The sequence below is a fragment of the Oncorhynchus kisutch genome, linkage group LG15 (assembly GCF_002021735.2).
Source record: "Oncorhynchus kisutch isolate 150728-3 linkage group LG15, Okis_V2, whole genome shotgun sequence".
In the NCBI taxonomy this organism is placed as follows: domain Eukaryota; kingdom Metazoa; phylum Chordata; class Actinopteri; order Salmoniformes; family Salmonidae; genus Oncorhynchus; species Oncorhynchus kisutch.
Window position 1 is genome coordinate 15,095,842 of NC_034188.2, and position 62,898 is coordinate 15,158,739.

At 45.8% G+C, this 62,898-nt stretch overlaps 2 protein-coding genes across 2 annotated transcripts; both read right to left on the reverse strand.

Moving 5' to 3' along the window:
- Window positions 1–8,368: 8,368 nt before the first annotated feature.
- Window positions 8,369–17,544, reverse strand: LOC116352866 (teneurin-2-like). The gene is made up of 4 exons (XM_031789723.1): window positions 17,366–17,544; window positions 12,423–12,658; window positions 9,945–10,241; window positions 8,369–9,322 (listed from the first exon to the last, which is right to left on the reverse strand). Exons 1-4 carry the CDS (start codon window positions 17,493–17,495, stop codon window positions 8,744–8,746), a joined length of 1,242 nt encoding a protein of 413 aa, XP_031645583.1. The 5' UTR covers window positions 17,496–17,544; the 3' UTR covers window positions 8,369–8,743.
- Window positions 17,545–17,561: 17 nt separating this feature from the next.
- Window positions 17,562–36,288, reverse strand: LOC109884991 (teneurin-2). The gene is made up of 9 exons (XM_031791365.1): window positions 35,983–36,288; window positions 33,828–33,971; window positions 29,867–30,120; window positions 28,922–29,132; window positions 26,509–26,714; window positions 26,195–26,296; window positions 20,451–20,624; window positions 18,608–19,242; window positions 17,562–17,580 (listed from the first exon to the last, which is right to left on the reverse strand). Exons 1-9 carry the CDS (start codon window positions 36,236–36,238, stop codon window positions 17,562–17,564), a joined length of 2,001 nt encoding a protein of 666 aa, XP_031647225.1. The 5' UTR covers window positions 36,239–36,288.
- Between the last annotated feature and the right edge of the window lie 26,610 nt (window positions 36,289–62,898).

Below are 62,898 nucleotides of genomic sequence, written 5' to 3' on the forward strand. Positions count from 1 at the left end.
GCTGGAGCTAGGGTTTAGGGTTTGGGTTGTGGCTGGAGCTAGGGTTTAGGGTTTGGGTTGTGGCTGGAGTTAGGTTTGGGTTTGAGTTGTTGCTGGAGCTAGGGTTTAGGGCTTGGGTTGTGGCTGGAGTTAGGCTTGGGTTTGAGTTGTTGCTGGAGCTAGGGTTTAGGGTTTGGGTTGTGGCTGGAGTTAGGTTTGGGTTTGAGTTGTTGCTGGAGCTAGGGTTTAGGGTTTGGGTTGTGGCTGGAGTTAGGTTTGGGTTTGAGTTGTTGCTGGAGCTAGGGTTTAGGGTTTGGGTTGTGGCTGGAGTTAGGTTTGGGTTTGAGTTGTTGCTGGAGCTAGGGTTTAGGGTTTGGGTTGTGGATGGAGTTAGATTTGGGTTTGAGTTGTTGCTGGAGCTAGGGTTTAGGGTTTGGGTTGTGGATGGAGTTAGGTTTGGGTTTGAGTTGTTGCTGGAGCTAGGGTTTAGGGTTTGGGTTGTGGCTGGAGTTAGATTTGGCTTTGAGTTGTTGCTGGAGCTAGGGTTTAGGGTTTGGGTTGTGGCTGGAGTTAGGTTTGGGTTTGAGTTGTTGCTGGAGCTAGGGTTTAGGGTTTGGGTTGTGGATGGAGTTAGGTTTGGGTTTGAGTTGTTGCTGGAGCTAGGGTTTAGGGTTTGGGTTGTGGCTGGAGTTAGGTTTGGGTTTGAGTTGTTGCTGGAGCTAGGGTTTAGGGTTTGAGTTGTTGCTGGAGGTAGGGTTTAGGGTTTGAGTTGTTGCTGGAGCTAGGGTTTAGGGTTTGAGTTGTTGCTGGAGCTAGGGTTTAGGGTTTGGGTTGTGGCTGGAGTTAGGTTTGGGTTTGAGTTGTTGCTGGAGCTAGGGTTTAGGGTTTGGGTTGTGGCTGGAGCTAGAGTTTAGGGTTTGGGTTGTGGCTGGAGTTAGGTTTGGGTTTGAGTTGTTGCTGGAGCTAGGGTTTAGGGTTTGGGTTGTGGCTGGAGTTAGGTTTGGCTTTGAGTTGTTGCTGGAGTTAGGGTTTAGGGTTTGGGTTGTGGATGGAGTTAGGTTTGGCTTTGAGTTGTTGCAGGAGCTAGGGTTTAGGGTTTGGGTTGTGGCTGGAGTTAGGTTTGGGTTTGAGTTGTTGCTGGAGCTAGGGTTTAGGTTTGGGTTGTGGATGGAGTTAGGTTTGGGTTTGAGTTGTTGCTGGAGCTAGGGTTTAGGGTTTGGGTTGTGGATGGAGTTAGGTTTGGGTTTGAGTTGTTGCTGGAGCTAGGGTTTAGGGTTTGGGTTGTGGCTGGAGTTAGGTTTGGCTTTGAGTTGTTGCTGGAGCTAGGGTTTAGGGTTTGGGTTGTGGCTGGAGTTAGGTTTGGGTTTGAGTTGTTGCTGGAGCTAGGGTTTAGGGTTTGGGTTGTGGATGGAGTTAGGTTTGGGTTTGAGTTGTTGCTGGAGCTAGGGTTTAGGGTTTGGGTTGTGGCTGGAGTTAGGTTTGGCTTTGAGTTGTTGCTGGAGCTAGGGTTTAGGGTTTGGGTTGTGGCTGGAGTTAGGTTTGGGTTTGAGTTGTTGCTGGAGCTAGGGTTTAGGGTTTGGGTTGTGGCTGGAGTTAGGTTTGGGTTTGAGTTGTTGCTGGAGCTAGGGTTTAGGGTTTGGGTTGTGGCTGGAGTTAGGTTTGGGTTTGAGTTGTTGCTGGAGCTAGGGTTTAGGGTTTGGGTTGTGGCTGGAGCTGGAGCTATGTTTAGGGTTGTGGCTAGAGCTGGAGCTAGGGTTAGGGTTGTGGCTGGAGTTAGGTTTGGGTTTGGGTTGTTGCTGGAGCTAGGGTTTAGGGTTTGGGTTGTGGATGGAGTTAGGTTTGGGTTTGAGTTGTTGCTGGGGCTAGGGTTTAGGGTTTGGGTTGTGGATGGAGTTAGGTTTGGGTTTGAGTTGTTGCTTGAGCTAGGGTTTAGGGTTTGGATTGTGGATGGAGTTAGGTTTGGGTTTGAGTTGTTGCTGGAGCTAGGGTTTAGGGTTTGGGTTGTGGCTGGAGTTAGGTTTGGCTTTGAGTTGTGGCTGGAGCTAGGGTTTAGGGTTTGGGTTGTGGCTGGAGTTAGGTTTGGGTTTGAGTTGTTGCTGGAGCTAGGGTTTAGGGTTTGGGTTGTGGCTGGAGTCAGGTTTGGGTTTGAGTTGTTGCTGGAGCTAGGGATTAGGGTTTGGGTTGTGGCTGGAGTTAGGTTTGGGTTTGAGTTGTTGCTGGAGCTAGGGTTTAGGGTTTGGGTTGTGGCTGGAGCTAGGGTTTAGGGTTTGGGTTGTGGCTGGAGTTAGGTTTGGGTTTGAGTTGTTGCTGGAGTTAGGGTTTAGGGTTTGGGTTGTGGATGGAGTTAGGTTTGGGTTTGAGTTGTTGCTGGAGCTAGGGTTTAGGGTTTGGGTTGTGGATGGAGTTAGGTTTGGGTTTGAGTTGTTGCTGGAGCTAGGGTTTAGGGTTTGGGTTGTGGCTGGAGTTAGGTTTGGCTTTGAGTTGTTGCAGGAGCTAGGGTTTAGGGTTTGGGTTGTGGCTGGAGTTAGGTTTGGGTTTGCGTTGTTGCTGGAGCTAGGGTTTAGGTTTGGGTTGTGGATGGAGTTAGGTTTGGGTTTGAGTTGTTGCTGGAGCTAGGGTTTAGGGTTTGGGTTGTGGATGGAGTTAGGTTTGGGTTTGAGTTGTTGCTGGAGCTAGGGTTTAGGGTTTGGGCTGTGGCTGGAGTTAGGTTTGGCTTTGAGTTGTTGCTGGAGCTAGGGTTTAGGGTTTGGGTTGTGGCTGGAGTTAGGTTTGGGTTTGAGTTGTTGCTGGAGCTAGGGTTTAGGGTTTGGGTTGTGGATGGAGTTAGGTTTGGGTTTGAGTTGTTGCTGGAGCTAGGGTTTAGGGTTTGGGTTGTGGCTGGAGTTAGGTTTGGCTTTGAGTTGTTGCTGGAGCTAGGGTTTAGGGTTTGGGTTGTGGCTGGAGTTAGGTTTGGGTTTGAGTTGTTGCTGGAGCTAGGGTTTAGGGTTTGGGTTGTGGCTGGAGTTAGGTTTGGGTTTGAGTTGTTGCTGGAGCTAGGGTTTAGGGTTTGGGTTGTGGCTGGAGTTAGGTTTGGGTTTGAGTTGTTGCTGGAGCTAGGGTTTAGGGTTTGGGTTGTGGCTGGAGCTAGAGCTATGTTTAGGGTTGTGGCTAGAGCTGGAGCTAGGGTTAGGGTTGTGGCTGGAGTTAGGTTTGGGTTTGGGTTGTTGCTGGAGCTAGGGTTTAGGGTTTGGGTTGTGGATGGAGTTAGGTTTGGGTTTGAGTTGTTGCTGGGGCTAGGGTTTAGGGTTTGGGTTGTGGATGGAGTTAGGTTTGGGTTTGAGTTGTTGCTTGAGCTAGGGTTTAGGGTTTGGATTGTGGATGGAGTTAGGTTTGGGTTTGAGTTGTTGCTGGAGCTAGGGTTTAGGGTTTGGGTTGTGGCTGGAGTTAGGTTTGGCTTTGAGTTGTGGCTGGAGCTAGGGTTTAGGGTTTGGGTTGTGGCTGGAGTTAGGTTTGGGTTTGAGTTGTTGCTGGAGCTAGGGTTTAGGGTTTGGGTTGTGGCTGGAGTCAGGTTTGGGTTTGAGTTGTTGCTGGAGCTAGTGATTAGGGTTTGGGTTGTGGCTGGAGTTAGGTTTGGGTTTGAGTTGTTGCTGGAGCTAGGGTTTAGGGTTTGGGTTGTGGCTGGAGCTAGGGTTTAGGGTTTGGGTTGTGGCTGGAGTTAGGTTTGGGTTTGAGTTGTTGCTGGAGTTAGGGTTTAGGGTTTGGGTTGTGGATGGAGTTAGGTTTGGGTTTGAGTTGTTGCTGGAGCTAGGGTTTAGGGTTTGGGTTGTGGATGGAGTTAGGTTTGGGTTTGAGTTGTTGCTGGAGCTAGGGTTTAGGGTTTGGGTTGTGGCTGGAGTTAGGTTTGGCTTTGAGTTGTTGCAGGAGCTAGGGTTTAGGGTTTGGGTTGTGGCTGGAGTTAGGTTTGGGTTTGCGTTGTTGCTGGAGCTAGGGTTTAGGTTTGGGTTGTGGATGGAGTTAGGTTTGGGTTTGAGTTGTTGCTGGAGCTAGGGTTTAGGGTTTGGGTTGTGGATGGAGTTAGGTTTGGGTTTGAGTTGTTGCTGGAGCTAGGGTTTAGGGTTTGGGCTGTGGCTGGAGTTAGGTTTGGCTTTGAGTTGTTGCTGGAGCTAGGGTTTAGGGTTTGGGTTGTGGCTGGAGTTAGGTTTGGGTTTGAGTTGTTGCTGGAGCTAGGGTTTAGGGTTTGGGTTGTGGATGGAGTTAGGTTTGGGTTTGAGTTGTTGCTGGAGCTAGGGTTTAGGGTTTGGGTTGTGGCTGGAGTTAGGTTTGGCTTTGAGTTGTTGCTGGAGCTAGGGTTTAGGGTTTGGGTTGTGGCTGGAGTTAGGTTTGGGTTTGAGTTGTTGCTGGAGCTAGGGTTTAGGGTTTGGGTTGTGGCTGGAGTTAGGTTTGGGTTTGAGTTGTTGCTGGAGCTAGGGTTTAGGGTTTGGGTTGTGGCTGGAGTTAGGTTTGGGTTTGAGTTGTTGCTGGAGCTAGGGTTTAGGGTTTGGGTTGTGGCTGGAGCTGGAGCTGGAGCTATGTTTAGGGTTGTGGCTATAGCTGGAGCTAGGGTTAGGGTTGTGGATGGAGTTAGGTTTGGGTTTGAGTTGTTGCTGGAGCTAGGGTTTAGGGTTTGGGTTGTGGCTGGAGTTAGGTTTGGCTTTGAGTTGTTGCTGGAGCTAGGGTTTAGGGTTTGGGTTGTGGCTGGAGTTAGGTTTGGGTTTGAGTTGTTGCTGGAGCTAGGGTTTAGGGTTTGGGTTGTGGATGGAGTTAGGTTTGGGTTTGAGTTGTTGCTGGAGCTAGGGTTTAGGGTTTGGGTTGTGGCTGGAGTTAGGTTTGGCTTTGAGTTGTTGCTGGAGCTAGGGTTTAGGGTTTGGGTTGTGGCTGGAGTTAGGTTTGGGTTTGAGTTGTTGCTGGAGCTAGGGTTTAGGGTTTGGGTTGTGGCTGGAGTTAGGTTTGGGTTTGAGTTGTTGCTGGAGCTAGGGTTTAGGGTTTGGGTTGTGGCTGGAGTTAGGTTTGGGTTTGAGTTGTTGCTGGAGCTAGGGTTTAGGGTTTGGGTTGTGGCTGGAGCTGGAGCTGGAGCTAGGGTTAGGGTTGTGGCTGGAGTTAGGTTTGGGTTTGGGTTGTGGCTGGAGTTAGGTTTGGGTTTGAGTTGTTGCTGGAGCTAGGGTTTAGGGTTTGGGTTGTGGATGGAGTTAGGTTTGGGTTTGAGTTGTTGCTGGAGCTAGGGTTTAGGGTTTGGGTTGTGGCTGGAGTTAGGTTTGGGTTTGAGTTGTTGCTGGAGCTAGGGTTTAGGGTTTGGGTTGTGGATGGAGTTAGGTTTGGGTTTGAGTTGTTGCTGGGGCTAGGGTTTAGGGTTTGGGTTGTGGATGGAGTTAGGTTTGGGTTTGAGTTGTTGCTTGAGCTAGGGTTTAGGGTTTGGGTTGTGGATGGAGTTAGGTTTGGGTTTGAGTTGTTGCTGGAGCTAGGGTTTAGGGTTTGGGTTGTGGCTGGAGTTAGGTTTGGGTTTGAGTTGTTGCTGGAGCTAGGGTTTAGGGTTTGAGTTGTTGCTGGAGGTAGGGTTTAGGGTTTGGGTTGTGGCTGGAGTTAGGTTTGGGTTTGAGTTGTTGCTGGAGTTAGGGTTTAGGGTTTGGGTTGTGGATGGAGTTAGGTTTGGGTTTGAGTTGTTGCTGGAGCTAGGGTTTAGGGTTTGGGTTGTGGATGGAGTTAGGTTTGGGTTTGAGTTGTTGCTGGAGCTAGGGTTTAGGGTTTGGGTTGTGGATGGAGTTAGGTTTGGGTTTGAGTTGTTGCTTGAGCTAGGGTTTAGGGTTTGGGTTGTGGATGGAGTTAGGTTTGGGTTTGAGTTGTTGCTGGAGCTAGGGTTTAGGGTTTGGGTTGTGGCTGGAGTTAGGTTTGGGTTTGAGTTGTTGCTGGAGCTAGGGTTTAGGGTTTGGGTTGTGGCTGGAGTTAGGTTTGGCTTTGAGTTGTTGCTGGAGCTAGGGTTTAGGGTTTGGGTTGTGGCTGGAGTTAGGTTTGGGTTTGAGTTGTTGCTGGAGCTAGGGTTTAGGGTTTGGGTTGTGGCTGGAGTTAGGTTTGGGTTTGAGTTGTTGCTGGAGCTAGGGTTTAGGGTTTGGGTTGTGGCTGGAGTTAGGTTTGGGTTTGAGTTGTTGCTGGAGCTAGGGTTTAGGGTTTGGGTTGTGGCTGGAGCTGGAGCTGGAGCTATGTTTAGGGTTGTGGCTATAGCTGGAGCTAGGGTTAGGGTTGTGGATGGAGTTAGGTTTGGGTTTGAGTTGTTGCTGGAGCTAGGGTTTAGGGTTTGGGTTGTGGCTGGAGTTAGGTTTGGCTTTGAGTTGTTGCTGGAGCTAGGGTTTAGGGTTTGGGTTGTGGCTGGAGTTAGGTTTGGGTTTGAGTTGTTGCTGGAGCTAGGGTTTAGGGTTTGGGTTGTGGATGGAGTTAGGTTTGGGTTTGAGTTGTTGCTGGAGCTAGGGTTTAGGGTTTGGGTTGTGGCTGGAGTTAGGTTTGGCTTTGAGTTGTTGCTGGAGCTAGGGTTTAGGGTTTGGGTTGTGGCTGGAGTTAGGTTTGGGTTTGAGTTGTTGCTGGAGCTAGGGTTTAGGGTTTGGGTTGTGGCTGGAGTTAGGTTTGGGTTTGAGTTGTTGCTGGAGCTAGGGTTTAGGGTTTGGGTTGTGGCTGGAGTTAGGTTTGGGTTTGAGTTGTTGCTGGAGCTAGGGTTTAGGGTTTGGGTTGTGGCTGGAGCTGGAGCTGGAGCTAGGGTTAGGGTTGTGGCTGGAGTTAGGTTTGGGTTTGGGTTGTGGCTGGAGTTAGGTTTGGGTTTGAGTTGTTGCTGGAGCTAGGGTTTAGGGTTTGGGTTGTGGATGGAGTTAGGTTTGGGTTTGAGTTGTTGCTGGAGCTAGGGTTTAGGGTTTGGGTTGTGGCTGGAGTTAGGTTTGGGTTTGAGTTGTTGCTGGAGCTAGGGTTTAGGGTTTGGGTTGTGGATGGAGTTAGGTTTGGGTTTGAGTTGTTGCTGGGGCTAGGGTTTAGGGTTTGGGTTGTGGATGGAGTTAGGTTTGGGTTTGAGTTGTTGCTTGAGCTAGGGTTTAGGGTTTGGGTTGTGGATGGAGTTAGGTTTGGGTTTGAGTTGTTGCTGGAGCTAGGGTTTAGGGTTTGGGTTGTGGCTGGAGTTAGGTTTGGGTTTGAGTTGTTGCTGGAGCTAGGGTTTAGGGTTTGAGTTGTTGCTGGAGGTAGGGTTTAGGGTTTGGGTTGTGGCTGGAGTTAGGTTTGGGTTTGAGTTGTTGCTGGAGTTAGGGTTTAGGGTTTGGGTTGTGGATGGAGTTAGGTTTGGGTTTGAGTTGTTGCTGGAGCTAGGGTTTAGGGTTTGGGTTGTGGATGGAGTTAGGTTTGGGTTTGAGTTGTTGCTGGAGCTAGGGTTTAGGGTTTGGGTTGTGGATGGAGTTAGGTTTGGGTTTGAGTTGTTGCTTGAGCTAGGGTTTAGGGTTTGGGTTGTGGATGGAGTTAGGTTTGGGTTTGAGTTGTTGCTGGAGCTAGGGTTTAGGGTTTGGGTTGTGGCTGGAGTTAGGTTTGGGTTTGAGTTGTTGCTGGAGCTAGGGTTTAGGGTTTGGGTTGTGGCTGGAGTTAGGTTTGGGTTTGAGTTGTTGCTGGAGCTAGGGTTTAGGGTTTGGGTTGTGGATGGAGTTAGGTTTGGGTTTGAGTTGTTGCTCGAGCTAGGGTTTGGGGTTAGGGTTGTGGCTGGAGCTAGGGTTAGGGTTAGGGTTGTTTCTGAAGCTGGAACTAGGGTTAGGGTTGTGGCTGGACCTAGGGTTGTGGCTGTAGATAAGGTTTAGGGTTTGGGTTGTGGCTGGAGTTAGGTTTGGGTTTGAGTTGTTGCTGGAGCTAGGGTTTAGGGTTTGGGTTGTGGCTGGAGTTAGGTTTGGGTTTGAGTTGTTGCTGGAGCTAGGGTTTAGGGTTTGGGTTGTGGATGGAGTTAGGTTTGGGTTTGAGTTGTTGCTGGAGCTAGGGTTTGGGTTGTGGATGGAGTTAGGTTTGGGTTTGAGTTGTTGCTGGAGCTAGGGTTTAGGGTTTGGGTTGTGGCTGGAGTTAGGTTTGGCTTTGAGTTGTTGCTGGAGCTAGGGTTTAGGGTTAGGGTTGTGGCTGGAGCTAGGGTTAGGGTTAGGGTTGTTTCTGGAGCTGGAACTAGGGTCAGGGTTGTGGCTAGAGCTGGAGCTAGGGTTATGGTTGTGGCTGGAGCTAGGGTTGTGGATGGAGATAGGGTTAGGGTTGTGGCTGGAGCTAGGGTTGAGGGCTAGGGTTAGGGTTGTGGCTGGAGCTAGGGTTAGGGTTGTTTCTGGAGCTGGAACTAGGGTTAGGGTTGTGGCTAGAGCTGGAGCTAGGGTTAGGGTTGTGGCTAGAGCTGGAGCTAGGGTTAGGGTTGTGGCTGGAGATAGGTTTAGGGTTAGGGTTGTGGCTGGAGCTAGGGTTGAGGGCTAGGGTTAGGGTTGTGGCTGGAGCTAGATTTAGGATTGTGGCTGGAGCTCGGTTTACAGTTGTGCGTGGAGCTATGGTTAGTTTGGATTATGGCTGGAGTTGAGGGCTAGGGTTAAGGGTTAGGGTTGAACCAGGATGTGGACATGAAGCTAGGTTTAGGGTTAGGGGTTGAGGTTAGGTTTGAGGCTAGGGTTAGGGTTGAACCAGGATGTGGACATGAAGCTAGATTTAGGGTTAGTGTTGAGGGTTGGGGTTGAAGCTAGGGTTAGGGTTGTGGTTGGAACTAGGATTAGGGTTACTAGTATAGTTTTCTACCCACCTTTCCAGAGATCTCGTCATAGCGGTAGAGGTCCACAGGCAGAGGAGTCTCACTGATGACTGGCTTCATACTAGCGATACGGAAGCTGTTGTCATGGTAAGTGTAGTCAAACCTAGCATTCACCATCCCCTCCTCACTGAACCGGTAGATCTGCTTGTCAATCAACGGACCCATTTTACGGTAACGTATCGTACAGGAGAACCCACCGCTCTGTAAGTTCACCATCTTCAGCACCCCAGCTGTCTCGTCGTAACCGAACGTCACCACGGTGCTGTCGTAGAGGATCTCAGCTACCTTGACCAGCTTGCCGTACTTGTAGAGGACACGTCGGCCGGTGCCGAGGTAGTGGGTGGCCTGGGGGCGGCCGTCTTCGCTGAAGTCGTGGATGATGGAGGCGTTGCTCTCCGGAGGATTGTAGGTGTTGCGGATGTAACCGATAGAGACGTGGGTGGACATGGTGTGGCGAGCTACACTAGGCATGGTGACGGCCGTGACTCGCCCCGAGGCGTCAAACTCAAATATGTACTGTCTCTGGCTCTGCAGGAGAAGGACCATGGACTGGAGAGAGCGAAGGAGGGAGAGAGGAGAGAGCGAAGGAGGGAGAGGGAACATAAGTCATCATCATCACCAATAACATAATTTTATGAACTTTTCACTTCTCTCAACCAGCCTGTTTTTACTATCCCTGCTACAGGTGCTATGATGCACTCACCCTATCCAGGTGGCTGTAGCTCCACACAGATGATAATAACAGTACCAGTAACAGTAACAGTACCAGTAACAGTAACAGTATCAGTAAAAGTACCAATAACAGTACCAGTACCAGTAACAGTACCAGTAACAGTATCAGTAAAAGTTCCAATAACAGTACCAGTACCAGTAACAGTAACAGTACCGGTAGCAGTATCAGTTAAAGTAACAGTACCTGTAACAGTAACAGTACCAGTACCAGTATCAGTAAAAGTACCGGTAACAGTAACAGTATCAATACCAGTAACAGTACCTGTACCAGTATCCATAAAAGTACCAATACCAGTATCAGTAACAGTAACAGTACCGGTAACAGTATCAGTTAAAGTAACAGTACCTGTAACAGTAACAGTACCAGTATCAGTAAAAGTAACAGTACCGGTAACAGTACCAGTACCAGTAAAAGTACCAGACAGTGCTATGTCCTCACCTTATCCAGATAACTATAGCTCCACACCTTGCCATCTATGAATGACCGTGACAGAATACGTCCCTGAGGGTCAAACTCTGTCCTCTCGCTCATACTTCCCCTCTGCAGCCCCACCAGCTGACCCGTGGTTGAGTATGACACATTCACCACCGCCAGGCTGCTGCTAGGCAACCACATGGCGGGACGGCCCTGTGTGTCGTACATGATGCGGAGCGTGAACTTGCGGTGGTCGTCGTAGATCTTCTCTGTCCGAGTGTTGCGGTCGAAGTCGATGGAGAGGAGGTTCCGACCATGTGCCTGGAGGAAGATAGATAGTGATGAAAGGGAAAGCCCCCATGAAATGGACAAAAATGAATGTAACAGTACCGAAACATATACATGATTGCAAATACCACTCAAATGGACCGCAGTTCATTCAAAGCTTATGGCAAATGCCAAGTGTCATACAGCAAAAATCCCAAAGAGTGAGAGCGTGCTCCACCGTAAATTTTCATATTGCAAATGAACATGAAGTCAAGACCCAAGGGTCAATTATTATTTTGTTTTTTTCAAAAAGTAGAACTTCTTCTAAAAAAGTGCTTTCTGGACCGTTTTTCGAAATATTTTTGATTTCTTTTTGTCAATAATACATATATAACAACCATATGAACATACCTTTATCTTATTTTATTGAGTTATATGTTTTGTCCATTTGTAATATACTATCATAGGAAGTCAAATGTCAGTGAACCATGGCCAAATGGCATAAGGAATGTCCAAATGCAATATATAAGTATTGAAAGTGCCAAATCAGGATGTTATGTCCATTTGCCATATATGATCATAGTCATAAGTCGGTTTCCAAACCCAAAAGCCAGTGAACCATGTCCAAATGGAATAAGAAATATCCAAATGCCATATATAAGCATTGAAAGTGCCAAATCAGGATGTTATGTCCATTTGCCATATATGATCATCGGAAGTCAGTTTCCGAACCCAAAAGTCAGTGAACCATATCCAAATGGCATTTATACTGACTAAATGATATATATCACTATGTTAAGCCCTGAATCAACATAGAAGGTCTATTTGTCATGTTTTATGAGAGAGAAGTGGGACTGTCGTTTTTAAAAGATTTTTTGAAAAACGTCCAAAATGACCAGGGGTGCCCTCTATTGGTTAGGCACGGGTGGGGGGTGCTCCCTTCTTGGCCATGGACCCATTGCACCCCCTAAAGTTATTAAAAACCATTAAAAAAATGTGCTCCTGGTAACCCGTTCCAATCACCAGGTGCACGGCTGTCCATTTACAATGTCTTACAATGGGCATTTACCATCATGAATTTGACATGCTCTAGTATACTGCAGAAATGCCCAATTGACTGGCCTGTTGAACTCGGGATGGCAGGGCAGTGATAGTGGTTCCTCTCCATCGCTTGTTGTGTTACTCCATCCTTGCTGTGTGTGTGTGTGTGTGTGTGTGTTTGTGTGTGTGTGTGTGTGTGAGAGTTTTTCTTGGACATCTGATGGGAGAAATTGCTGATTTACAGTTCATGAGGGTTGCCTAATCACACATATGCTGTTTTGGAAAGATATGACCTTTTTAACCCTTTAAAACAGCCCCTATGACCCCAATTTAAGGCACTTCCGGTTGGCACAGGAAGCTGAATTGACATTGTATGATTTCTCGTAAATTACGTGAAGCGGTCAAATTACCACTCTATGACCGTTTTTGACCTTTAATCCCAGAAAATGGGCCTTAACTCAAAAAGCGTTGAGGCCTCGATGCCATCTTGTGATGTTTTGTCCATTTGTGATAAGCAGCCACTCCCCATCTGGTGGAATATTCCCGAACAGCGGAAAAATGACCAAAATGAAAAAATAAATAAAACGGAAACCAAATGTCCGAGAGACTTCATTCGACGACTTCCCGGAAGATCTGGCCATGGGGCACGGACCGAGGCCGTCGGCCTATTTTAAAAGCATACGCGGACATCTAGTAAGGGACCGTACATTTGCAATATAGAGATCCTCATCAATCATACTGCAAATGTCGAAGAGTGCCCTTATGTATGTAATCTCTGTAGCCAGAGTCAGTGATGTCATCTCTGTAACCAGAGTAGTGATGTCATCTCTGTAGCCATAGTCAGTGATGTCAACTCTGTAGCCAGTCAGTGATGTCATCTCTGTAGCCAGTCAGTGATGTCACCTCTGTAGGCAGGTTCAGTGATGTCATCTCTGTAACCAGAGTAGTGATGTCATCTCTGTAGCCATAGTCAGAGATGTCATCTCTGTAGCCAGACTCAGTGATGTCATCTCTGTAGCCAGACTCAGTGATGTCATCTCTGTAGCCAGAGTCAGTGATGTCATCTCTGTAGCCAGAGTCAGTGATGTCATCTCTACACACAGAGTAAGTGATGTCATCTTTACACAAAGTAACTGATGTCATCGCTAATGATTAAATGACACACAGAAAGGAAGCGAGGTCATCTCAGCTCACCCTCAGCTTCCTGCCAAACACAGTGACCTTCCCTTTGGTCTGTTCCTTGCGGAGCCGCCACTCAATGGAGTTGAGTCCGTTGTCTGTGGGTAGTGTGATGTTCCTACGGCCGATTGTAGGACTGACCGACCCGGTCAGGATGTGGGGCTCAGTGTGGAAGCTGATGCCCATCCCATTGGCATACATCACCCGCAGGGTGCCGTTGTTACACAGCTGGTAGCTGTTCCTCACTTGGTCTGTAGGGGGCGATGAGGACAAGGAGAGAGAAGGGAGTTGTCATGTGAGTTTGCTCTTTTACTGGCGTCTTCCTCTGTTATGTTTACATGCTGAAAAAAGAGAAAGTTGCAGATTAAATTGAAATGGATTTTCGCTGCCCTTCACAAGCAGAACTCTTTCCTTGAACAAAAACCTAACAATTTGTCATCTGATACGTTTGGCAACTGTCAGTATAATTTCTGATCAGGCAACTTGTCAGTATCATTTCTGATCAGGCAACTTGTCAGTATCATTTCTGATCAGGCAACTTGTCAGTATAATTTCTGATCAGGCAATTTGTCGGTATCATTTCAGATCAGGCAACTTGTCAGTATCATTTCTGATCAGGCAACTTGTCAGTATCATTTCTGATCAGGCAACTTGTCAGTATCATTTCTGATCAGGCAACTTGTCAGTATCATTTCTGATCAGGCAACTCCACACTCAGAGTGACTCAGAATGAAAGTAAATGTGCATCTGGTTTATTGAAGAGCTTGCAAGCTTGGTAAATGAATAATCTGGCACTCTGTCATTTCAGTTTTTTCTATCCCCCACTCAAACACTCAAAAACCATGTTCCCCTTTAACTGTGCGTGTGCATGAGTGCAATAGCCCCTAGACTGCCGTACAGAATAAATACTGTATCAGCCCACGGAGAGAAGAACGAGATTGAACTTCACTCAATTTTCTAGAGTTTTCCCTGTTAGTTAACTCTATCAAGTCTCATGTAATGTAGGCCTACATTGAACACCACACATTGGCAGCTATTGTAGGCTGAATGATAGAACAGCTATTTCTCTGGTAAAACCTCTTTGGGCTAGGGGCAGTATTTTGACGTCTGGATGAAAAGCATGCCCAAAGTAGGATATGCATATAATTGGTAGATTTGGATAGAAAACACTGATATGAACTGATATGGCAGGCAAAAACCCGAGGACAAACCATCCCCCCGCCAAAAACAATGTATAGCCTACCACTGTTTCCAATGTCTGTCATGTTTATTATGAGATGAAAACCTCCCAGATTGCAGTTCCTAGGGCTTCCAATATATGTCAACAGTGTTTAGAAAGAGTTTCAGCCTTGGTTTTGGAAAAATGAGCTAGAATTTGTAGTTTTTCTAAGTAGCTCTCATTTTGGCTGTAGTGTTTTCATGCGCATGGATGAGAGCTCGTTCTTTGTTGTTTATCTCCGGTAAAGACAATAACAATTCTCCGTCTGAAATTTTATAGTTTATTTTTGTATTAGGGTACCTGAGGTTTGATTATAAACGTTGTTTGACTTGTTTGGAGAAGTTTATTGGTAATGTTTGGGATTCATTTTGTATGCATTTTGAAGGAGGGAAACCGGTGGATTATACAATGAAGCATGCTAGTTAAACTGAGTTTTTGGGGATATAAAGAAGGACATTATCGAACAAAAGGACCATTTGTGATGTAGCTGGGACCTTTTGGATTGCCAACAGAAGAAGATCTTCAAAGGTAAGGCATTAATTATATCGCTAATTTGTGGCACACCTGTCTGGTTGAAAAATGTTTTTCATGCTTTTGTATGCGGGGCGCTGTCCTCAGATAATCACATGGTGTGCTTTCGCCATAAAGCCAGTGGCTGGATTAACAAGAATTTTGATGTATGGCACTTGTATTTTCATGAATGTTAAATATTTATATTTCTGTCATTTGAATTTCGCGCTCTGCAATTTCACCGGATGTTGTTGAGGTGGATCGCTAGCGGAATGCCTGTGCAAGAAAGTTAAAATGTTAGGGGATGCATTTGATGGTAGGCCACTCTGGTAGGTCTACATTATGATCAAATAGCCACAATCTTCACAAAATTCCTGAAATTTGGTCAGTGCTGACAAAAATTAGAGGGAACATTGCTCTTAAACATAGAGTCGGAAGTTTACATACACCTTAGACAAATACATTTAAACTCAGTTTTTCACAATTCCTGACATTTAATCCCAGTAAGAATTCACTGTTTTAAGTCAGTTAGGATCACCACTTTAATTTAAAAATGTGAAATATGTGTAGAGAGAATTATTTATTTAAGCTTTTATTTCTTTCATCACATTCCCAGTGGGTCAGAAGTTGACATACACTCAATTAGTATTTGGTAGCATTGCCTTTAAATTGTTTAACTTGGGTCAAACGTTTCGGGTAGCCTCCACAAGCTTCCCACAATAAGTTGGGTGAATTTTGGCCCATTCCTCCTGACAGAGCTGGTGTAACTGAGTCAGGTTTGTAGGTCTCCTTGCTCGCACACACTTTTCACTTCTGCCCACACATTTTTTATAGGATTGAGGTCAGGGCTTTGTGATGGCCATTTTTCCACAACTTTGGAAGTATGCTCGGGGTCATTGTCCATTTGGAAGACCCATTTGCGACCAAGCTTTAACTTCCTGACTGATGGCTTGAGATGTTGTTCAATATATCCACCACATTTTCCATCCTCATGATGCCATCTTTTGTGTGAAGTGCACCAGTCCCTCCTGCAGCAAAGCACCCCCACAACATGATGCTGCTAGCCCCGTGCTTCACGGTTGGGATGGTGTTCTTTGGCTTGCAAGCCTCCCCCTTTTTCCTCCAAACATAACGATGGTCATTATGGCCAAACGGTTCTATTTTTGTTTCATCAGACCAGAGGACATTTCTCCAAAAAGTACGATCTTTGTCTCCATGTGCAGTTGCAACCTGTAGTCTGGCGTTTTTATGGCTGTTTGGAGCAGTGGATTCTTCCTTGTGAGAGGCCTTTCAGGTTCTGTCAATATAGGACTCGTTTTACTGTGGATATAGATACATGTTTCCTCCAGCATCTTCACAAGGTCCTTTGCTGTTGTTCTGGGATTGATTTGCACTTTTCGCTCCAAAGTAAGTTAATCTCTAGGAGACCTGATCGGTATGACGGCTGCGTGGTCCCGTGGTGTTTATACTTGCGTACTATTGTTTGTACAGATGAACGTGGTACCTTCATGCGTTTGGAAATTGCTCCCAAGGATGAACCAGACTTGTGGAGGTTTACCATTTTTTTTCTGAGGTCTTGGCTGATTTCTTTTGATTTTCCCATGTTGTCAAGCAAAGAGGCACTGAGTTTGAAGGTAGGCCTTGAAATACATCCACAGGTACACCTCCAATTGACTCAAATTATGTCAATAAGCCTATCAGAAGCTTCTAAAGCCACAACATAATTTCTGGAATTTTCCAAGCTGTTTAAAGGCCCAGCCAACTTAATGTATGTACACTTCTGACCCACTGGAATTGTGATACAGTGAAATTTAACTGAAATAATCTTTCTGTAAACAATTGTTGAAAAAATGACTTTTGTCTTGCACGAAGTACATGTCCTAACCGACTTGCCAAAACTATAGTTTGCTAACAAGAAATTTGTGGAGTGGTTGAAAAACTAGTTTTAATGACTCCAACCTAAGTGTATGTAAATTTTCGACTTCAACTGTATGAAGAAATCTAAACAGTGTCTGATCTGGTGTAGCCTCTGGAAAGCGACAGGGTGATTGAGGGTCTTCTTCTCTATCGGAGGCACAAAAAGCAACAGCGTGATGACAACGTTGTGATTGAAGATAAGATAACAGTGATTCTCCGCCGACGCAAAGGAAGAGCCTTTTTATTTCATTTACCAATGGCAGGGGGATCATACACGCACACACACACACACACACACACGTGCACGCGCGCACACACGCACGCACACACGCACGCACGCACACACACACACACACACACACACACACACATTCACGCACACATGTGGAAATTCATATGCACGCACATGCACGCACGCAAACACACACACATACACACACACAGTGGCTTTGAGCCTCCATCACCATAAACGACAGTAATCCATAAAGCCAATTTGTTATAAACCTCCAGGCAGCGTTTTACCAACACTTCAAACACACAGAGATGGCTTTCTGTCGACTCTGCAGTAGACTACCCTCTCACTATCGGAAAAATCTCTTTGTAATAAAAACACAGAGAGAGAGAGAGAGCGGTGGCGAGGAAGAGAGAGACAGAGAGAGATTGGAGTAAAGCAAGCTTTCAAAACCAGTGTCTCAGCACAGCAGACCAGAACACTGTGCTGTAATACACCCAACACACACACAGAGACACAGAGACACAGAGACACAGAGACACACACAGAGACACACACACAGAGACACACACACAGAGACACACACACACACACACACACACACACACACACACACACACACACACACACACACACACACACACACAGACATACAGAGACACACAAATAGACACACACACAGACACAGAGACATACACACACACACAGACACACAGACACATACAGAGACACACACAGACATACAGAGACACACAAATAGACACACACCCACACACACAAACACAGAGACACAGAGACACACACACACACAGACACACAGACACATACAGAGACACACACAGACATACAGAGACACACAAATAGACACACACCCACACACACAAATACAGAGACACACAGACCCCCCCCCCCCCCACACACACACACACAGAGAGAGAGACAGAGGCCTTAGATACATTTAGCTGTTCCCGTTAGATGAAAAGGTTCTTGATATCATGCCAACCATTATACTCCATTCCATCCATTATTATGAGCCGTCCTCCCCTCAGCAGCCTCCACTGAGGTGTGTGTATGTCCCACCTTGCACCACGGTGTATGAGGCCTCCACAGAGGACAGGTTGGTGATAACGGTGATGTCATCGTCTCTGCTGGAGCTCTCTATGTCAATGTTGATGGAACGTTCTATCTCCCGGTGCAGACTGGTCACCATGCCAGTAGGATAGGTTACATTGGTCAGACGACCCCCACTGTCATACCTGGAGGAGACATATAGAGGTTACTTCTCACTGTCATACCTAGAGGAGAGACATATAGAGGTTACTTCTCACTGTCATACCTAGAGGAGGGAGACAAATATAAGTTACTTCTCACTGTCAAATCTGAGAAGATGGGGACAACTAGTGAAAAAATGTATTTTTTCAATCATTGCATCCACACTGTTCACGTGCGTCAATGAGCGTCTGCGTATCCAGGTGCTAAATTAGAACTTGGTTCTATTTGTGACGCTTGATGAGCTGCATGTCCCGCCTCTCCCATCTCCTCATTGGTTTTAGGAGCATATACCACGTGGGTGATTGAATGATGAACTGAGGTCCACACTCCAGTCCAGTTGGTAGTGGTAATGCACCTTAAAGTTGGTTGCCAACCACCATATAATGTCCACAGAAGAAGAAGCCTGAAGGAGGAGAGGCTGCTAGAAACAAACTCGTTTTACCCTTTTATCTGTGGATTAATTGTTGGAGTATCGGACCTTGTGCATTTCAGGTAAAATTACAACCCAATGTTTATTCTCCTCTCCTCTCCTCTCCTCTCCTCTCCTCTCCTCTCCTCTCCTCTCCTCTCCTCTCCTCTCCTCTCCTCTCCTCTCCTCTCCTCTCCTCTCCTCTCCTCTCCTCTCCTCTCCTCTCCTCTCCTCTCCTCTCCTCTCCTCTCCTCTCCTCTCCTCTCCTCTCCTCTCCTCTCCTCTCACAGTTTACAGAGGAGTGCTGCGAATAGCTGGTCTCTGTGGATTTCTCTTAACATGGCAGATATCGGAACAGCAAAAACGGTGTGTGTGTGTGTGTATGTGTGTGTGTGTGTGTGTGTGCAGTGACAAAAGCAAACCACTATGGACCTCTAACATCTGTCAGTTCTGTGAGCTCTGACTGAAGCAAACTCGAGGGTGCAGTGACAGAAGTTAACTCCAGGGGGCAGCAGTGGACTGTGAACAAATCCTAGCTACAGTAGCTGTGTGCTAGGCAATGCAGCTATGAGACCCTGAGTTCCGCTGTAGTTTCCGCTTTTGACAGATGCATAAAAAAAACACCCCCACATCCCACTCACTGGTAGAAGGTGGTCCATCCGGTCTCGTCAGCCTTGGTGGCCAGTAGTCCTGTACTCCCAGAGTACCCCAGTAGGGCCACCTCCTGTCCCTGGGCTGAGACACTCTTCAGCCCCCCAGCAGGGTCCAAACCCAGGGTCACCACCTGGTTCTCCGGCAGTAACACCAGTCTGAGGAGGCCAGAACTCCCCCCCTGGCCCAGACCCTCCCTTCTCACCCTGAGAGTGTTGTTGCAGTTGTCCACCACCGTGGCTAGCTCTCTGTCCTGCCCGTAGGTGAAGTTATATAATGGTTCTCCGGTGACCAGACTCACGGTCTGTAGATGTTGACCGTCACCGTTGAACACATAGAGCTCCTGTTCCCGTGGAGACGCAACTTCGTATTGTCCCATCATCGATCCTGATCCTGAGGCGGGTGGCCCGGGCCGATTGGCTCGCACGGCTCTGATGCGTATGTTGTTAAGATCGGCGATGTAGAGCGTTCCGTCGGGTGAGACGGCGAGCGAGGCGGGGCAGTTGAGGCCGGCGTCGGGCGCGTAGCCGTCATCGCCATGGAAACAGTTGCAGTTAACGTCATTCTTGCAGTCGCAGTCCGACGAGGTGCCGGCTAGCAGAGAGATCTCACCATTAGTGGACACCTGAGTAAGATGAGAAAGAGAGGAGAATAGAGATGGAGGAAAGACAGGTTTTAGAATAGAGATGGAGGAAAGACAGGGTTTAGAATAGAGATGGAGGAGAGACAGGTTTTAGAATAGAGATGGAGGAGAGACAGGTTTTAGAATAGAGATGGAGGAAAGACAGGGTTTAGAATAGAGATGGAGGAGAGACAGGTTTTAGAATAGAGATGGAGGAAAGACAGGGTTTAGAATAGAGATGGAGGAGAGACAGGTTTTAGAATAGAGATGGAGGAGAGACAGGTTTTAGAATAGAGATGGAGGAGAGACAGGTTTTAGAATAGAGATGGAGGAAAGACAGGGTTTAGAATAGAGATGGAGGAGAGACAGGTTTTAGAATAGAGATGGAGGAGAGACAGGTTTTAGAATAGAGATGGAGGAGAGACAGGTTTTAGAATAGAGATGGAGGAAAGACAGGTTTTAGAATAGAGATGGAGGAAAGACAGGTTTTAGAATAGAGATGGAGGAGAGACAGGTTTTAGAATAGAGATGGAGGAAAGACAGGTTTTAGAATAGAGATGGAGGAGAGACAGGTTTTAGAATAGAGAAGGAGGAGAGACAGGTTTTAGAATAGAGATGGAGGAAAGACAGGTTTTAGAATAGAGATGGAGGAAAGACAGGGTTTAGAATAGAGATGGAGGAGAGACAGGTTTTAGAATAGAGATGGAGGAAGACAGGTTTTAGAATAGAGATGGAGGAAAGACAGGTTTTAGAATAGAGATGGAGGAGAGACAGGTTTTAGAATAGAGATGGAGGAGAGACAGGTTTTAGAATAGAGATGGAGGTAAGACAGGTTTTGGGATAGAGATGGAGGAAAGACAGGTTTTAGAATAGAGATGGAGGAAAGACAGGTTTTAGAATAGAGATGGAGGAAAGACAGGTTTTAGAATAGAGATGGAGGAAAGACAGGTTTTAGAATAGAGATGGAGGAGAGACAGGTTTTAGAATAGAGATGGAGGAGAGACAGGTTTTAGAATAGAGATGGAGGAGAGACAGGTTTTAGAATAGAGATGGAGGAGAGACAGGTTTTAGAATAGAGATGGAGGAAAGAAAAGTGAAGTTTCAAGTTTTTAATTTCACGTACAGTGAAATGCCTTTCAAGCTCTAAACCCAACAAAGCAGTAAGGTGAAGTTACTGTGTTTAATGTAAAAATCAACCTGTGTTGTCGTACCTGTCTGACGCGGTTGATCTTCTTCTCGTCTGTCTCAGCGATGTAGAGAAGTCCGGTGTGAGACAGGGCGATGGCTGTCGCGCTCTCCAACGCAGCATGGATGGCAAGCTTACTCAGGCTGTAGTCTATACCTGGAACCTGACAATGCATGGGCCGCCCTGCTATGATGCTCACCTGGGGGACAATAATGTTATGCTATTTTAGATAATAATACACATAATATGGTAATAGCATCATGACGTCGTTTATATCACAATAACCGCTTGTATCGCAATAACTGATTATATATATGGTGATAACTGATTATATAGTAATAACTGATTATATGGTAATAACTGATTATATGGTGCTAACTGATTATATGGTGATAAATGATTATATATATGGCAATAACTGATTATATAGTGATAACTGATTATATATCAATAACTGATTATATGGTGATAACCGATTATATATATATGGTGATAACTTATTATATATATAGTGATAACTGATTATATAGTAATAACTGATTATATGGTAATAACTGATTATATGGTGATAACTGATTATATGGTGATAACCGATTATATATATATAGTGATAACTGATTATATATATATGGCGATAACGGATTATATATATAGTGATAACTGATTATATGGTAATAACTGATTATATGGTAATAACTGATTTTATGGTGATAACTGATTATATATATGTTGATAACTGATTATATATATGTTGATAACTGATTATATTGTAATAACTGATTATATGGTAATAACTGATTATATGGCGATAACTGATTATATATATGTTGATAACTGATTATATTGTAATAACTGATTATATATATGGTGATAACTGAATATATATATATATATAGTGATAACAGATTATATATATGGTGATAACTGATTATATATATGGTGATAACTGATTATATATATAGTGATAACTGATTATATATATGGTGATAACTGATTATATATATGGTGATAACTGATTATATATATAGTGATAACTGATTATATATATGGTGATAACGGATTATATATATGGCGATAATGGATTATATATATAGTGATAACTGATTATACGGTAATAACAGATTATATGGTGATAACTGATTTTATGGTGATAACTGATTATATATATGTTGATAACTGATTATATATATATGTTGATAACTGATTATATTGTAATAACTGATTATATGGTAATAACTGATTATATGGCGATAACTGATTATATATATGTTGATAACTGATTATATTGTAATAACTGATTATATGGTAATAACTGATTATATGGCGATAACTGATTATATATATGGTGATAACAGATTATATATATATATATAGTGATAACAGATTATATATATGGTGATAACTGATTATATAGTAATAACTGATTATATGGTAATAACCGATTATATGGTAATAACTGATTATATGGTGATAACGGATTATATGGGGATAACTGATTATATGGCGATAACTGATTATATGGCGATAACAGATTATATATATTGCGATAACAGATTATATATATATAGTGATTATATGGTGATAACTGATTATATATATTGTGATAACAGATTATATATGTTGTGATAACTGATTATATATATAGTGATATCCGATTATATATATAGCGATAACTGATTATATATATGGCGATAACTGATTATATGGTGATAACCGATTATATATTAATAACTGATTATATGGCGATAACCGATTATATATATGATGATAACCGATTATATATTAATAACTGATTATATGGTGATAACCGATTATTTATATATATATATATATATATATATATATATATAGTGATAGCTGATTATATATATGGCGATAACAGATTATATAGTGATAACAGATTATATATTAATAACTGATTATATAGTGATAACTGATTATATAGTGATACCCGATTATATGTATGGTGATAATTGATTATATAGTGATAACTGATTATATACATGGCGATAACGGATTATATAGTGATAACCGATTATATAGTAATAACTGATTATATAGTGACAACTGATTGTATATATATGGCGATAACTGATTATATGGTGATAGCCGATTATATATTAATACCTGATTATATAGCGATAACTGATTATATGGTGATACCTGATTATATATATAGCGATAGCTGATTATATATATATGGTGATAACTGATTATATAGTGATAACAGATTATATATTAATAACTGATTATATAGTAATAACTGATTATATGGCAATAACTGATTATATGGTGATAACTGATTATGTGGTGATAACTGATTATATATATAGTGATAACTGATTATATATATAGCGATAACTGATTATATGGTAATAACCGATTATATGGTAATAACTGATTTTATGGTGATAACTGATTATATGGTGATAACTGATTATATATATGTTGATAACTGATTATATTGTAATAACTGATTATATGGTAATAACTGATTATATGGCGATAACTGATTATATATATGTTGATAACTGACTATATTGTAATAACTGATTATATGGTAATAACTGATTATATGGTAATAACTGATTATATGGCGATAACTGATTATATATATGGCGATAACGGATTATATATATAGTGATAACTGATTATATGGTAATAACTGATTATATGGTAATAACTGATTTTATGGTGATAACTGATTATATATATGTTGATAACTGATTATATATATGTTGATAACTGATTATATTGTAATAACTGATTATATGGTAATAACTGATTATATGGCGATAACTGATTATATATATGTTGATAACTGATTATATTGTAATAACTGATTATATGGTAATAACTGATTATATGGTGATAACTGATTATATATATGGTGATAACTGATTATATATATGGTGATAACAGATTATATATAGTGATAACAGATTATATATATGGTGATAACTGATTATATAGTAATAACTGATTATATGTTAATAACCGATTATATGGTAATAACTGATTATATGGTGATAACGGATTATATGGGGATAACTGATTATATGGCGATAACTGATTATATGGTGATAACAGATTATATATATTGCGATAACAGATTATATATATATAGTGATTATATGGTGATAACTGATTATATATATTGTGATAACAGATTATATATGTTGTGATAACTGATTATATATATAGTGATATCCGATTATATATATAGCGATAACTGATTATATATATATGGCGATAACTGATTATATGGTGATAACCGATTATATATTAATAACTGATTATATGGTGATAACCGATTATATATATGATGATAACCGGTTATATATTAATAACTGATTATATGGTGATAACCGATTATTTATATATATATATATATATATATATATATATATATATATATATATATATATATATATATATATAGTGATAGCTGATTATATATATGGCGATAACAGATTATATAGTGATAACTGATTATATAGTGATACCCGATTATATGTATGGTGATAATTGATTATATAGTGATAACCGATTATATAGTGACAACTGATTGTATATATATGGCGATAACTGATTATATGGTGATAGCCGATTATATATTAATACCTGATTATATAGCGATAACTGATTATATGGTGATACCTGATTATATATATAGTGATAGCTGATTATATATATATGGTGATAACTGATTATATAGTGATAACAGATTATATATTAATAACTGATTATATAGTAATAACTGATTATATGGCAATAACTGATTATATGGTGATAACTGATTATATAGTAATAACTGATTATATGGCAATAACTGATTATATGGTGATAACTGATTATGTGGTGATAACTGATTATATATATAGTGATAACAAATTATATATATAGCGATAACAGATTATATATATATAGCGATAACTGATTATATGGTAATAACCGATTATATGGTAATAACTGATTTTATGGTGATAACTGATTATATGGTGATAACTGATTATATATATGTTGATAACTGATTATATTGTAATAACTGATTATATGGCGATAACTGATTATATATATGTTGATAACTGACTATATTGTAATAACTGATTATATGGTAATAACTGATTATATGGCGATAACTGATTATATATATGGTGATAACTGATTATATATATATATAGTGATAACTGATTATATATATGGCGATAACTGATTATATAGTAATAACTGATTGTATGGTAATGGTTATATGGTAATAACTGATTATATGGTGATAACAGATTATATGGGGATAACTGATTATATGGCGATAACTGATTATATGGTGATAACAGATTATATATATAGTGATAACTGGTTATATATATGGTGATAACTGATTATATGGTGATAACTGATTATATGGTGATAACTGATTATATGGTGATAACTGATTATATGGTGATAACTGATTATATGGTGATAACTGATTATATATATTGTGATAACTGCTTATATATATAGTGATAGCTGATTATATATATGGCGATAACAGATTATATAGTGATAACTGATTATATATTAATAACTGATTATATAGTGATAACAGATTATATATATAGTGATAACTGGTTATATGGCGATAACTGAGTATATGGTGATAACCGATTATATGGTGATAACTGATTATATATTAATAACTGATTATATAGTGATAACCGATTATATGGTGATACCCGATTATATGTATGGTGATAATTGATTATATAGTGATAACTGATTATATACATGGCGATAACGGATTATATAGTGATAACCGATTATATAGTAATAACTGATTATATAGTGACAACTGATTGTATATATATGGCGATAACTGATTATATGGTGATAGCCGATTATATATTAATACCTGATTATATAGCGATAACTGATTATATGGTGATACCTGATTATATATATAGTGATAGCTGATTATATATATCAAATCAAATCAAATCAGCTGATTATATATATATGGTGATAACTGATTATATGTGGTGATAACGGATTATATAGCGATAACAGATTTTGTATTAATAACTGATTATATAGTGATAACTGATTATATATTAATAGCTGATTATATAGTGATAACTGATTATATATGGCGATAACTGATTATATAGTGATAACCGATTATATATTAATAGCTGATTATATAGTGATAACTGATTATATATACGGTGATAACTGATTATATAGTGGTAACTGATTATATAGTAATAACTGATTGTGTGGTGATAACTGATTATATAGTAATACCTGATTATATGGTGATAACCGATTATATATATGGTAATAACTGATTATATAGTGGTACCTGATTATATGGTAATAACTGATTATATAGTGATAACTGATTATATAGTAATAACTGATTATATATAATGGTGATAACAGATTATATATATGGCGATAACTGATTATATAGTAATAACGGATTATATAGTAATAACGGATTATATATATGGTAATAACTGATTATATATATGGTAATAACTGATTATATAGTAATAACGGATTATATAGTAATAACTGATTATATATATATGGTAATAACTGATTATATAGTAATAATTGATTATATAGTAATAACTGATTATATATATGGTGATAACTGATTATATAGTAATAACTGATTATATAGTAATAACTGATTATATGGGGTCAGTTGTTTATATTACGATAGTTGCTTAGTCACAATAACTGCTTATATGACGATAAGGGATATGGAACGAAGCTCACTTGGTGGTTCTCAGTGATGCGCAGGATGACGTTGTTCTCCAGGACGTACAGAGAGTTATCCATGGGGTTTACTGCCAGGTCTGTAGGCCACTCCAGACGCACCTGATAAACACAACAACAAACAGATCCAGGGTTGATCACCAAAGAGACATGACTAATATTTTCAAAGTTTTACAGGAGACAGAAAGCAAAGCCTTGGTTGATAGGGTTCATCGCATGTAACCCAGACCAGGTTGTTTTAAACCCCAGAAGTTGAAATGGACACTTGCGTCTTTTTGGCTCCAACAAAATCATGACCCTCTCTCCCTACCTACCTGGCTGACGTCCATGCTAGCGTCACAGCTGAGTGGTCGTATTGCGGTCAGGTCGTTAGCGCCCAGTAGAGTGGAGATGATCCCGTTTTGGTCAACTTTACGGATCATAGTGGCGTCCACAAAATACACCAGACCATTCTGATCCACAGCAATACCTGGAGAAACATACAGACACTTCATCAGACCATTCTGATCCACAACAATACCTGGAGAAACACACACACACTTCATCAGACCATTCTGATCCACAGCAATACCTGGAGAGAAACACACACACTTCATCAGACCATTCTGATCCACAGCAATACCTGGAGAGAAACACACACACACTTCATCAGACCATTCTGATCCACAGCAATACCTGGGAGGTGGAAGGAGGACGTTTTACAATTTAAGTTTTAATTGGCCTTAATACGTGAGTGGGTACAGAATAAATACATTAGGCCAACAAATGTTATTTTATAAGATGCAGCAACTTGATAATCAGTAACTTATCTCAGGATGATGTGTTGTATTGACCTTGTAAATAATGTGTAGCATTTGTCGACCTTGTAGCATTAGTATACAAAGTCCCCCGCGGGTAACATTAGTCTGTATACTTACAGTTTCTGTTTGCCAGGAAAGAGATATATGATATATTTATCATCAGCTACGTGTCAGTGGTGTCACTCTGGCCATTGCAGGCAGGCAGACACACACACAGATAAATAGACAGACAGTTGTGTCTGCTCTCGAGCACACCACCGTAAATATAATTCTCCCAGAAAGACTGATGTACACACAGACACACAGGCAGACAGGTAGGCAGAGAGACAGGCAGACAGACTGATGTACACACAGACACACAGGCAGACAGGTAGGCAGAGAGACAGACTGATGTACAGACAGACAGACATAGACACAGACAGGCAGACAGACAGGCTGACAGAGAGACAGGCAGACAGATCTACACACAGACAGGCAGACAGACAGAGACAGACAGGAAGACAGAGAGACAGGTAGACAGACTGATGTACAGACAGACCTTTGGTAGGAGAATACGAGAGGGAGGCAGAGAGGATGAGAGGATGAAAGGAGAGCTGGGGGAAAGAGAGAAAGGAATAGCAGTGATGGATAGAAGCAATGCAGTGGAATGGATGTAGGAGAAGAGAAGGAGAGGGGGAACAGGGTGTCTTTGAACAGAGAAGGACTAGCACACAGGGGAAGGAGGGAAAGAGACAGAGAGAGGCCAGTGACAGAGAGCTGGAGGGATAGGAAGAGACAGACAGAGAGCTGGAGGGATAGGAAGAGACAGACAGAGAGAGGCCAATGACAGAGAGCTGGAGGGATAGGAAGAGACAGACAGAGAGCTGGAGGGATAGGTAGAGACAGACAGAGAGCTGGAGGGATAGGAAGAGACAGACAGAGAGCTGGAGGGATAGGAAGAGACAGACAGAGAGCTGGAGGGATAGGAAGAGACAGACAGAGAGCTGGAGGGATAGGAAGAGACAGACAGAGAGAGGCCAATGACAGAGAGCTGGAGGGATAGGAAGAGACAGACAGAGAGCTGGAGGGATAGGAAGAGACAGACAGAGAGCTGGAGGGATAGGAAGAGACAGACAGAGAGCTGGAGGGATAGGAAGAGACAGACAGAGAGAGGCCAGTGACAGAGAAGAGCTGGAGGGATAGGAAGAGACAGATAAAGAGAGGCCAGTGACAGAGAACTGGAGGGATAGGAAGAGACAGACAGAGAGAGGCCAGGGCAGGCTGAAAAGTGCTGGCTGGCTTTGTATCTGTCTGGCAGGAGATATGCACACACAACACACAACACACACACACACACACACACACACACACACACACACACACACACACACACACACACACACACACACACACACACACACACACACACACACACACACACACACACACACACACACACACACACACACACACACACACAAAACATACAACACACACACTGAGGAAAGACAGGGTGACATCTTTGACAGTTTGGTGTCAGTGTTCTTCTTTTGATGCAGGCTTCATCACGTCATCCTAACTTCAGCTGTAATCTGGTTTATAACCTCCTTCTGATTCTGCCCTGCTTTACTTCCACTACTAGACCGACAGTTAGTTTCACCATCAGTGTTCTGATATAGAAAAGGACAGATATCATTACTACTTTCACAACTAGATCATTATGACCAGCATTTAATTAGTGTAGTACAGACGTCCCTTCCTTACTAGTTACACTTTGGAGCTCATGGGGATACTGTCTGTGGCTTAGCCTTCAAGGTTAGGAAGATCTCTGTGTGTGTGTGTGTATGTGTGTGTGTGTGTGTGTGTGTGTGTGTATGTGTGTGTGTGTATGTGTGTGTGTGTTCTGTAAAAAAAACACACAAAAAAAAAAGCCTCCTCTGCTCCTCACCTTTGGGGCTCATCAGTGTTGCCTCAGTAGCTTTGCCTCCATCCCCACAGCGCTCGTCGAAGGGCAGACACTGCTCTCCCGTCCCAGCAACCACCTCTGCGCTGTCCGACAGCAGCCGCCCGCCCGTCAGCAAGCGCACACGGTAGATATGGCGCGAATTGGTATCCGAGATCAACAACGCTCCTGTTACCGGGTCAATGGCCAGGAAGTACTTATGAGTGGGGTTGTTACTGTGGGACGGAGAGAGAACAATAAAGTTATTGGAATTTGAATTAGATTGGAAAAAAACAACTAAGATTAAAACAATATTTCCCAGGGGCAATTCAACAATCTTTGTGATTAAAGTAACTCTAAATTACTGCTATTTCACTTATTAGCTTGGAATTTCTAATTTAACCGAGGAGTGAAGCATCTTACCTGTGTCTGAAATCTTTGTTCCTTCAAAGAATAAGAAGACAGAAAAAACAACCCAGAACAAATGTTAATATGTTGTGTCTGAGGGAACAACAGAACGATAGAGAGTTAGCAGTGGAGTGGTGAAGGGAACAGCATAGTTAAATATGGATAAAAACACCCAGGAGATATAAGAACTAGTGCAGTGTATAATTCTACTTCAATCACACTGTCCCCGAGCCCTCCCTGCTTTCATTACAACCTCACTGAATCTCATCCAACATGTTCTATATCCTACACACTATTCCTCTCCTCTGTCCTCTCCCTCCTCCTCTCCTCTTTTCCTTCACTCCTCCTCCTCTCCCCCTCCCCTCCTCCCTCACTTCTCTTCCTCTTCTCCCCCTCTCATTCCCTTTCCTCCATCACCCCTCCTCCCACCAGTCCCACTCTCTTCCTCTCTCCTTTTCTCTCCCCATCCCCTCCCACCTCATCCCACTCCTCTCCTCTCCCAACCTGACTTCTTCCCCATCTTCTTCTCTCCTCCCTCCATGCATACCTCAGTTCCAGTATGCCCGTGGTATTGAGCGAGGGGTAGACCCGGCGTATGAAGTTCAGGTCTCCCACGTAGAGGCTCCCGTCGATGCCTGTTGCCAGGGCTACGGGCGCCAGTAGCTTGTTGCTGTCGGCGAGGCCGTTACAGCTGGGGCAGGAGATAGAGCGTCGACGGCCGTTCCCCATTACACTGCTGATCACAGGGGGCTGCTGTGACACAAACACGTTCTCACCACTACCCTTATGGAGGATACCTAGACAGGACGAAGGGAGGGAGGGAGACAGGGAGACAGGGAGGGAGACAGGGAGGGAGACAGGGAGGGAGGGAGGGAGACAGGGAGGGAGACAGGGAGGGAGGGAGACAGGGAGGGAGACAGGGAGACAGGGAGGGAGGGAGACAGGGAGGGAGACAGGGAGAGAGGGAGGGAGACAGGGAGGGAGACAGGGAGGGAGGGAGGGAGACAGGGAGGGAGGGAGACAGGGAGGGGGGGAGACAGGGAGGGAGGGAGGGAGACAGGGAGGGGGGGAGACAGGGAGGGAGGGAGACAGGGAGGGAGGGAGACAGGGAGGGAGGGAGGGAGACAGGGAGGGAGGGAGGGAGGGAGACAGGGAGGGAGACAGGGAGGGGGGGGAGACAGGGAGGGAGACAGGGAGGGAGGGAGGGAGACAGGGAGGGGGGGAGACAGGGAGGGAGGGAGACAGGGAGGGAGGGAGACAGGGAGGGAGGGAGACAGGGAGGGAGGGAGGGAGACAGGGAGTGAGGGAGGGAGACAAGGAGTGAGGGAGACAGGGAGACAAGGAGGGAGACAGGGAGGGAGGGAGGGATTAATTAATTCATTTTGTTTGAGAAAAACCCCCACATACTATTAATTCTGCTAAATTAAATGTGTGTGTGTGTGATGTTGAGAAGATGTTGTGTATGTGTGTTGAGATGACGGGGTGTGTTTGTGTGTGTGTTGAGATGTGTTGAGTTTGTGTGTGTGTGTATGTATGTATACTGAACAAAAATATATACGCAACACTGCCAACTTTTGTTATTGACCAAATACTTATTTTCCACCATAATTTACAAATACATTCATTAAAAATCCTACAATGTGATTTTCAGGATTTTTTTTCTCATTTTGTCTGTCATAGTTGAAGTGTACCTATGATGAAAATTACAGGCCTCTCTCATCTTTTTAAGTGGGAGAACTTGCACAATTGGTGGCTGACTAAATACTTTTTTTGCCCCACTGTATAAAGAATTACAGTTTCATCCTGTCTCCCCTTTACTAATAGTGAGCTCTCAACTTTCCAACAATTTCCCTCACTTTTTCCTACCAGCGAGTTAAGGAAATTGGAAATTGGAGTTTGAGGATATTTTTCAATTAAAGTGAATGACAGTAATGTTATGAGTAAAGTAGGAATTCCAGGTTTCAATAGGCCATAAGATATTCATGTTTCAAGAAAGGAGTATATTTGGCATTTGACATTTTTTGTGTGCTTTTATGCGCTGACTGAAAGAAACTGATAATTATGAGTTGTTTAGTCTGTTGGCCTTGGCTGGTCTGGGTAAGAGTTACGTGTCCTCACTGTCTGAGAGTGAGTCAAGACCGAGTCAAGACCGAGTCAAGACTGACACCGAGACAAGACGAAACACCCTATGTGGTCTCGAGACTGGTATTGAGTATTACAACACTGCCAACCGGTGTCACTACCACAGGCCAATGTAACCACCCCAGCCCAGGACCTCCACATCCAGCTTCACTACCACAGACCACGTGGAACCACCCCAGCCCAGGACCTCCACATCCGGCTTCACTACCACAGACCACGTGTAACCACCCCAGCCCAGGACCTCCACATCCGGCTTCACTACCCAGACCACGTGGAACCACCCCAGCCCAGGACCTCCACATCCGGCTTCACTACCACAGACCACGTGTAACCACCCCAGCCCAGGACCTCCACATCCGGCTTCACTGCCACAGACCACGTGTAACCACCCCAGCCCAGGACCTCCACATCCGGCTTCACTACCACAGACCACGTGGAACCACCCCAGCCCAGGACCTCCACATCCGGCTTCACTGCCACAGACCACGTGTAACCACCCCAGCCCAGGACCTCCACATCCGGCTTCACTGCCACAGACCACGTGTAACCACCCCAGCCCAGGACCTCCACATCCGGCTTCACTGCCACAGACCACGTGTAACCACCCCAGCCCAGGACCTCCACATCCGGCTTCACTGCCACAGACCACGTGTAACCACCCCAGCCCAGGACCTCCACATCCGGCTTCACTACCACAGACCACGTGTAACCACCCCAGCCCAGGACCTCCACATCCGGCTTCACTGCCACAGACCACGTGTAACCACCCCAGCCCAGGACCTCCACATCCGGCTTCACTGCCACAGACCACGTGTAACCACCCCAGCCCAGGACCTCCACATCCGGCTTCACTACCACAGACCACGTGGAACCACCCCAGCCCAGGACCTCCACATCCGGCTTCACTACCACAGACCACGTGGAACCACCCCAGCCCAGGACCTCCACATCCGGCTTCACTACCACAGACCACGTGGAACCACCCCAGCCCAGGACCTCCACATCCGGCTTCACTACCACAGACCACGTGGAACCACCCCAGCCCAGGACCTCCACATCCGGCTTCACTACCACAGACAGGGGGACCACCCCAGTCCAGGACCTCCACATCCGGCTTCACTACCACAGGCCACGTGTAACCACCCCAGCCCAGGACCTCCACATCCGGCTTCACTACCACAGACCACGTGTAACCACCCAAGCCCAGGACCTCCACATCCGGCTTCACTACCACAGACCATGTGTAACCACCCCAGCCCAGGACCTCCACATCCAGCTTCACTACCACAAACAGGGGGACCACCCCAGCCCAGGACCTCCACATCCGGCTTCACTACCACAGGCCACGTGTAACCACCCCAGCCCAGGACCTCCACATCCGGCTTCACTACCACAGACCACGTGTAACCACCCCAGCCCAGGACCTCCACATCCGGCTTCACTACCACAGACCACGTGTAACCACCCCAGCCCAGGACCTCCACATCCGGCTTCACTACCACAGACCACGTGTAACCACCCCAGCCCAGGACCTCCACATCCGGCTTCACTACCACAGACCACGTGTAACCACCCCAGCCCAGGACCTCCACATCCGGCTTCACTACCACAGACCACGTGTAACCACCCCAGCCCAGGACCTCCACATCCAGCTTCACTACCACAGACAGGGGGACCACCCCAGCCCAGGACCTCCACATCCGGCTTCACTAACACAGGCCACGTGTAACCACCCCAGCCCAGGACCTCCACATCCGGCTTCACTACCACAGATCACGTGTAACCACTCCAGCCCAGGACCTCCACATCCGGCTTCACTACCACAGACCACGTGTAACCACCCCAGCCCAGGACCTCCACATCCGGCTTCACTACCACAGACCATGTGTAACCACCCCAGCCCAGGACCTCCACATCCGGCTTCACTACCACAGACCACGTGTAACCACCCCAGCCCAGGACCTCCACATCCGGCTTCACTACCACAGACCACGTGTAACCACTCCAGCCCAGGACCTCCTCATCCGGCTTCTTCACCTGCTGGATCGTCTGATACCTGCCACTTGACATCTGACGAAACTGAAGAGTATTTCTTTCTGTAATAAAAAAACATGAAATTCTGATTGGCTGGGCCTGGCTTTCCAGTGAGTGGGCCTGGCTTTCCAGTGAGTGGGCCTGGCTCCCAATTGGGTGGGCCTATGCCCCTGCCCAGTTATTTGAAATCCATAGATTAGGCCCTAGTTACTTCATTGCAATTGACTGATTTCCTTATATGAACGGTAACTCAGTAAAACCGTTGAAATTGTTGCATGTCGCGTTTATATTTGTGTTCAGTGTAAAAGTACAGTATATTTAAACATACTGCTGCGTGTGTTGAGGATATGGTGTTTATCCAGAGACCAGCCTCCCAGATTAGAAGGGTCCAGTTCAAAGCCCTGTAGTACTACTGTCCTCTTCTCCCATTGGATCAGACTGGCACATGACTCATACTCATACCCCACCGACACTAAGGAGAGAGAGAGGGGGAGAGAGAGTGTGGGGGAGAAAGGAGAGGGAGGAGAGAGAGGGGGGGGAGAAAGGAGAGGGAGGAGAGAGAGGGGGGAGGAGGGGAGAGAGCGAGAGAGGGGGAGAAAGAAAGAGAGAGCGGGGAGAAAGACAGAGAGCGAAAGAGCGGGGAGAAAGAGAGAGGGGGAGAGGGGGAGAGAGAGGGGAGGAGAAAGAGAGAGAGAGGGGGGAGAAAGACAGAGAGCGAAAGAGTGGGGAGAAAGAGAGAGGGGGAGAGGGGGAGAGAGAGGGGAGGAGAAAGAGAGAGAGAGGGGGGAGAAAGAGATAGGGGAGGAGAAAGAGAGAGAGTGAGAGGGGGAGAGGAGAGGGGGGAGAAAGAGAGAAAGGGGGAGAGGGGGAGAGGAGAGGGGGAGAGGGGGGGAGCGATATAGGGGGAGAGACAAGGGGAGTGATAAAAAGAGAGAGAGGGGGGGAGAGAGATGGGGGAGAGGAGAGATAAAGAGAGAGGGGGAGAAAGAGAGGGGGAGAGAAGGACAGAGAGAGAGGGGGGGGGGGAAAGAGAGAGAGATGGGGACAGAGAGGGGGGTACAAAGAGAGGGGGAGAGGAGAGGGGGGACAAAGAGAGAGAGAGAGAGAGAGAGAGAGAGAGAGAGAGAGGGGAGAACGAGAGAGAGAGAGTGGGAGAGGGTAGGGCAGGGGTAGAAAGATAAGAAAGTGGGAGTGAGAGAAAATATATTAATAAACAAAGTATTATGGAGACAAGCAACTCTTTAATGCTCAGGACAGACAACCAGACAGACAAACAGACAGTAACAAAGTCAAGTGAGCTGCAGTTCCATGTATAATTGTTATATTTACAGCTATAGCTACCCAAAAGCTAACCCACATACAGTAAGTACAAGTCCAATGATGGTAGCACAGCTTGTACTCTTTAGCACCCCTGTCTAGACCTGAGCAGACCTGTCCAGAACAGACCTGTCCAGACCAGACCAGACCTGTCCAGACCAGACCTGTCCAGACCAGATCTGTCTAGACCAGAGCAGACCTGTCCAGATCAGACCTGTCCAGACCAGACCTGTCAAGTCCAGACCAGACCTGTCCAGACCTGACCTGTTCAGACCAGACCTTTCCAGACCAGACCTGACCTGTCCAGACCTGACAAAACCAGACCTGCCCAGACCAGACCTGTCCAGACCAGACCTGACCAAACCAGACCTGCCCAGACCAGACCAGACCATACCTGCCCAGACCAGACCAGACCTGTCCAGACCAGACCAGACCTGTCCAGACTAGACCTGTCCAGAACAGACCAGACCTATCCAGACAAGACCTGTCCAGACAAGACTTGTTCAGACTAGACCTGTCCAGACCAGACTTGTCCAGACCAGACCTGCCCAGACCAGACCTGTCCAGACTAGACCTGTCCAGACCAGACTTGTCCAGACCCTTTCTCCTCTGACCCTACTAACACTTCGTTAAGCCCATAACCCAATTAACATTGTGGGCGTTCACTGTCCCAACAAGCAGTTCTATGACAGATCAATTTCTCTCCCATGATGCAACAAGTGTTGAAATGTTGTCATATCACCAACACTTGATTGGCATAAAAACACATATTAGTTGAAGGCAGCTAGCTGCTGTAGGAACTGCAAATATAGGTGCATTGTCCCCTTCAAAAGATATCAATTCAAAGTGACGTTGGTTATCACATGAATCAGCTACATTGGAGCAATAGAGTTTGTGTGGCCGGTACACTCTTGTCTGTTCTAAGAGATGACAGACTTGACAGTATAAGCCCTGGGTGGCATTTAAACTCTCCTCTCCTTCTGTCACTCAGACGTAACCGCGGCAGCCGTAACCGTGATGAAGGGTTATTAGCTGTCAAGCAGAGTTAGCAGTTAGTGAAGCGAGTTGGGGGCCTCGGCACCCTCAGAGCTATTACTGCTCACAGACAGACACACAGGGACACACACACACACACGCACACACACACTCTGTCTATACACACTCACCGACAGCTTCCGACAGCCCGTAGACTCTCTGTCCATAGGCATCTGTTTTATCCCAAATGTAGGTGTAGGCCAGGTTGGGCGAGGCGTGAAACCACTTCTGGAAGAGATGTCCCTCCACAGCCACCATCAGGTGGACTTTGAGCAGGCCCAGAGAAACCATGGCTGGGGTCATGGTCACCTTCAGCAGGCTGTGGTAGCCTGACGTCCTGGAGCTCAGGTAGCACAGCTTCAGACTGGTCCCTGGAACATCTATCATCTCATGGAGCACCTGCAGAGAGGGAGAGAAGGATGAGAGGAGAGGAGAGGAAAGAGCTTCAGACTGGTCCCTGGAACATCTATCATCTCATGGAGCACAGAGAGAGAGAGAGAGAGAGAGAGAGAGAGAGAGAGAGAGAGAGAGAGAGAGAGAGAGAGAGCGAGAGAGAGAGAGACCCGGTCCACCACTCCAACCTGGACTTAACGACCAGGTCCACCTATACGCATTCCTGCGTCTGTCTCCCTAATCCATTTATACCAACGTGACATGAAGGTGTAAACTTGGCAGTAGAACATCTTAACTGTATATTTAACCTCTCAGGTTCCCTATCAAATCTAAAAATGTAAAACGGGATAATGAACAACAATGACAAATGTTTGAAGAAGAATGCAAAATCCTAAGAAAGAAATTGAGAAAGCTGTCCAACCACAAACATAGAGACCCAGAAAACCTGAGCCTACGCCTTCACTATGGTGAATCACTAAAACAAAACAGAAATACACTATGGAAAAAGAAGGAACAGCATGTCAGAAATCAGCTCAATGTAATTGAAGAATCCATAGACTCTAACCACTTCTGCGAAAATTGTAAAACACTAAACAAACAACAACACAAATAATTATCTATCCAAAATGGAGATGTCTGGGTAAACCACTTCTCCAAACGTTTTGGCTCTATAACAAAGATCAAAGAGCAAAGCATATACATGATGAAATAGAAATCGTAGAATCAACTATTAAAGACTACCAGAACCCACTACCAGAACCCACTACCAGAACCCACTACCAGAACCCAACTACCAGAACCCACTACCAGAACCCACTACCAGAACCCACTACCAGAACCCAACTACCAGAACCCAACTACCAGAACCCACTACCAGAACCCACTACCAGAACCCACTACCAAAACCCACTACCAGAACCCAACTACAGGACAAAATAAAAACCCTCCAATCCAAAAAGGCCATACAGACAACACATTCCAATTGGCTATACTAAAACTCTTTAACATCATCCTTAGTTTTGGCATCTTCCCCAATATTTGGAACCAAGGACTGATCACCCCAATCCACAAAAGTGGAGACAAATGTGACACCAATAACTACTGTGGGATATGTGTCAACAGCAACCTTGTGAAAATCCTCTGCATTATCATTAACAGCAGACTCGTACATTTCTTCAGTAAAAACAATGTACTGAGCAAATGTCAAATTGGCTTTTTAACAAATTATCGTACAACCACACCCTAATTGACAAACAAACAAACAAATTATTCACATGCTTTGTTGATTTCAAAAAAGCCTTCGACTCAACTTGGCATGAGGGTCTGCTATTCAAATTGATGGAAAGTGGTGTTGGGGGAGAAACACACGACATTATAAAATATGAACACAAACAAGTGTGCGGTTAAAATTGGCAAAAAAGGGCACTAGAACAGTCTGCAACACCCGGCCTCACCCTACTAGTATCTGAAGCCCGGCCTCACCCTACTAGTATCTGAAGCCTGACCTCACCCTACTAGTATCTGAAGCCCGGCCTCACCCTACTAGTATCTGAAGCCCGGCCTCACCCTACTAGTATCTGAAGCCCGGCCTCACCCTACTAGTATCTGAAGCCCGGCCTCACCCTACTAGTATCTGAAGCCCGGCCTCACCCTACTAGTATCTGAAGCACGGCCTCACCCTACTAGTATCTGAAGCACGGCCTCACCCTACTAGTATCTGAAGCACGGCCTCACCCTACAGGTATCTGAAGCACGGCCTCACCCTACTAGTATCTGAAGCCCGGCCTCACCCTACTAGTATCTGAAGCACGGCCTCACCCTACTAGTATCTGAAGCCCGGCCTCACCCTACTAGTATCTGAAGCCCGGCCTCACCCTACTAGTATCTGAAGCACGGCCTCACCCTACTAGTATCTGAAGCCCGGCCTCACCCTACTAGTATCTGAAGCCCGGCCTCACCCTACTAGTATCTGAAGCACGGCCTCACCCTACTAGTATCTGAAGCCCGGCCTCACCCTACTAGTATCTGAAGCACGGCCTCACCCTACTAGTATCTGAAGCCCGATCTCACCCTACTAGTATCTGAAGCCCGGCCTCACCCTACTAGTATCTGAAGCACGGCCTCACCCTACTAGTATCTGAAGCCCGGCCTCACCCTACTAGTATCTGAAGCACGGCCTCACCCTACTAGTATCTGAAGCCCGGCCTCACCCTACTAGTATCTGAAGCACGGCCTCACCCTACTAGTATCTGAAGCACGGTCTCACCCTACTAGTTTCTGAAGCCCGGCCTCACCCTACTAGTATCTGAAGCACGGCCTCACCCTACAAGTATCTGAAGCACGGCCTCACCCTACTAGTATCTGAAGCACGGCCTCACCCTACTAGTATCTGAAGCACGGCCTCACCCTACTAGTATCTGAAGCCCGGCCTCACCCTACTAGTATCTGAAGCACGGCCTCACCCTACTAGTATCTGAAGCACGGCCTCACCCTACTAGTATCTGAAGCACGGCCTCACCCTACTAGTATCTGAAGCACGGCCTCACCCTACTAGTATCTGAAGCACGGCCTCACCCTACTAGTATCTGAAGCACGGCCTCACCCTACTAGTATCTGAAGTCAAATGTGTACTGTTTGCTGATGATCTGGAACAGTCTGCAACACCCGGCCTCACCCTACTAGTATCTGAAGCCCGGCCTCACCCTACTAGTATCTGAAGCCCGGCCTCACCCTACTAGTATCTGAAGCACGGCCTCACCCTACTAGTATCTGAAGCACGGCCTCACCCTACTAGTATCTGAAGCCCGGCCTCACCCTACTAGTATCTGAAGTCAAATGTCTAACTATTTGCTGATGATCTGGTGCTTCTGTCACCAACCAAGGAGGGCCTACAGGAGCACCTAGATCTTCTGCACAGATTCTTCCAGACCTGGGCCCTGACAGTAAATCTCAGTATGACCAAAATAATGGTGTTCCAAAAAAGGTCTAGTTGCCAGGACCACAAATACAAATTCCATCTACACACCATTGCCCTAGAGCACACACAAAACTATACATACAGTGGTTCCTCCTTTAAAAGTTGCGAGCTGGCACCGCGGGACTTAGAAGTACCCTGTGTCACAGCTTCATTGCTCCAGACCACCACGAGAGGGAGTTTGAGCAGTCATTATGCATTTGGGTCCCAAGGTTTTTATATGACCAATCATATCGAATGGTATCGAACGACGAATTTAGACGCGAGCCAGCCGTGCCTGGTGGTGTTCTTCAACAAAGATCTCTGGCAAAATATTACGGTGGAACCAATTGTAAGTAGTTGTAATGTCACAACGAGTCAAGCAAAACATTTGCAATTGAGAGGAATATATTTTTTTGTCATAAAGTTAATTTCTACTAAGCAAGTTAACTGACTAGCTAACATTAGCCAGCTAGCTAGTGTTAGGATAATTCATTTGTAATTTGTGTTGTTTCATGTTTGAGGGACTCCTGAGAAAACCAGCAAACCAGGTTGTCTTCTTGTGAAACAGTGGATGTAAAGAATCTAGTTACCTAAAGCATTTACTGTAATGTACAGTTGTCTAGGCTTGCCTTGCAATGCAGCTGAAGTAACATAGCTAGTTAACTATTTATTTGCTTATTGTGTAGTGGAGGATAAAAATAACTGTATGCCTTTATTGTGCCAAGGATGCAAGTCCTATGTACTGTAGTTATTACCACGCATGAGATGCCCACATTGTAGCCTGTACATTGAATATATTCACTGATCATATACTCTTCCTTGGCAAATAAAGGTGTGGTTCAAGTATAAATCTCAGACATTCTTCTTCAGTCATATCCAATACCAGGTGTATCAAACTCCATTATTTGAATGATGCTGTGTCTGCATGTATGTATTACAGATATACACTTTAACAGTGTTAACCACTCCTGCTCCTGGGACATCAATGATTACACATTGTAACTATGCAATATACTAGAAACATGATTGATTTGTAATTCATATATACAGAAACAAAAACGATGCATATTTAACTCCCTTCATCTGCATTAATGTGAGGACACAGGATAGTATTTCAATGAGATACTTCATTTCAACCAGTGGAGAATGTGAAACGCTTTATTGGAAGAAGTTCATTATCCAGGTGTTATAAATGCATAAATGCATTATAATTATGCTAATTGGTAATATTATATTATAAATACAAGTTCAATCTGTACTTCAATGCACATATGGTGTGCATTATAAAAGGAGGAAGAAAGACGAGGTGGAGAAAACAGAAAGGGAAAGAGGTAAGAACAGAGACAGACAGCATACGATTCATGAATTACAGTGCTACCCTAATATTCTCTCAGTTCATCACAATTGCGATGTCTCCTAACCAGCCTTGGGCGCCCAGTTGGCCAGAAGGTTATCTTAAGAGCGGGTGAGGTGGCGATAACGGGACTGGCTTCCTCTCTCACATCAAAACATACCTGCAGACGAGTGACAGATAGATACAGAGAGAGCAAGATTAAGAATATAATTTTTGTATTTTAACACGGTTAGTTATCATAATCAGGAGGTGAAATGCAAAACTGACCTTGGATCATTAACTCTGGGACAACTACATCTCTGTCTGTATTTCAATGTAAAGTATCTCTTTAATAATACTTCCTGTTGACCCGACCAAGTGACCTCTCACCTATGACCATTCTATGCTCTCTGTGTTAGCCAGTTCAGATGCGGGAGGGGTTCACCAATACAGCTGATATAACCTAGAGCATTTAGGGAGAAGGGGGAGAGGGATGAAGTGAAGAGAGACTGTTATTGTGTGTGGTGTCACCTGGAGTCCCACTCTATGTGGCTACAGAGTACTTTATGCTGAAAAACAGACACATGAGGACAAACAATAGAAGATAATGTCAATAGAAGATACAGTATGTGACGCAGACACCTATCGGAGTGTACCTGAAACATTTAAATATAGAGGGCTATGTGTCTCTCCACCTGGTTATTGCAAGGCTAACCCCCAGGGAAATCATGACTTAGCAGCCACAGATAGACCAGTGAAAATGGCTGTGTTTATGTGGTGTAAATCTGAAAATGAATAGCTGACATCTTAAGGGTTTTTAAATGAATGCATGTGAGACAGGTTCCATGTACAACAAGACAGGCAGAGATGGAGAAGAATTACACAGAACAGTTTAATTACCTCGGGTTATGGACACTTTTGCCTGTTCCTCAGACAGTGAACATCTGGCAATATCTAGATCCCTTGATCAGCTCGCTCTCTGAAAGTAAAGAAAACAGCTTATTTTTTTTATAGAAATGAAAACAATAACTGAGATATGACTGTTCAAGCTAAAGCAGCAGATGCCACTTTTAGGATATGTAAATACAGCCCAGTGCTGCTTACCTGAGATGCCATCTTCTTAGGATACGTCAATACAGCCCAGTGCTGCTTACCTGAGATGCCATCTTCGTAGGTGTCCGCTTTGACTTCCTTTGTGTCGGAAAGAAGTTGCTTTCAGAACAATTATTTTGGATTGAAAATGAAAAAGGTTTTGCTCTCGACAAAAAGACACAAATGTACCTCCATAGCATATAACAATTTGCCTGTGAAAAACCACACCTTCATGCTGTATGCAGAATTCTTGATGCATAACCGAAGATGCTGCCATATCCTGCCAGCACGCCCACAAGGGAGCCACTCAGGAGCAGAATGATGACACATGGAAGAGGGAATGGAATGAGGTGGGAACAACAATTTGTTGCAAGTTGGGGAGGAGGGCTAATAGCTGAACAATAGACTATTCAACCTTTACTAAAGAATAGTCTAATTGCCGAGCTAGGTGTGAAAATCCCCCCTCCTATCACAGACCAGATTTGCCCTAACAACCAAGGGGTAGCCTGCTATTCAATGTAATAAATTAATGACTTTTCAAATAAGTTACCTTACACATTATGTTGGCTGACAATTTGTTAGCTACGCTGTCCTTACGAACCACATAGCATATCATTACAGCAGTATGTACCGGTATGTTATCTAGCTACCTAACATTGGTAGTTATACATCAAACTTGCGAGTATATTAACTATAGGCTATCTAACTACCCAAAGTTTATTGACTTGAGTCAAAATTCACCCAAGGTTGAAATGCGGCTTAAAGAACGTTGGCTAAACTGGAACACGAGCCCGAGCCCATAGCAAATGAATGGAGTTGAACGTTCGCAGAGCCTGTTTTGAGTGATGAGTGATGCTTAGAATTCCATAAAAATGAGTGATGAGTGATGCTTAGAATTCCATAAAAATGTAGCCCTTTTTATTTTACCACTACAATCTGTTCGTCGGACAAAACTGGAAAAAACTACTTGTGTAGAAAGTAAGCATCCGCACCTCGATGATGTCAACTGTGCTTATGTCTAATGAAAAAGTAGGGAATTTTTAAAAACATTTTCTGGTCTAGCAATCGGTGACAAATGTCTCTCCATTAGAAAACAATGGGGGTAGCTCAGCGTTCCAAGGGCAAAAAGTATTTTGGGGCTAGCATTTGATGACAACTGAACTAGCTGCCCAGGCTTACATAATTAGAAAGAGGAGATTCTCATAATTAAAATGGCGTCCGACTTGAAAAAAAATTGAAATATACACATTGCGAAATAGACCGACATGCCTATATTTCCCCCATAGGAAACAATGGGAAGACAACAGAGTTCCAATATTATTTTTGTTGTTTACATTTAGTTGTTTACATTTTAACTATAAAACAACGTGAGCAGGTCTCATTGCCAACAATAGCGAAGCAGGCATTGTGATGTTGAACAATAAGATGGGAATAGAACGTTCGGAAGTCGAGTTGTTGCCACTGTGCTCAATATAACTAAAGGGGGCTGGTGCTCAATAGAACTAATAGGAGCTGGTAGGGTGAAAAATGCACTAAATAAGGTCTGTTTTTTGCGATTACTTCAAAACGACGACAAGGAACTGGGAAATATGGTCATATCATGAAACTGAGCTCCACGGTGGATGCAATGAACTAGTTATCAGAAAATAAAGTTGCTAAAATGTATATGTGTCCAGCTTACTATCTACACGGATTTCAGAGCACTCTCGTCTGAGTGTACCAGAGCGCAGAATAATGACTTTACGAGCGCTCAACACCAGTTGAATATGGCCGGTGTCAGTAAATGTCAGAAGAAAAGCGTAGTTAAATTGTTTCCAGCAGCACATTTACAGACACCAACGCTCTGGTTAACAAGAAAACTGCCTTACCAGCTCTGCTAGGGCGAGTAAAATGGTCAGAGTGGTCTCATTTGTGTCTGGAAGTAGCTAGCCAACGTCAGCTTGGGTGCTTGACGGCCATTGTGAGGCCAGAATGCTCAAATCAACCCTAATCCTCGGCCCCGAATGTCCAGAGTGCGCTCCGAGAGCGAAACGGTCGGAATTTACAAACTGACAATCTGACAATGCTCTGAATTTATGAGCGTCATGTTGTACAGCTCCATATTTTCTGTTCCATCCTAACGGAAAACCAGAGGGTTTTTAATTTTTCATTGACTAGAAACAACATAATCTAATTAATTAAGCAAATACCAGTCAAAAGTATGCACACACCTACTCACTCCAGGATTTTTCTTTATTTTTACTATTTTCTACATTGTAGAATAATAGTGAAGACATCACAACTATGAAATAACACCTGTCTCCCACGTGCACGTCATTCTGTAGTACCGACATGGCCTCCTCTCCCTTATGTGACGACCCTCCCATTCTGTCTGCCGTATTCTCTCTTTGTTCTTGTTTCCTTATTAGGATGCCGGTGGGCGGAGTTGGCAGGGTCGTTAGCTACATGGGAAACACCTGGGCCCGGTGTGTCCCAGGATAAATACACCACTTCCTCATTCATGGAAGAGACTCTCTCCATGCAGACACCTTTATAGATTTTGTTGTGTATCTTGGTGGTTTTTGGTTGTTTGCTTTGGCACCTTTCAACACCCTGCATTATCACATTCATGCATGCAAAACACTCACTTACACTACTGATTACTGATTACACACACCATTGTATATTGTACATATATTTATTAAATAAAGTCAACTATGTTTTGTTACTCCTTATCTCCACGTCTCCCTTTTGTTATGGGCTTTGAGCCGGTTCGTGACACTTATGTAAGGAATTAGGCACTGTTCCATGTTTACTACAGTATGTATTGTAGACAGCACAGTAGCCTAATAAACAAATAACCACATAAAATAAAGATAAAAAATACTCTTTCAAAAAGTCTAATGAAGGCAAACAATTTAGAATCCTCCAATCCTGTAGCCTACTCCCGACATCATGTTGTACAGCGCCATATTTTCCATTCCATCTTTGGAGGACTGAATAGGCTGGGGAGGGTCAATGTCCATACCAAAGTTAGAAATGCTCTGCAGTGGGAGGTGATAGGTTGTCCTGCCTACATCATTCATAACATGGCCAGAACAGCTTTGGATATGATGTTGAGTACCTGCTCACAAAGATATTTGGATATTTTTATATTTTCACCGTCGGAGTAGAAAGACTGAAGAGCTTTTGTGAGTTTGTTGGCCAGGAGTACCATAACATTTTAGGACACAGCAATGTTCTCTGGCTGTCCATGCTCCCTGCTCTAGAAAGGGTGCTGAAAATGTATGTCTTATTGCAATCCTTTATTCTTTCTGAAGACAAATGCCCTCTTGTCCTGCGAACAATATTCGAAGATCCACTGACTGAACTTTGGCTGGCCTTTGTCCATGGAAACTTAACCGTATTCAGTGACATGATCAAGATGCTTGAAGGCCAGGTGGAGTCAGCTGCAATTCTGAGAAACGTTGAGGCAAAATTGACTGCAAGATGAGATGACAACTTCATTCAGTTTTGGTCAGAGGACTTCTGAGAGAACTAGAGGAAAATGGAGTCATGTCTAAAGAGAGCTTTCTCAAAACATCCCAACCATTCTTCACTACGGCTGTAAACTACTTGCAAGCATGGGAAAAGCCCACAGATAATCTAAAAGATTTGTCTCATTTGTCTCATGAAGAGATCCAGAAGGCAGCAGGCACACTGTAGGAAAAATGCCCCAATGTGACCATCAATGAGGATGCATTGTGTCATGAGGTTACTGGCCTGCAAGAGTTCCTAAAGGGGGATCGCTTGAAGAAGACATCTGAGACACCACTTAGTCAGAGATGGAGTACGGTGGTTACCCACTTCAAAGAGAATGACATCCCACACACTAACCTGGCTTGATTAGCGTATGTTGTCATGTGCTTACCTGGAAGTAAGGCACCAGTAGAGAGAGTGTTCTCCCAAATGAATGATCTATGGACAGCAGCAAGAAATAGGTTCACTGTTCCTACCACCAAGGCCATGCTTATTGTGAAGACAAACTTCAGCCTCCCCTGCCAGGAGTTCATGGAGAAGCTGGCCAAAGACAGAGCAATCCTGAAGAAAATACATTCTTCTGAGAAATATACAGATTAGGTTGGTATAAGTATATTATGTAATTACCAATCTCATCATCATCTTACTTCTTTATTATGTTGTTAAGTATTTCACACATACTATTGTCTCTGTTTTTTCCCCAATTTTACTCATGTTCTCTTCTGCTCGTATTCTACCCAGACTACCAGGACCACTGAATGGCTGTTCAGATCAGTTCTACCCAGACTACCAGGACCACTGAATGGCTGTTCAGATCAGTTCTACCCAGACTACCAGGACCACTGAATGGCTGTTCAGATCAGTTCTACCCAGACTACCAGGACCACTGAATGGCTGTTCAGATCAGTTCTACCCAGACTACCAGGACCACTGAATGGCTGTTCAGATCAGTTCTACCCAGACTACCAGGACCACTGAATGGCTGTTCAGATCAGTTCTACCCAGACTACCAGGACCACTGAATGGCTGTTCAGATCAGTTCTACCCAGACTACCAGGACCACTGAATGGCTGTTCAGATCAGTTCTACCCAGACTACCAGGACCACTGAATGGCTGTTCAGATTGGACAGTTCTGTCTTGTCTATAGTGTTTCTGTAGTATAGTTGTTTTCTCTGTCACAGTGGGCCTGTTAAGACTAAATACATGAAACTGGAATTGTCCCCCTTTGTTATTTTATAGATAATAACATAGGATATTTTAATTATATATTGATATTATATATAATAGATAATAACATTGGATATTTTAATGATATATTGACCACGGAACTGGAAATGTCCCTGGTTTTCATTTCAGAAATCTGGTCACCTTACCAGAGAAGCTTAATCAAGTTGAATTGTTCCCAACGGGTCGATACAGCTGTAATTGAGACACAGACATGGCTTCCCCTGTGCTGGTGGCATCTCCTCCTTATCTCTAAACATTGCATCATTCTTGCTAAGCAGGGAACTGAGTGATATGAGCCTTCAACGGTTCCTCCCCTTATCAGTATTGTCACATGTGATTGTTGTCCCTGCACTCAGCCCCTCCCAAACTTCATTATGCCCCCCCCCCTCATGTCTCTTTTGTAACTAATGTTCCTATACTTCTGAGAATAACAATGTTCCAAGTTGAACCCCGAATCCAAAAATGCCATCAAAAGGAACATAAAAATCAACATACCAAATAGGATCTGACTAAAAATACTTGAATCAGTTATAGAACCCATTTCCCTTTATGGTTGTGAGGTCTGGGGTCCGCTCACCAAACAAGAATTCACCAAATGGGACAAACACCAAATTGAGACTGCATGCAGAATTCTGAAAAATATCCTCTGTGTACAACGTAAAACACCAAATAATGCATGCAGAGCAGAATTAGACCGTTACTCACTAATTATCCAAATCCCCAAAAAAGCTGTTAATTAAAACTTCTTATGGCTGCAGGGGCAGTATTGAGTAGCTTGGATGAAAATCTGAGGTTTGTAGTTTTTGAACTCAGCCCTATTGAATACACATTGGGATATTGGTTATGTTGCACTTCCTAGGGCTTCCACTAGATGTCAACCGTCTTTAGAAACTTTAATGAGGCTTCTACTGTGGTGGGGCTGGATGAGAGCTCTTTGAGTCAGTGGTCTGGCAGAGAGCCAAGTCCTGGTCACACGCATTTCACATGATAGCGACCTGCATTCCATGGCTTTTCTACAGACAATGGAATTCTCCGGTTCTCCTAAAGATTGATTCTATACTTAGTTTGAAATGTTTCTACGACCTGTAATATAACTTTTTGAACTTTTCGTCCGACATTCGGCAGGACCTGCACGAGCGTTTGGATTTGTGTACTAAACGCCCTAACAAAAGTAGCTACTTGAACATAAATAATGGACATTATCAAAACAAATCACACATGTGGAGAGATGTGGAGCAGATAGAGATGGATGAGAGAGATGGATGAGAGAGATGGATGAGAGAGAGATGAAGGAGAGAGATGGAGGAGAGACGGATGAGAGAGATGGAGGAGAGAGATGGAGGTGAGAGAGATGAAGGAGAGAGATGGATGAGAGAGATGGATGAGAGAGATGGATGAGAGAGATGGATGAGAGAGAGATGAAGGAGAGAGATGGATGAGAGAGATGGATGAGAGAGAGATGAAGGAGAGAGATGGATGAGAGAGATGGATGAGAGAGAGATGGATGAGAGAGATGGATGAGAGAGAGATGAAGGAGAGAGATGGATGAGAGAGATGGATGAGAGAGAGATGAAGGAGAGAGATGGATGAGAGAGATGGATGAGAGAGAGATGGATGAGAGAGAGATGGATGAGAGAGATGGATGAGAGAGATGGATGAGAGAGAGATGGATGAGAGAGATGGAGCAGATAGAGATGGATGAGAGAGATGGAGGAGAGACGGATGAGAGAGATGGATGAGAGAGATGGAGGAGAGAGATGGAGGAGAGACGGATGAGAGAGATGGATGAGAGAGATGGATGAGAGAGATGGAGGAGAGACGGATGAGAGAGATGGATGAGAGAGATGGAGGAGAGAGATGGAGGAGAGACGGATGAGAGAGATGGATGAGAGAGATGGAGGAGAGAGATGGAGGAGAGACGGATGAGAGAGATGGATGAGAGAGATGGAGGAGAGACGGATGAAGGAGAGAGATGGAGGAGAGAGATGAAGGAGAGACGGATGAGAGAGATGGAGGAGAGCGATGGAGGAGAGACGGATGAGAGAGATGGATGAGAGAGATGGATGAGAGAGATGGAGGAGAGACGGATGAAGGAGAGAGATGGAGGAGAGAGATGAAGGAGAGAAGGATGAGAGAGATGGATGAGAGAGAGATGAAGGAGAGAGATGGAGGAGAGACGGATGAGAGAGATGGATGAGAGAGAGATGAAGGAGAGAGATGGAGGAGAGACGGATGAGAGAGATGGATGAGAGAGAGATGAAGGAGAGAGATGAAGGAGAGAGATGGAGGAGAGACGGATGAGAGAGATGGATGAGAGAGAGATGAAGGAGAGAGATGAAGGAGAGACGGATGAGAGAGATGGATGAGAGAGAGATGAAGGAGAGAGATGAAGGAGAGAGACATGGAGAAGAGAGAGATGGAGGAGGAGAGAGGTGGAGGAGAGATGAATGAGAGATGGATGAGAGATGAAGGAGAGAGACATGGAGGAGAGAGATGGAGGAGAGAGATGGAGGAGGAGAGATGGAGGAGGACAGATTTAGGAGGAGAGATGGAGAAGAGAGATGGAGGAGAGAGATGGAGGAGAGAGATGGAGGAGGAGAGATGGAGGAGGAGAGATGGAGGAGAGAGGTGAAGGAGAGAGATGGTGGAGAGAGATGGAGGAGAGAAATGGAGGAGGAGAGATGGAGGAGAGAGATGAGGGAGAGATGGAGGAGAGAGATGGAGGAGAGAGGGAGAGAGAGGAGAGAGATGGAGGAGAGAGGGAGAGATGGATGAGAGAGATGGAGGAGAGAGGGAGAGATGGATGAGAGAGATGGAGGAGGAGAGATGGAGGAGAGAGGGAGAGATGGAGGATAGAGATGGAGGAGAGAGGGAGAGATGGAGGAGGAGAGAGATGGAGGGGAGAGATGGAGGAGAGAGGGAGAGATGGGGGACAGATAAGATGGGAAAGATGAAGGAAAGATGACAGTGTGATTGACTCGTTACCTGGCAACACGTGGAGAGAGAGAGGAGAGACAGAGGAATGATAGGAGAGGAGAGAGGGATGAGCGGACAGAGGAAGGAGATTTAAATAGAGAGGCTGGTTACCTGACACCACCTGGAGAGAGAGAGGAGAGACAGAGGAATGATAGGAGAGGAGAGAGAGAGGAGAGACAGAGGAGAGAGAGAGAGGAGAGACAGAGGAATGATAGGAGAGGAGAGAGAGGAGAGACAGAGGAGAGAGAGAGAGGAGAGACAGAGGAATGATAGGAGAGGAGAGAGAGAGGAGAGACAGAGGAGAGAGAGAGAGGAGAGACAGAGGAATGATAGGAGAGGAGAGAGAGGAGAGACAGAGGAGAGAGAGAGAGAGAGGAGAGACAGAGGAATGATAGGCGAGGAGAGAGAGGAGAGACAGAGGAGAGGAGAGAGAGGAGAGACAGAGGAGAGAGATGAAAAGAGAGGCTGGTTACCTGTGTCTCAGGTATGATGGGCTTGTCCCTGGGTCTAGAGGAGAACAGCGATGACAGGGGTGAGGCGATGACCACAGGGTCAGGTCGGAGGAAGCCACTGAGGTCACATCCTGGGATGGTGTTCTCCTCAGTCTTCATCGCCAGAGTATCCATTGCGTAAAAACGACCCCATGGTAACCACACCGTGCGATCTTGGGTGATGAACGGAGCACGCTCAAACCTCAGGGTCAACGAGCCACCGCCATTTGCTAGCAGGTCAAACCTGGAGACAGAATCAGAAACGTTGTAGGATTAGTTACTATGTACCGTGTGTGTGTGTGTGTGTGTGTGTGTGTGTGTGTTTGTGGTTCCGTCCTGGCGTGTGTGTGTGTTCCATCCTGGCGTGTGTGTGTGTGTGTGTGGTAGGTACGTTCCATCCTGGCGTGTGTGTGTGTTCCATCCTGGCGTGTGTGTGTGTGTGTGTGTGTGTGGTACGTACGTTCCATCTTGGCGTGTGTGAGTGTGTGTGTGTGTGTGTGTGTGTGTGTGTGTGTGTGTGTGTGTGTGTGTGTGTGTGTGTGTGTGGTACGTACGTTCCATCCTGGCGTGTGAGTGTGTATCCATAGTGTGGGTAATTGATGAAGGAAACATTGACTCCCACCAGGGGAGTACCATCTGTAGTTAACACCTGACCTCGGATCAGAGACGCCAAGCTGAGAGACAGAGAGAGAGAGCGCGAGAGAGAGAGCGAGAGAGAGAGAGAGAGAGCGAGAGAGACGAGAGAGAGAGCGAGAGAGAGAGAGATAGAGAGCGAGAGAAAGAGCGAGAGAGGGAGAGGGAGCGAGTGAGAGATAGAGAGAGAGAGAAAGAGCGAGAGAGGGAGCGAGGGAGCGAGAGAGAGAGCGAGAGAGAGAGAGAGAAAGAGCGAGAGAGGGAGAGAGAGAGAGAGCGACAGAGCGAGAGAGAGAGAGAGTGAGAGAGAGCAAGAGAGAGAGAGAGAAAGAGCGAGAGAGGGAGCGAGGGAGCGAGAGAGAGAGCGAGAGAGCGAGAGAGAGAGAGAGAAAGAGCGAGAGAGGGAGCGGCAGAGAGAGAGAGCGAGAGAGCGACAGAGCGAGAGAGAGAAAGAGTGAGAGAGAGTGAGCAAGAGAGCAAGAGCGACAGAGCGAGAGAGAGCGATAGAGCGAGAGAGCAAGAGAGAGAGAGAGTGGGAGAGACAGAGAGAAAAGACATTCAATGTACTGTATATATTACATCACGTGTGTGTTGTGTTGTGTGTTGTGTAGTGTGTGTTGTGTGGTGTCTGTTGTGTATTGCAGTATGCGTCATGTGTATGTAATCCTCTCACCTGGCGTTGAATGGGTTTTCCCCAGGTATGAGATGTGTGCTGTCTCTTCCAACTAGCATCTTGACCCTGTCATAGAAGGATCCTACCCAGGGTTGGGACAGAGACAGGGGGCTCTGCTGGATCACCTGGAGGGGGTCTCTGGATCCCCGACACAGAGGGCTGTTCTGACACGGGCTCTGGATACAACAATCTGGATCCATACAGTCAGTCAGACCATCTGGAGTGAGAGAGAAGGAGGGAGAGAGAGAAGGAGGGAGAGAGAGAAGGAGGGAGAGAGAGGAGGGAGAGAGAGAAGGAGGGAGAGAGAGAAGGAGGGAGAGAGAGGAGAGTTTCAGTGTCTCAAACATATTGCTATGAAAGGTTACTTCATTCTCCTAACAATTTATTTCAACTCAAGGTGAAAAGTTTGCACTGCTGGACTACAAGAGGTCCAGCCCCTTCATTTCACACACACCTCCTTCATTGTCTGTGTTGTCGGCACATGATGTCTCCATGGCAACGCTGCATCCGCCACCCCTCCAGCCCGTCTGGCATTCACAGTGCCAGCTCTGCTCCCTCATGGTACACTGGCCATTACCATTACACAGGTTAGGACAGCTATCTGAGGAGAGGGAGAGAGGGGGAAGGAGAGAGAGAAATAGAGATGGGGAGGGAGAGATAGAGGGGGAAGAGAGAGTTAGTGGGGGGGAGAGGGGGAAGGAGAGAGAGAGAGAAATAGAGATGGGGAGGGAGAGATAGAGGGGGAAGAGAGAGTTAGTGGGGGGGAGAGGGGGAAGGAGAGAGAGAGAGAGAGAAATAGAGATGGGGGAGGGAGAGATAGAGGGGGAAGAGAGAGTTAGTGGGGGAGAGAGGGGGAAGGAGAGAGAGAGAAATAGAGATGGGGAGGGAGAGATAGAGGGGGAAGAGAGAGTTAGTGGGGGAGAGAGGGGGAAGGAGAGAGAGAGAAATAGAGATGGGGAGGGAGAGATAAAGGGGGAAGAGAGAGTTCGTAGGGGAGAGAGGGGGAAGGAGAGAGAGAGAAATAGAGATGGGGAGGGAGAGATAAAGGGGGAAGAGAGAGTTCGTAGGGGAGAGAGGGGGAAGGAGTGAGAGAAATAGAGATGGGGAGGGAGAGAGAGGGGGAGGGAGGGATAGATGGTGGTGAGGGAGAGAGAGATATATGGAGGGAGAGGTGGGGGAGGGAGGGAGAGAGGGAGGGAGGGAGTGAGAGGTGGGGGAGGGAGGGAGAGAGAGAGAGGAGAGGGAGGGATAGATGTGGGAATGGAGAGAGAGAGAAAGAGAGAGAGGGAAGGAGGGGAGAGAGAGGGGGAGGGAGAGAGACATACTGTGTTGTGTTTTAATGCACACCGACACACACACCTGTTGAGGACTCAGTCAACCCAATGCTTTACCATACAACACATTAATTGGATTTCTTTCATTTCCATTCTCCATACCGTGTATCAGCTCTCACAGTCTCACGTCAGAATGAGACGTTCATCCATGTGTCTCAAATCCACATTTCAAAGTTGTTCCAAATGTCACATTTCGAAGTGTTTAAGGTTAAGTTAAGTTGCCCCCAGTGACCGGTTTCCACATTATCTCCATGTTATCTCCACGTTATTTCCGCGTTATCTCCAGACGTCCTCAGACATGGATGGACGTCGAATACTGACTTGTACCACGGGTGACCTGGCTACTTTAGATCATAATTAACCAACCAAGAGATATGACCTGACATTTGACAGTCTGTAGTAATTAATAGGAGAAGATACGTAGGTGGAAGGTAGAAAACACATTGTGATAATTATTAAGACTCAGAGGTTTAACTACAGAGGACCATAGAGCACAACAGAGTGTTAGCCATGATTGTCTGTTAAATGGAGCCATTTTCAGAAGGCTGACACTTATGTAGAGCAACAACAGCAGAATCTATATGGGGCATTGATCGGCTAGCCGGGCCAGGCAGGCCGGCAGGGAGGCAGGCCCTCTACTTAATGCTAGGGGTCCAGTCAATTCACCTCCTACTAACCAGAATAAAGTGGGATTTCAGAAACTATTAAGAGAGAGAGAGAGAGAGAGATGACAGAAAATAAAATGGGAATACGTAGAAGACATAACGTCCTACACAAAGTTGGTCCCATTCCCCAGCAGCAGTAGCATCATCCAGTTGTCTCCTCCAGGCCGGTTAGTGAAGGTTACACACATAAATCCTAAAACCATGGATGGACCTGATGACAACACACTATGAAACACCCTGGCTCATAAAACTCTCTTTCCAATCTGAACTCTCTCTCTTTTCTCTTTTTTTCTCATTCTCCATCTGAACTCTCCCTCTCTCTGTCACTCTCTCTCCTCTTCCTCCTCTCCCTCTACCCCCCCCCCCCTCCCCTGGGTACTACTCTGTACAACAGTGAAAGCCATCTTATTAACTTTAGTAGGGCAGAGGACACTCCAAACCATCCACAGGGGATCTATATCCGTCTGTTTAATTCAGTTTGGCTGGGGGATTTTGGATCCTGTCACAGGACTGTAACACAACTCAAAACTCTATCCTTTGAGTGTGTGTGGTATGGTGTGGGGTGGTGTGGGGTGGTATGGGGTGCTGTGGTGTGTGGGGTGGGGTGGTGTGGGGTGATGTGTGGTGTGTGGGTTGGTGTGGTGTGTGGGGTGGTGTGTGGGGTGGTATGGAGTGGTGTGTGGTATACCCCCATATGAGAGAGAGGCTGAGGGAGTGTTCTGTTATACACCCCCATATGATAGAGAGGCTGAGGGAGTGTTCTGTTATACACCCCCCTATGAGAGAGAGGCTGAGGGACTGTTATCTTATATACCCCCATATGAGAGAGAGGCTGAGGGGGACTGTTCTCTTATATACCCCCATATGAGAGAGAGGCTGAGGGAGTGTTCTGTTATACACCCCCCTATGAGAGAGTGGCTGAGGGAATGTTCTCTTATATACCCCCAGATGAGAGAGTGGCTGAGGGGGACTGTTCTCTTACATACCCCCATATGAGAGAGAGGCTGAGGGGGGCTGGGATGCAGTGACTGGGACTAGGGAACCACCTCCTGTGCCTTGGCTGTCCAGACCCCTTGGAATACTGCAGAGTACACTTACTGTAGACAGTCATGATCATTAATTCACCATGGAAACATTAAGGTTAACAGACATAGACTGTGATCTATGACCCCTGGTTACATTGGCTGTGAATGGTAACCCCTGGTTACAGTGGCTGTGGATGGTAATATCTGGTTACAGTGGCTGTGAATGGTAATGTCTGGTTACCGTGGCTGTGGATGGTAACCCCTGGTTACCGTGGCTGTGGATGGTAATATCTGGTTACAGTGGCTGTGAATGGTAATGTCTGGTTACCGTGGCTGTGGATGGTAATGTCTGGTTACAGTGGCTGTGAATGGTAACCCCTGGTTACAGTGGCTGTGGATGGTAATGTCTGGTTACAGTGGCTGTGAATGGTAACCCCTGGTTACAGTGGCTGTGAATGGTAACCCCTGGTTACAGTGGCTGTGGATGGTAATGTCTGGCTACAGTGGCTGTGGATGGTAATGTCTGGTTACAGTGGCTGTGGATGGTAATGTCTGGTTACAGTGGCTGTGAATGGTAACCCCTGGTTACAGTGGCTGTGGATGGTAATGCCTGGTTACAGTGGCTGTGGATGGTAATGTCTGGTTACAGTGGCTGTGAATGGTAATGTCTGGTTACAGTGGCTGTGGATGGTAATGTCTGGTTACCGTGGCTGTGAATGGTAATGTCTGGCTACAGTGGCTGTGGATGGTAATGTCTGGTTACAGTGGCTGTGGATGGTAATGTCTGGTTAAAGTGGCTGTGGATTGTAATGTCTGGTTACCGTGGCTGTGAATGGTAACCCCTGGTTACAGTGGCTGTGGATGGTAATATCTGGTTACAGTGGCTGTGGATGGTAACCCCTGGTTACAGTGGCTGTGGATGGTAATGTCTGGTTACAGTGGCTGTGGATGGTAATGTCTGGTTACCGTGGCTGTGAATGGTAACCCCTGGTTACAGTGGCTGTGGATGGTAATGTCTGGTTACAGTGGCTGTGAATGGTAATGTCTGGCTACAGTGGCTGTGAATGGTAACCGCTGGTTACCGTGGCTGTGAATGGTAATGTCTGGCTACAGTGGCTGTGGATGGTAACCCCTGGTTACAGTGGCTGTGGATGGTAATGTCTGGTTACAGTGGCTGTGGATGGTAATGTCTGGTTACCGTGGCTGTGGATGGTAATGTCTGGTTACCGTGGCTGTGGATGGTAATGTCTGGTTACAGTGGCTGTGGATGGTAATGTCTGGTTACAGTGGCTGTGGATGGTAATGTCTGGTTACAGTGGCTGTGGATGGTAATGTCTGGTTACCGTGGCTGTGGATGGTAATGTCTGGTTACAGTGGCTGTGGATGGTAATGTCTGGTTACCGTGGCTGTGAATGGTAACCCCTGGTTACAGTGGCTGTGGATGGTAATGTCTGGTTACAGTGGCTGTGAATGGTAATGTCTGGCTACAGTGGCTGTGAATGGTAACCCCTGGTTACAGTGGCTGTGGATGGTAATGTCTGGTTACAGTGGCTGTGGATGGTAATGTCTGGCTACAGTGGCTGTGGATGGTAATGTCTGGTTACAGTGGCTGTGGATGGTAATGTCTGGTTAAAGTGGCTGTGGATTGTAATGTCTGGTTACCGTGGCTGTGAATGGTAACCCCTGGTTACAGTGGCTGTGGATGGTAATATCTGGTTACAGTGGCTGTGGATGGTAACCCCTGGTTACAGTGGCTGTGGATGGTAATGTCTGGTTACAGTGGCTGTGGATGGTAATGTCTGGTTACCGTGGCTGTGAATGGTAACCCCTGGTTACAGTGGCTGTGAATGGTAATGTCTGGCTACAGTGGCTGTGAATGGTAACCGCTGGTTACCGTGGCTGTGAATGGTAATGTCTGGCTACAGTGGCTGTGGATGGTAACCCCTGGTTACAGTGGCTGTGGATGGTAACGTCTGGTTACAGTGGCTGTGGATGGTAATGTCTGGTTACCGTGGCTGTGGATGGTAATGTCTGGTTACCGTGGCTGTGAATGGTAACCCCTGGTTACAGTGGCTGTGAATGGTAACCCCTGGTTACAGTGGCTGTGGATGGTAATGTCTGGTTACAGTGGCTGTGGATGGTAATGTCTGGTTACCGTGGCTTTGGATGGTAATGTCTGGTTACAGTGGCTGTGGATGGTAATGTCTGGTTACCGTGGCTGTGAATGGTAACCCCTGGTTACAGTGGCTGTGGATGGTAATGTCTGGTTACAGTGGCTGTGAATGGTAATGTCTGGCTACAGTGGCTGTGAATGGTAACCCCTGGTTACAGTGGCTGTGGATGGTAATGTCTGGTTACAGTGGCTGTGGATGGTAATGTCTGGCTACAGTGGCTGTGGATGGTAATGTCTGGTTAACGTGGCTGTGGATGGAAATCCCTGGTTACAGTGGCTGTGGATGGTAATGTCTGGCTACAGTGGCTGTGGATGGTAATGTCTGGCTACAGTGGCTGTGAATGGTATTGTCTGGTTATAGTGGCTGTGGATGGTAATGTCTGGCTACAGTGGCTGTGGATGGTAATGTCTGGTTACCGTGGCTGTGGATGGTAATGTCTGGTTACCGTGGCTGTGGATGGTAATGTCTGGTTACAGTGGCTGTGGATGGTAATGTCTGGTTATAGTGGCTGTGGATGGTAATGTCTGGCTACAGTGGCTGTGGATGGTAATGTCTGGTTACCGTGGCTGTGGATGGTAAATGTCTGGTTACAGTGGCTGTGGATGGTAATGTCTGGTTACAGTGGCTGTGAATGGTAACCCCTGGTTACAGTGGCTGTGAATGGTAACCCCTGGTTACAGTGGCTGTGGATGGTAATGTCTGGTTACAGTGGCTGTGGATGGTAATGTCTGGCTACAGTGGCTGTGGATGGTAATGTCTGGTTACCGTGGCTGTGAATGGTAACCCCTGGTTACAGTGGCTGTGGATGGTAATGTCTGGTTACAGTGGCTGTGGATGGTAATGTCTGGTTCCCGTGGCTGTGGATGGTAACCCCTGGTTACAGTGGCTGTGGATGGTAATATCTGGTTACAGTGGCTGTGGATGGTAATGTCTGGTTACCGTGGCTGTGAATGGTAACCCCTGGTTACAGTGGCTGTGGATGGTAACCCCTGGTTACAGTGGCTGTGGATGGTAACCCCTGGTTACAGTGGCTGTGGATGGTAATGTCTGGTTACAGTGGCTGTGAATGGTAACCCCTGGTTACAGTGGCTGTGGATGGTAACCCCTGGTTACAGTGGCTGTGGATGGTAATATCTGGTTACAGTGGCTGTGGATGGTAATGTCTGGTTACAGTGGCTGTGGATGGTAATGTCTGGTTACAGTGGCTGTGGATGGTAATGTCTGGTTACCGTGGCTGTGGATGGTAATGTCTGGTTACAGTGGCTGTGGATGGTAATATCTGGTTACAGTGGCTGTGGATGGTAATGTCTGGTTACAGTGGCTGTGGATGGTAATGTCTGGTTACCGTGGCTGTGGATGGTAATGTCTGGCTACAGTGGCTGTGGATGGTATCCCCTGGTTACAGTGGCTGTGGATGGTAACCCCTGGTTACAGTGGCTGTGGATGGTAACCCCTGGTTACAGTGGCTGTGGATGGTATCCCCTGATTACAGTGGCTGTGGATGGCAAACCCTGGCTACAGTGGCTGTTGTTGTGGATGGTAGAACACTGGTTGGGAGGTTGTGGATGGTAGAAACACTGGTTGGGAGGTTGTGGATGTTAGAACACTGGTTGACAGTGGTTGTTATACCCCAGACAGACAGACAGACAGCACACAGATTACTAGTCTACTGAGCCAAGTTTACCAACGCCAGCCATTCCCAAACCCACAAACGTCTAGCATCGACTAGCTACTACTACTACTATGCAGCACGAGAAGCTAAACGCTGAAAACCAAAATACAGTTTTACCTTTGTCAACCAAGTCCCACATGTCTGCATTGAGAGAAAACGTGCAGAGAGAGTGGCATTATGAAAAAAGAAACGGAAGGAGTTTAAAATGCAAGGACATGCATAGCCTACATCACATGCATAATCTAGATCAGCACAGACAAGCAGACTAGTGAAGAGTTTTGTCTTGTGAAAGACACAGCATACAAAGCTGCCCTAGTTTCTAGTGGGGAACAAAGTGTTGTTTCCACACCCACTGTGTTTCTGACACCGGAGTGTTCTGAGGGAAAGCGCTGCTCGGATGAAATGGTGAAAGGGAAATTAAACTTCCTGTTTCAAAGCATTTTGGGTAAATCAAAATAGCGAGGCATCCAACCTTCCATCCATTTATCCTGCACCTACGCACACACACACGCACACACGCATGCAGACACACACACACGCACGTACGCACACACACACACACACACACACACACACACACACACACACACACACACACACACACACACACACACACACACACACACACACACACACACACACACACACACACACACACACACACACACACACACACACCACACACACACACGCACACGCACACACACACACACACCTCCTCTCCCCACCTACCGATGGTGCAGTGTTCTCCATTCCAGCCCTGGTGACACTGGCACTTGCCGTCTTTGCAGGTTCCATGTTTGATACACAGTGGGTTACACACTCGCTGGTCACACTCGGTACCCGTCCAGCCCTCCTCACACTGACACGCTGCGCCCAAACACACACCGTGGGTCCCGCAGTCCACAGAACACACCTCTGTAGAGAGGGAGGAGAAAGAGACGTGAAAAGTTACACACAGCTACAAAAACCCTGCTGTCATTATAGTTGAGGTGGGTTAGGGTAAGACTGACTTACAGATCAGTCTGGTCCCATCCAATCAGGGTTAGAGGCAAGGATTAGGGGTCAGGGGTTAGGGGTATGACTCAGGGGTCAGGGGTTACCGATTAGGGTTCAACTGACCTACAGAGCAGTCTGGTCCCATCCAGTTAGGATCACAGCTACAGAGACCAGTGTCTGGTATGAATGCACCGTGGCCATGGCATTGGTCTGGGCACTGTGCCCGCTGCAGCTCACAGTGTGGGCCGCCCCAGCCGGGTTTACAGTGGCACTCCCCATTCACACAGATACCGTTATTAGAACAGGTCGGGTCCAGGCAGTCCACTACAGAGAGAGGGGGGAGGGGTGGAGGGGTGAGAGAAAGAGGGCGAAAGAGAGAGAGAAAGAAAGAGAGAGAGAGAGGGGGGAGAGAAAGAGGGGAAGACAGAGAAAAAGAGAGAGCGAGAGAAAGAGAGAGAGAGAAGGGGGAGACAGACAGAGAAAGAGAGAGAAAGGGGGAGAGAGAGAGAAAGAGAGAGAGAAAGAGAGAGAGAAAGAGAGAGAGAAAGGGGGAGAGAGCGAGAAAGAGAGAGAGAAAGGGGAGAGAGAGAGAAAGAGAGAGAGAAAGGGGGGAGAGAGAGAATAATGTTTAAAATACTAGCGTCGTGTTTCCTTCATGTGTTTCTACAGATTTCTACAGATTTCTACAGATTTCTATAGCATCCTGTGATACACTTGAGTAATTCTCTTCACACAGCCTTTCACAGGCATTTAATAAGTCAATAATTTTCACTCAGAGGGCTACGTTTCCTCACATATAACCTTCCCTGTATCAGTGTGTGTGTGTGTGTGTGTGTGTGTGTGTGTGTGTGTGTGTGTGTGTGTGTGTCAATGCACCGGGGATAATCTGACATTGGCAGGCTGGCTGACTGGCAGATATGAGTATGAACAGTGAGTGAAAACCAATTTGACAAATGACCCCTCCTGGCAAACTGTAAGGCCCCCCTCCCCACCTCCTGCTCTCCTCCTCTTCTCATCCCCCTTTCCCCCTGCTGACTACCCCCTCTCTCCTCTCATCCCCCTTTCCCCCTGCTGACTACCCCTCTCTCTTCTCATCCCCCTTTCCCCCTGCTGACTACCCCCTCTCTCCTCTCATCCCCCTTTCCCCCTGCTAACTAACCCCTCTCTCTTCTCATCCCCCTTTCCCCTGCTGACTACCCCCTCTCTCCTCTCATCCCCCTTTCCCCCTGCTGACTACCCCCTCTCTCCTCTCATCCCCCTTTCCCCTGCTGACTACCCCCTCTCTCTTCTCACCCCCTTTCCCCCTCCTGACTACCCCCTCTCTACTCTCATCCCTCTTTCCCCCTGCTGACTACCCCCTCTCTCTTCTCACCCCCCTTTCCCCCTCCTGACCACCCCCTCTATCTTCTCATCCCCCTTTCCCCTGCTGACTACCCCTCTCTCTTCTCATCCCTCTTTCCCCCTGCTGACTACCCCCTCTCTCCTCTCATCCCCCTTTCCCCCTGCTGACCACCCCTCTCTCTTCTCATCCCCCTTTACCCTGCTGACTACCCCCTCTCTCTTCTCAACCCCCTTTCCCCCTGCTGACTACCCCCTCTCTCCTCTCATCCCCCTTTCCCCTGCTGACTACCCCCTCTCTCTTCTCATGTCCCTTTCCCCCTGCTGACTACCCCTCTCTCTTCTCATCCCCCTTTCCCCTGCTGACTACCCCCTCTCTCTTCTCATGCCCCTTTCCCCCTGCTGACTACCCCCTCTCTCCTCTCATCCCCCTTTCCCCTGCTGACTACCCCTCTCCCTTCTCATCCCCCTTTCCCCTCCTGACTACCCCCTCTCTCCTCTCATCCCCCGCCCCTCCATCTCCCCACCTGTCTAAAAAGCCCTCCCCACTTGTTTTCACATGCTGCTGTCTGGGTGCTCCATTCTGTTGGCGAGGCAGAAATGGAGGGTCACGTATAGATTTATGTGTCATCGCCACTTCAGGTAAATCGTTTGAGTGACTCGGGTGTGATGGCGTGATGAATATCACATTTGAGAGAGAGACAGAGGTGGGTGGATAGGAAACAGAGAGGGGGAAACGAGGGGTCAAATGAAGAGTGGAGGAAAATGCTGACCCTGTTCTCTACCCTCCTCTGTAGCTTGCCTCTATCTGTCACTTCCCCCTCTCCTTCTCATCATCCATCTGCCTCTATCTGTCACTTCCCTCTCTCCTTCTCTCTCTCTTATCATCCCTCTGCCTCTATCTGTCACTTCCCTTTCTCCGTCTCTCTCTCTTATCATCCCTCTGCCTCTAACTGTCACCTCCCTCTCTCTTCCTCTCTCTGTTATCATCCCTCTGCCTCCATCTGTCACCTCCCTCTCTCTTCCTCTCTCTCTTATAATCCCTCTGCCTCTATCTGTCACCTCCCTCTCTCTTCCTCTCTCTCTTATAATCCCTCTGCCTCTAACTGTCACCTCCCTCTCTCTTCCTCTCTCTCTTATCATCCCTCTGCCTCTATCTGTCACCTCCCTCTCTCTTCCTCTCTCTCTTATCATCCCTCTGCCTCTAACTGTCACCTCCCTCTCTCTTCCTCTCTCTCTTATAATCCCTCTGCCTCTATCTGTCACCTCCCTCTCTCTTCCTCTCTCTCTTATCATCCCTCTGCCTCTATCTGTCACCTCCCTCTCTCTTCCTCTCTCTCTTATAATCCCTCTGCCTCTATCTGTCACCTCCCTCTCTCTTCCTCTCTCTCTTATCATCCCTCTGCCTCCATCTGTCACCTCCCTCTCTCTTCCTCTCTCTCTTATAATCCCTCTGCCTCTATCTGTCACCTCCCTCTCTCTTCCTCTCTCTCTTATAATCCCTCTGCCTCTATCTGTCACCTCCCTCTCTCTTCCTCTCTCTCTTATCATCCCTCTGCCTCTATCTGTCACCTCCCTCTCTCTTCCTCTCTCTCTTATCATCCCTCTGCCTCTATCTGTCACCTCCGTCTCTCTCTTCCTCTCTCTGTTATCATCCCTCTGCCTCCATCTGTCACCTCCCTCTCTCTTCCTCTCTCTCTTATCATCCCTCTGCCTCTAACTGTCACCTCCCTCTCTCTTCCTCTCTCTGTTATCATCCCTCTGCCTCCATCTGTCACCTCCCTCTCTCTTCCTCTCTCTGTTATCATCCCTCTGCCTCTATCTGTCACCTCCCTCTCTCTTCCTCTCTCTCTTATCATCCCTCTGCCTCTAACTGTCACCTCCCTCTCTCTTCCTCTCTCTGTTATCATCCCTCTGCCTCCATCTGTCACCTCCCTCTATCTTCCTCTCTCTGTTATCATCCCTCTGCCTCTAACTGTCACCTCCCTCTCTCTTCCTCTCTCTTATCATCCCTCTGCCTCTATCTGTCACCTCCCTCTCTCTTCCTCTCTGTTATCATCCCTCTGCCTCTATCTGTCACCTCCCTCTCTCTTCCTCTCTCTTATCATCCCTCTGCCTCTAACTGTCACCTCCCTCTCTCTTCCTCTCTCTGTTATCATCCCTCTGACTCTTTTCTTCTCTACTATGACATTTTGCTCGCATCTTCCATCCTATCACACACTCCCTGACATACCAAATTGTTTATATAGTCAACTTACACACATCCAATACCCCTCCTCAAACACACATCCACCAACCTACCCACCCACAAACCCAGCCACCCCCAAACACACACACCCTCTCCTCACCTTTGGCACAGTTGTCTCCCTTGTACCCCAGGGAGCAGACACAGTTCCCGCCAGTACAAGTCCCATGTCCACTACAGAGAGGGTCAATGCAGTGTGTGGTGGGGACGGCACACTCTGCTCCTTTCCATCCACTGTAGCAGATACAGGATCCCTTATCATACTGACCATTACCACTACAGAGAACTGGACACGCCTCTGGAGAGAGAGAGGGAGATAGAG

Bases quoted from the DNA above. Each gene is read 5' to 3' on its own strand.
- LOC116352866 (XM_031789723.1), bottom strand. From the start codon at position 17,495: ATGGTGACCAGTCTGCACCGGGAGATAGAACGTTCCATCAACATTGAC. The intron at 10,242-12,422 runs GTGAGCTGAGAT...ATCTTCCTCCAG, and splicing joins TGTTTGGCAGGAAGCTGAGG to GCACATGGTCGGAACCTCCT. The intron at 9,323-9,944 runs GTGAGGACATAG...CGCTCTCTCCAG, and splicing joins GCTATAGTTATCTGGATAAG to TCCATGGTCCTTCTCCTGCA.
- LOC109884991 (XM_031791365.1), bottom strand. From the start codon at position 36,238: ATGATAGATGTTCCAGGGACCAGTCTGAAGCTGTGCTACCTGAGCTCC. The intron at 33,972-35,982 runs GTGAGTGTGTAT...CTCTCTCCTTAG, and splicing joins CGGGCTGTCGGAAGCTGTCG to TGTCGGTGGGGTATGAGTAT. The intron at 26,297-26,508 runs GTAGGTAGGGAG...TGTGTTTATCAG, and splicing joins CTAGCATGGACGTCAGCCAG to GTGCGTCTGGAGTGGCCTAC.